Source organism: Python bivittatus, unplaced genomic scaffold, assembly GCF_059951505.1.
Source record: "Python bivittatus isolate LINGU-HERP-01145 unplaced genomic scaffold, Pbiv_v1 ctg000700_np1212, whole genome shotgun sequence".
Taxonomy (NCBI): domain Eukaryota; kingdom Metazoa; phylum Chordata; class Lepidosauria; order Squamata; family Pythonidae; genus Python; species Python bivittatus.
In genome coordinates, this window is record NW_028277098.1 from 59452281 (window position 1) to 59524369 (window position 72089).

The 72089-nt window shown below is 38.7% G+C and overlaps 3 protein-coding genes, 1 long non-coding RNA gene and 1 pseudogene across 4 annotated transcripts in view; all 5 read right to left on the reverse strand.

Moving 5' to 3' along the window:
• Positions 1 to 11139: 11139 nt before the first annotated feature.
• Positions 11140 to 11814, reverse strand: LOC148214218 (uncharacterized; annotated as a pseudogene).
• Positions 11815 to 19603: 7789 nt separating this feature from the next.
• LOC148214219 (uncharacterized) lies at positions 19604 to 21560 on the reverse strand. Its single transcript, XR_015798377.1, has 3 exons — positions 21470 to 21560; positions 20231 to 20430; positions 19604 to 19765 (listed from the first exon to the last, which is right to left on the reverse strand). It is a non-coding gene; the product is annotated as an uncharacterized LOC148214219 (long non-coding RNA).
• A 5454-nt stretch (positions 21561 to 27014) lies between these two features.
• On the reverse strand, positions 27015 to 34621 carry LOC103055509 (pepsin B-like). Its single transcript, XM_088153528.1, has 9 exons — positions 34505 to 34621; positions 34086 to 34239; positions 33240 to 33357; positions 32239 to 32360; positions 30730 to 30929; positions 30166 to 30288; positions 29053 to 29194; positions 28239 to 28337; positions 27015 to 27723 (listed from the first exon to the last, which is right to left on the reverse strand). The coding sequence occupies exons 1-9, from the start codon at positions 34558 to 34560 to the stop codon at positions 27571 to 27573; spliced, it is 1167 nt and encodes a 388-aa protein (XP_088009654.1). The 5' UTR covers positions 34561 to 34621; the 3' UTR covers positions 27015 to 27570.
• A 9506-nt stretch (positions 34622 to 44127) lies between these two features.
• Positions 44128 to 53449, reverse strand: LOC103049549 (pepsin B-like). Its single transcript, XM_088153527.1, has 9 exons — positions 53307 to 53449; positions 52807 to 52960; positions 52018 to 52135; positions 50043 to 50161; positions 48292 to 48491; positions 47704 to 47826; positions 46744 to 46888; positions 46134 to 46232; positions 44128 to 45404 (listed from the first exon to the last, which is right to left on the reverse strand). The coding sequence occupies exons 1-9, from the start codon at positions 53360 to 53362 to the stop codon at positions 45252 to 45254; spliced, it is 1167 nt and encodes a 388-aa protein (XP_088009653.1). The 5' UTR covers positions 53363 to 53449; the 3' UTR covers positions 44128 to 45251.
• An 11821-nt stretch (positions 53450 to 65270) lies between these two features.
• LOC103066093 (gastricsin-like) overlaps positions 65271 to 72089 on the reverse strand; it is an 8239-nt gene continuing 1420 nt past the window's right edge. The window contains exons 2-9 of the mRNA XM_007442194.3: positions 71979 to 72089; positions 71385 to 71502; positions 71108 to 71226; positions 69323 to 69522; positions 67806 to 67928; positions 67044 to 67191; positions 66371 to 66469; positions 65271 to 65554 (exon numbers count right to left, since the gene is read on the reverse strand). The exon at positions 71979 to 72089 is cut by the window's right edge and continues 37 nt beyond it. Coding sequence (XP_007442256.1) covers positions 65399 to 65554; positions 66371 to 66469; positions 67044 to 67191; positions 67806 to 67928; positions 69323 to 69522; positions 71108 to 71226; positions 71385 to 71502; positions 71979 to 72089 — 1074 coding nt within the window. The 3' untranslated portion in view covers positions 65271 to 65398. The remainder of the gene's footprint in view (positions 65555 to 66370; positions 66470 to 67043; positions 67192 to 67805; positions 67929 to 69322; positions 69523 to 71107; positions 71227 to 71384; positions 71503 to 71978) is intronic.

A 72089-nucleotide genomic window follows, 5' to 3' on the forward strand; every position in this document is an offset into this window, starting at 1 on the left:
TGACAGCAAAGAAGCAAGGGGGAAAACCAATGGACTTGTTACAACCTGTGGTGAATCCAACCAAGCCCTGGAAAGAGATTGCTATGGATTTTATTGTAGATCTACCCGAAAGCAAAAAGCGGACCGTAATCTGGACAGTTACGGACCTGTTTTCAAAACAAACTCATTTTATAGAGTGTGTGGCAATCCCGTCAGCAACCCAATTAGCGAAACTGTTTATTCAACATATATATCACCTACAGTCCCCGATCGAATAATCAGTGACCGTGAATTCAGTTCACCTCAAAATTCTGGTGAACGTTCGTGAAACTTATTGGAGCTAAGCAGGGTCTGAGTTCGAGTTATCCTCAGACAGGGCGAATGAACGGTGGAATGCTGGTTTAGAGTAATATTTAAGGTGTTTTGTAAATCATCAGCAAGATAATTGGGTTGATCTGTTGCCTTTCACAGAAGTGGCTTATAATAATGCCATGCACGATAGTATGGGATTTACCCCTTTTAAAGTAGCCATGGGTCAAGATTTTGTGCCAATTCCCGAACTTCCTTGTGAGGGGACTGGCGTGTCATCAGCAGACAAGTGGGTTAAGCAAATGAAAGACCTGTGGCCAACTATAGAAAAGGCACTGGAAAAAATGAGAGAAAGTTACAAAAAATATGCAGACCAGAAGAGGGTGCCTGAAAAGGAATGGAAAATAGGCAACAAAGTATACCTTTCAACTAAACATTTGAAATCGTTACAACCATCAAAGAAACTGGGACTGAAATATTTAGGACCCTTTGAAATTGAAACAGTGATTAACCCCGTGTCTGTTCGCCTCAAACTGCCCAAATCATTAAGGAGGGTTAATCCAATGTTTCATTGTAACTTGCTGAAGCCCTATAAAGAATCAACATGGTGGCACATGGCTCCTCCAGTCCCCGAGCCTGTAACGATAGAAGGCGAGCAACACTTTGAAATAAAGGAAATACTAGATGTCAGGAAATATAAATGAGAAATACAATTTCTGGTCCAATGGAAACATTTTCCAAAGTCATTTTCTGAATGGGTAGCTAGGAAACATGTGAAAGCCCCAAACTTGATCAGAGACTTTTATAAAAAATATCCAGATAAACCTAAGTAAAGCCATATGGTAAACAACAGTAATGTGGTATGCATATATACATATATATTTCTGTTCTTTTGTTTTTGTCTGTTTCATTGCAGATCTTCAAGAACCAACTTTGAAGTTTCTTTTGCTTTTGAGGGGCAGCATGTCAGAACCTCCAGCAATCAATCTATCAGCTCATTAATTGCTTGCTTCGTTTCTGCTATATTTTAGTAAGGGGGAGGGGGGAACAAGGAAAGGTGAAACCATTAACGCAGAGGGACTGTTATCTAGGGCCAGGAACGTCCAAGGTTATACCAACACGAGAACCAAGAACTGGCTGAGGAGAAAGGGGGTTAAGAAGTGAGGGTAAAAGTAGATTGGGAATGCGCAGGCTTTTTAGTTTCAGCAATGCTTTGAAGCTGCATGTACATCTCAGTAAATGAATTTCTTTTTGAACCTGACTCAGGTTTCAAGAGATTTTTCTTTGCTGGGATTTGAACATCGTAGATCTGACAAGCATATACTAAATTCAATGGGAGTTTATCTGTTTGTTTAATCAGTGATGTCATCAGGTCGCTCCGGAAGTGACACCATCAGGTTGTCCCAGATATGACGTGTGTAACCCTAACCCTCCCCCGGATATGATGTGCATAACCTCCTCCCCATGTGATGCAGTGCTCACAAGGTCATAACCTTAACCGAACATGACATGTTGAACCTAACCCTATCATCAAGAAAGGTGTGATGGTCAACCCTAGGGTGTCTGATTAGCTTAACCCCAAACCTAATTCTATGGCCGTTCAAATCAAAATCTAAGTAAAATGAATAATTAACAGAATCCCAGGCTGCGCTGTATTTGGGAAGCAAACCCTATTTGGGCCTTGTGAAATAAATAATAGCCTAATGATGCTTTTAATTTTGTGGAGTTTTAAAATCAGCACCTGAATGCAGGAGAAATAACTTTTTAAACCACAGCAGCCCCAGAGGGATTAACCCAATCCCAACCCATATCCTAAGGGAGGTGAAAATCACAGACAGCTTTATCTTTTGTAAAAGCTAAAGAAATATTGCTTGCAAATTTTAATCTAAAAATACACATGCACAGGACATGATGTGTTGAACCTAATCCCGGCATCAAGAAAGGTGTGATGGTCAACCCTAGGGTGTCTGATTAGCTTAACCCCAAACCTAATTCTATGGGGCATTCAAATCAAAACTAAGTAAAGTGAATAATTAACAGAATCCTAGGCTGCGCTATATTTGGGGAGCAAACCCTATTTGAGCCTTGTGAAAGAAATAACAACCTAATTATGCTTTTAATTTTGATGAGTTTTAAAATCAGCGCCTGAATGCAGGAAAAGGCGATCCTAAAAAGGCTTTATTTCTATGCAGTTTTAAAATCACCCCTCGAACGTGGGAAAAAGAACTTTTTAAACCACAGCAGTCCCAGAATGATTAACCTAACCCTAACCTCAACCCATATCCTAAGGGAAGTCAAAATCACAGACAGCTTTACCTTTTGTAAAAGCTAAAGATACATAGCTTGCAAATTTTAACCTGAAATAAACATGCATATGCGTGCATGCACACACGTGCACACACACACACATTTGCAAATTTAACCGATAACAGAAATACACATATACACGTAAACATTTTGAAGCATGACCTTAATAAAATTTTATTTCCACCCCTCTCCCTCCAGCAAAGCCAGGAAAATTTAATGGAGGAGCCAATTACTCACACAAGCAGCAGCCAACCAAGCAGCAAGTATTCCACAGTGATAACACAGTGGACCAGGTTATCTGAGGGGCCAGCTTGCCCCGGTTATTTCAGCCCACCCCACTCGGTCCAGCAGGAGGGGCATGTTGCAGACCCCACTGGTCAAGGAATTTTGACTAGTGGGGTCTAGGCAGAAGGCCTTTTCTGCTGTGGCCCCCGCCCTATGGAACAATCTGCCTCCTGAGGTCTGGTGTGCCCCCACTCTCATGGGCTTCAGGAAAGGGGTGAAATCCTGGCTGTGCCAGAAGGCCTGGGGGCCAGATGGGGGCTCACACCAGTGGAGGTGGCTTGTGGGGTGATCGACCTTGCCCACCCCTGTCATCTTGAATGTTTTTAGTATTTATGTGCAGGGTTTGATTAGATTTGATTTTTAATGGTTTATTTATTTAACTATTTATGGGGGGATTTTTAATTGTTGATGGGTTTTCTGATTTTAATTATGAGCCACCCAGAGTCACCCATTGGAGGGAGATGGGCGGCATACAAATTTAATTATAAATAATAAATAAATAAATACTCATTACTGACACGTGTAGACGTGTCAGAGCCATGATTCTGGGCATGCGCAGGCATGCTTGCAGTGGATGGGAGTGGATGTATGCATGTCCAGACGTGTTCTAAGCACATGACTCAATGACGTGACATCATCCATCTGCTCAGGAACGGATGGGAGGGGATGTATACACGTCTGGGCTTGTCAGAGCCCGTCATTTTGTGTGCGTGCTGAGTTGTTGACGTGTCAGCTACAGGCCACTGTGAAGTTCAATGGTTTAAGCTCCAGTTTGCATTTGAAAATAATATGGCAGCCGCAGATTCCAAAGAGGTGAAGAAAGAAGAAAACCTTGATTCTTTATTTCCAAAGAATAAAGGTTCTGCAGACCTTTTCAGACTGTTAGAGAAACCCACCAGCACATGGATCAACTCAAGACCTCTACTAACAGAATGCACCAAAAGCTGTTGTTGGGGTTATGATAGAGAAAATAATTACCTCAAACCAGTTTTGTATGGCTGTTATAAGCCATGTTATAATTTTAGTGATGAGGAACAGCAAAAGACAAAGGACATAGCCTGTAATAGTAACCAGACACCCTATTAAACAGTGCATGGGCCATCTTTAGACCCCATCAAAGGACACGGAGAGGGTAAGTAACAGATATTAATTATTGCTGTATAAATGCTGATGGAGCAGATAGCACACTAACAGACTACATTTTATATTTTGCAGTATCTGAATTAATACCGCCTAGACAAAAAGCTATTCAAAGTACCCCATTTTCATATTCCAGTGGTAATCACTGCTGGCAAAGATCTTCTGAAGATTTGTCTGATCTAGAATGCAGCAATGATTCCACTCTATCAGAGTGGCCAGGCTATTTGCACAATGAGTTAAAGAGCTGCAATGCAAGTGAAGATTGGCTTATTTGTGACTGTGGGCATGATTTGTGGGGTACAGAATGTCACCCGGAAAGCCCAACTTACTGTAAAACAGCACGTTATGAAATTTTACCTTCTGATGATGATAATGATGATGATGATGATGATGATGATGATGATGATGATGATGATGACAACGACGATGATGAGGGGTATTTTTCCGAGGGCATAGGCATGCCCCTCTGAACTCTATATTACCAATAAAATTATGTGTTAAAGGCAACGTTTGATCATTTGTCAGAGTTCTTTTGGTATAATGAAGTATGAAGAGATTCTGAGGGCCATTTATTACACATCTGGTTGTGTGGGGAGCTATGGAGGTGTGAATTCTCTTTTTCAGGAGGGAAGAAAGACAGGATAAAAACCTGTCCATGATGCAAGTCAAGACACGGCTTTCAGGACAAGATGCTTATACCCTTCATAAACCTGCAAGAATTAATTTTCCTAGAAATAAAACAACAGTGGCTGGCATAAATCACCAATGGCAGGCTGATCTCATAGATGCCTCCAAATTTTCTAAGAAAAACCATGGAAAAAATTTAATCTTAACAGTTATCGACATGCTATCCAAATAGGCTTGGGCCTACCCTTTATCTGATAAGTCAGGGAGAGAGGTTGCAGCTGCCTTCCAGAACGTCTTTGAAACAGGATGTGCACCCCGAAAAATACAGACAGATGCCATTAAAGAGTTCTTAAATATTTCTCTGAAGAAGCTTTTAGCACATTATGGCATTCATCACTTTGTCACGCATAGTGAGACTAAAGCAGCCGTTATAGAGGGATGCAGCCACACGAGCTATTTTTGGGGTCCAAAGAAGGACCCATATAACACCATTGCTCTGTGAGCTGCATTGGGTACCAGTTTGCTTCTGGGTCCAATTCAAGGTGCTGGTTATCACCTTTAAAGCCCTACATGGCATGGGGCCAGGTACCTGAGGGACTGCCTCTCCCCCACGATTTCAACCTGTCCCACCCGATTACACAGAGAGGGCATGCTCCGGACCCCTTAGGCAAAAGAACTCTGACTAGCAGGTCCAGAAGGCCGGACCTCCTCTGCTGTAGACCCCACCCTTTGGAACATCTTGCCCCCGGAGGTGAGACAGGCCCCTCACTCCCGGCCTTTCGGAGGGACTTGAAGACCTGGCTCTGCCATCTGGCCTGGGGTAGGGAGGGAGGTCATCAGATATTGGGTTGGCTAGCCCCCTAGAGGCCTGGTGTTGCTTCCATCGGCCTCCTGGATTTTTCCTCTTCCTTTATTCTGTGTAAATGTGTTTTCTTATAAATGTTAACTATATATTTATTTATTGTTTTAATCTGTTGTAAGCTGCCCAGAGTCCCCCATTGGGGGGAGATGGGCAGGGATAAGTTTGATAAATAAATTAAAGAAATAAATAAATTTAACCATACCCTGAAAAATAAACTCTGGAGATATTTTACAGCTAGAAACACTCAGAGGTACGCAGACATTTTACTTGCAATTCTTCAGAGTTACAATGACACTTACCATTGTAGCATCCAGACTGCTCCTAATACCATAAACTCATCTAACAAAAGGGAAGCATGGATAAGACTGTATGGGGATGTTTTAAAAAGTAAAAGAATGGAAAAACATGTTAAGGTGGGTGATCATGTCAAGTTATCCCAACTGAAGGGGAAATTTGAAAAGGCTATCAGCAAACTTATACGGACAAAATATTCATCATCAAAGAACTGGGGAGAAGGGGGGAAAGAGTGGTGTATAGATTAAAAGATTACACCAACGAACCTGTAAAGGGGTCTTTTTACCCAGAGGAGCTCCAAAAGGTTCATGATGACCAACAATGCGTATACAGAATTGAAAAAGTGATCTGAAAAAGAGGGTGGGGAAAAAATAGAGAGATTCTGGTCAAATGGGCAGGCTGGCCAGAGAAATTCAACAGTTGGGTTAAGGAGAGTGAAGTATGCCATCTTTGATATGGCAGGGTTTTATTTCAGCTGCTGCTTTTCCCCAAAACAAAAGTTCTAATTTTACTATTCAGTTAGCGAGGGCATTGGATCTTCCAGGTTCATGGGAAGTAGGACTAGTAGAGATACAGTGCCCACATCGTTGGAACTCATTAACTTCAACTGGACATTTTGAAATTCTTACCGAGAAAAAGAGGTGGTATTTTTCTTTGAAAAGTGAGTACTATGCCAGCATTGAACAGCTGGTAGAAAATATGAACAAGCTTATATCAGACATCGAGAACAGTCCTGAGATGACCCTGCAGTATGATCCAGTGGTTTGAAAAATTAATCTTACAGGAGATGGAACATATGCCATTCTAGTTGGTGAAGAACTTGGACATATATTAGGCTTGGGGGCGTGTTCCGTGGACTTTTTCGAAAAGCAATGCCGTTTCCGAGGAAAGGATTAGAATCATTAAACCACATGTGAAATCTGCAGCCAAGAAGATTGTCAGAGATGTGGCAGGACAGCTTGTATCCCATGTTGTTGAGGGGGGGGCAGGAGGGTTCGGGTATGGTTGTGGCCAGGAAGAATTATGCAATGGGGTCGCCTATTCCAGTTAAAAAGAGAAAGATTGTGAAAAAAAAACCTGCATACAAAGAGGAGATGTGCATGGAAGAGGAAGCACTGTGACAAACGAGACATATACTAATACAAAATGGCATTTATCCATGAGGCTTCAGAGGAATATATGAAATCAGAACTGGATCTTTTTCAACTGGCACCTATACAAACCAGTATTGAAAACAGCATGTATGTCGAGATCTCACCTTTATCTGCACTATCAACCAAAGCACCCTTGGAATTTTTTATCACAGGACATGGTGAGCATTACATAGATTTAAACAGCACCCTGCTGTATGTGAATTGCAAGTTTGTAAAGGCCAATGGTACGGATATTGGTGATGGTGCTAGGATATCAACTACCTTATAGCATCACTGTTTAACCAGCTGGATGTAACCCTGGGAGATTGTCTCATTACGCAGAGCCATCATTGTTATTCTTACCATGCCATCATTGAACTGATTCTGAACTTTGGTGGTGATGCCCTGGGAACCCAATTTACAGCTGGGGGGTTTTACAAAGATGACTCAGCCCTCATGGACAGCACCCTGCTGACACCTGCAGGCAACTCAGGCTTCATGTTTGGACCTTCACATAACGATCTCTTTTTTCAAGACAAGCTGCTGATTAACGGGGTTGATGTGAAAGTCAAACCCACAAAAAGCAGAAATGACTTTTGTCTAATGAAGGACGGCAATGAGAATTACCAAGTGCAACTCCTGTCAGCATCTCTCTTTGTAAAACATGTAAAAGTAGCACCAGGAGTACACTTGGGTCATGCAGAAGCTTTGCTATCCTCCACTGCCAAATATCCCATTGATCGAGTGGGAATGAAGGTTTACAGCATTCCAGCAGGCAGCCTTGTGTGTAATCAGGAAAACCTATTTCTGGGGCAGTTACCTAAACAATTAGTGATTGGTTTTGTGGACAATGCATCCTTTAGTGGGGATTATGAAAGAAACCCATTCAATTTTCAACACTCCAATGTCAATTTTTGTGCCCTATATTGTGATGGTGAACAGATGCCTGCAAAGCCTCTTCAGCCTGATTATGAGCATGACATTTATGTGAGAGAGTACATGCAGATGGTGCAAGTATCAGGCAAAGGTATGAAAGATAGGCCTCTATTAATTACCCGGGAAGAGTTTAGCCAGGGTTATACTTTATACTGTTTTGACTTGAGCCCTGATCAGGGGTGCTCTGAGCACTATTCTTTAATCAGGAATGGTAACCTCAGAGCAGAAATTAGATTTGCACAATCCCTCCCCAACTCCATCAACATAATTCTCTATGCAATCTTTGAAAACCTTATTGAAATAAATCACACAAGGAACGTGCTTTTTGATTATATGTGAGAATGGACACCTTGCAGCTCCTCCATTTGTTCTCTGGAAACACATGCTTTCTAGGGGTCTACCCTTGTGACCTGCTACCCAAGAGTCAAATCTCCAAAAGACCTTTCAGATTAATTGTAAACACCATCCTCAAACTCTACCTGCTGAATGCTGGCTAGCCCTCTACTTCCCATCTCCCAAATATGGTGAATTTTTTTATTCTTATGGAAAACCGCCAGATAGCCCTGACTTTCCTGGATTCATAGTGAAGTTTTTAGAGCTGCAAGCTGAGAAGTATACATTTCACCAACTTCAACTGCAACATCCCCGCGCAGTGACTTGCAGGCAACACTGTGTGTTTTTTCCAATGAATCAGTCTAAAGGGGTGGATTATGAAAATATTTCAAAGCAGTACTCTGAGGACAATATTAAAAACGATCAAATGATAAAGTTGTTTGTAAAAAGTATAAAGTTGGGGAGGGGGCCTGGTGCCTGTACCCATTACCACTGTAGGCAGACATGTCTGCCTTACTGTAAAATAAAGACAAAGACTTAAGTTTTTTTGCTTGTTTCACTGTGTTTTTATTCATTTTACAAACTGAGCCAATCACCAAACCTGAGCGTGCTTCTAGGATTTAGCACCCAAGGTCTAGAGGGGGTGTCAGTAAGCAGAGGCAACATCATCATCAGAAGAAGGCAGTAGATCCTCCATAAACTTAATATATGGGAATTTATTAAGTAGTTCTTTGTACAGTGGTTGCCAACAACTATAAAACCGTACACTATTTTGAGGCATTTGAGACAACACAGCATCACCATATTCTAACATTTGTTTGATAAAAAAGGATTTGTCAGAATTGGATGGCCCACTTATAATACAAGAGAAAGGGTGTACAAACTGTACAATGTTTTCCATCATGCCTAATAACTGTAAGGTAGTGTACAGTAATCCTCAGTCCTGAGTGCCCTTTTATTATATACTACTTTTAGAGTTTTTCTGAGTACCCGGGTTTCTAGTGCCCACTGTTTGTTAACCCTAACAATCCCTGGTTGCTCTACCTCGATCTCTTTCTTTCCCTCCTTCCCAGACAGTAGTCATCTGCTAAATCTTTCAAGCTGCCGAAATTAACCTTATCACAATTAGCACTGTTTAGCCCCTTTACTTTAGTACCGTCTCCCCACTTGACAAAGCATACCCATACATTTTGGGGCCTGCTGCACAAACTCTGTGATCACGGTGTTTGGAGGGATCTCACTCATCAGCTGGCCTAAATAATCACCTAATGATGGTGTCCACACCCCTTTTCTACTAGTAAAAATGACAGAATCAGTGTCATGATACAGACAGCTCTCACCCAAGCCCTCCAATAGCATGTATAATTCCAGCCGTACATAAGCTGTTGTAAAACTGGTAATGAATGTGTTTGTACATGTGGATTTGGTTCGATGGTGTTTGGCTATTTTCCACATCACAACTGCTGTCTCTGTGTCCGCAAACTCACACGAGGAAACTTCATAATAGGATACAAAACGATATTTGAATAATTCCTCGGGGTTTGTCACCACAGATGTAGTCATGTGATTGGTGCTCTGCCCAAACTTACTCCACAGTGAGTTTAAAAAGAGCTTGGCAATCTGCCTTTTATCAGGGTTTACTTCAATATGCTCACATCGTAAGCGGACACCTTCCATCTTTTCATAATCCTGAATATACTGATCTTTATCCAGTTCTGTTTTGCACCAGTCAGGGTAACCACTGGCCTCCTGCTTTTGTCTGAGATGCGTATTAATGTAACCTGAAAATAACATGCCTGTCTTTCTTTCAAAATGCCAGATCTCATAAATTTCTGCAATTCTGTAACCTTTTTCTAAAGCCACATTTAGTTCGACAGTGCACCATATCCCAGTCAGAGCTCTTTCTTCATCGCTGTGTTTACATAGAGTGACCTGCTGCTTTTCTGTGCAAGTTGCACACAGACTAAACATTAATTTACCCCCAGATTTATGTGGTAGAACTGGGAAATAGAGGTTCCTTGGCGGGTACACTTTAACTTTAGTAAGTCCAAAATACTGTTTCATGTCCCCAAAGTTTTGAAAGAAGATTTGTGGATGGCCAATCGGGTACTCCTTGTTCTTATTCACAAAGGGGCACAAACTGGTGAAATAGTAATATAAGATTTGTTCCCCAGGTTTTGGTTTGTAGTACAGGCATGTAGCATTTGTTCTACCACCAAAAAAATGCATCTTGTGGATTCAAAGGAGTTGGGAGCTTATTCTCAACTAGAAACTGCTTCAAAGATGCATCAGTCTTCTGCAAGGCAACCCATTCATGTTCCCAGATACTATGCACAGCATAACCCAGATCCCTGAGGTACTCTTCTTTAACCCTAGTACGGTAGTGCAGAGCCCCATAGGTTGAATCAAGTGAACTGTTGAAGGCGTTTGCTGAGTAGCAGACAGAAGAGCCATGAAAGAAACAACCATTAAATTCAAAGGCTATGCGGGTCCCATTTATGATAGCAAATCCATCCAAAAAATAATTACCTACCCGCTTTTCACCTCCTTGCAGAGCATGCTGAATATTGAGTTTCTCAGTGTATGCTGTATGCATCAGCCATTGTATGGCTGGTGCAGAATACCTTTTCTGGGTCAGCCAGTAACTGTCCAAAGATGCTAATGCAATGGTGTTATTCTCCAAATACATGAACCGTTAGTGAGCCATTCAGATTGAGGCCAGTGTTGCATACTGGAAGGGGTCAATGCACCGAGTCTCAATCTCCTCAGCAACATCTCCCCCACACCCTGTGAGAAACTCACGCTCTGTCATTTTCATCACTTGCCCCCTAAACCAGTTACTAGCCTCCCTCAATATCTCCACATCTTGTCTGCAGTAGTAAGGCAGGGCCTTTTTTAGTTTAAACATGGTACCTGTATTAGCAGCATGCCATTTCAGAAATTCTTCTCTCTCCCCATGGTTTGAGCGCTGTAATACTTGGCATCGAGGAGTGGCCATACATAATCTTGATTGTCCATTGTATTGAACAAAGGGGGGAAATACCCTTTGCTCCCCTGAAATCCCATAGTTTTGAGTAGTTTGCTTAATTTAAGGGGTAAGAAGGAGAGATATAAACCGAATCTTAAAGTACGGCAGGGTAATACATAGCAATTTACCACTCTGACTTAAAAGTTCAACCTGGATCTTTTCACAGATCAACTGTCTCAGAACTAGATAACCGTCATAAGCTTTGGAATTGTGAGCAATAAAAATACAACCTGTAAACTCCTGATTTATACATTTCTTCACAAATTGATCCAGGCACCTATCGCCATAACATTCCACCTCATCACATCCTTTTCCTCCAGCATGTCCGTGGCACAGACATAATTTGGTATGCGTACCCCTGTTTCTTGACAACATTCAAAATCATAAATAACGTACCTCGTGCCTGTTTCTGGTCGAGGCAGCAGTTTCAGAAAACATAAATGCCCTTCCATGTTATCTACTTTCTCATAGCATTGCCCGCACTTGCTTTTCTTACATTTTTTGTGAAGGGTAAAGACATAAACACCACATGTGCCACAAAACACCTTATTCTTACAAACAATTTTTCCTTCCTTTCCCATCTGTATGTGTCTTTCAAGGCGTGCCTTAGAGCGACAAGACAGTTTGCACTTACAGCATCTTGTCTTCTCCACATCCACCTTGTGACATGCTTGCTTCAGACATGCACAACAGAAATATCGACAATCATGGGTAAATTTGTGGTGGTATCCTGTGTGGCAGAATTCACAGAAATAACATTCACTCAGGAAACCCTTGATGTTTTTGATTCCATAATAATGCTTGTTGTGTAACAATATAAACACTGTTTCTTCTTGTTGGGGTCTGCCTGTGGCAAAAAAAACGCCACCCTCCTTGATTATAAAACAAAATCTTTATGGTTGTACCTAGATACTCTTCAAAGAGGTGTACCTATGAAAAGTTGACCATGTTTTCTGTGGAAATGCCCAATCTGCTGTGGAGATCCTTGGCTCTAGTAATGATTTCTTGGTTTGTAAATGATCCAGTGTCTAACAAATACAACAAACGGTCAGCAAAACACAGAAATTCCCCCTCCACATTGAAATCAAGCAGATGGCACCTTTTTTCCTCCAGGACCCTGATGAATAGTACTGTGCTTAACTTCCTAAGTCCTCCCCCCTCTGTGTTCTTCATGATGGTAACCACTAGTTGTAAATCACCACCCCACAACACTTCGACATTGCTCTGTAGCATGCTTTCAACATGGCTCAGGAGCACATCAGCATTTAAATCATCCATATGTCTCCTAACAGAAAAGAGAGGTTGATTTAGACCTTCTGCATCCAGCCAGAGCTGAACAAAATCATTGGCTCTTATCTCCCTAGAAATATTGTTCAAAAGACTCTGTATCTCATTATGAATAACATCTATAGCCTGTGTGAATGAGTGAATACGATCAAGGTTTACGAATCTATAACAAATGTAATGCTCCTTGGCATTGAAATTATTAGGATATTGTTGCCACATTTGAATACTCTCCAAGTATGCATTGCCTGGATTCTGGGTATTTATGATGCTTGGCCCCACTGACTGTTGCATCTCCTTTGCTGGCAGGGGTTCTGGTATAGACTGCTCTGTGCTGATACTATCTGGGGAGTCTGAAGGAAATCTGCCACCATGCATTTCTGCTTTTTTGCAGGATGGCTCTGGATAAAACAACAGAAACAACAGTAACCCAATAAATAAATAATGCTGGCAGCATTCATAAACGTACAATGCCCCTTCATGGTTTTCTGAAAACTGCTTACATTTTGGATAAAACAGTGTGGATATTTTTACCTTCTAAATGACTCTGTGCTCCATGGGATGTAGAAGGCTGGGGGTCCATAATCTGTAGAGCCCATTGTGAATCTGTGGGCATTGGAAAATTGGCAAAGATCTGATCTTCCTCCCACAGGTACACACTGTCTGAATTCTGAGTATTTATGACACTTGGTCCTGTTGACTGTTGCATCTCCTTAGCTGGCAGGGGTTCTGGTATAGACCATTCTGTGCTGATACTATCTGGGGAGTCTGTAGGAAATCCACCACCATGCATTTTTGCTTTTTTGCAGGATGGCTCTGGATAAAACAACAACAGTAACCCAATAAATGAATAATACTGGCAGCATTCATAAACATACGATGATCCTTCATAGTTTTCTGAAACATACTTGCATTTTGGATAAAACAATGTGGATATTTTTACCTTCTAAATGACCCTGTCTTCCATGGGATGTAGAAGGCTGGGGGTCCATAATCTGTAGAGCCTGTTGTGAATCTGTGGGCTTTGGAAAAGTGGTAAAGATCTGATCTTCTTCCCATTCTGAAGGAAAAGAATAGAGGCAAGCAGAGATCACTTTTGCTGCAGAAATTTTACGTGAGTCTACTGAAATGTATTTGTGTGAAAGGAAAAAGAATACCTTTGTAGGCTTTCAGGCATTGTGAGTCTGAGACTTCATTCTAATGAAAGAAACCACCACCAACAAAAAGTTATAAATACGGTATTGTGTCTAACAGGTCCTATATGTTAAAATTATCCATAAATTACTTACGCTAGTCGCATCCATTCTGAAATGGGTCTGCTTTGCTGGCAAATGGTGCAGGATGGATGGATGGATAACTCAGACTCCTGCGTTCCTGTCTGTTTCAGTATGGGCCTCCTATAGTACTTTATACATGCTGTTGAGGTCACACACTAATTGCACCAGAGACACTGAATTCTTAACACCTTTTGCAAAACCAATAAAAACCTTGACCCTAACCCCCAGGAAGGCTGTTTGAATAATATCACATGTGTTGTGATTAAATTGCATCTCTGTGTTTACCATCTGACATGGTTAAACAAGGGTTAGCAAAAGAAATAACACAGATTTCACATGGCCTGTAAATATATATTTATTATAAAATTCACTGGGTGGTTGTTAATAGCTTCTTGTAATTAATTTCTGTTACATTCCGACATATGATCCAGTTCAGAGATACAGGTAACTCAGCCTCAATGTTTGATGTTACTGAAAGTGGATTAGGGTTTTTCTCAATGCATTGTATGAATGCCCAGAGTTCACACAGTGTGTTTCTTGGGAAATATAATTTATCCAGTTTGTTGGAAATGTGATGATCCACAGGACTTCGGGCTTGGAAAGTCTACTGCATAAACTTTGAATAAACTGTGTTTCATTGGCTCCATCGACTTGGTCTTCATCTTCTTGTAGACATCCCATTAAACAATGACTTAAGATCCTGATAACAGAACATTTCAGAATCTGGATCAATCCTGCATCTTGAGGGAGTTTCATTTCTAACAGGAAATAAGATAGAATTAAGCTACCAGTTCAACTAATAAAATACTATTTTTCTTAATATTTATTTTTACTTACCAGTGGTTGATTTGCAGAACCTGCAATAACAAGCAGCTAAAAGTTCATCTTCAGCATTCTCATCAAAGAAGCAACATGGATCAGGTTTTTTTCTGATTCTATATCCACATTTTAGATGTTTGGGGGTCAATTTTACATCAGACAAATCATCATCGGGGTCTGCCATATTTTCAAATGCAAGCCAAAGCTTAAACCATTGAACTTCACAGTGGCCTGTAGCTGACACATCAACAACTCAGCACACGGACAAAATCACAGGCTCTAACAAGCCCAGATGCACATACATCCCCTCCCATCCATTCCAAACACACCTGCGCAGATGGATAATGTCATGTCATTGAGTCATGTGCTTAGAACATGTCTGGACATGCATACATCCACTCCCATCCATTGCAAGCATACCTGTGCATGCCCAGAATCATGGCTCTGACATGTCTAGATGTGTCAATAATGAGTATTGGTGGGGTCTGCAACATGCCCCTCCTGCTGGACCAAGTGGGGCGGGCTGAAATAACCGGGGCGAGACGGCTCCTCAGATAACCTGGTCCACTGTGTTATCACTGTGGAATACTTGCTGCTTGGTTGGCTGCTGCTTGTGTGAGTATTTGGCTCCTCCGTTAAATTTTCCTGGCTTTGCTGGAGGGAGAGGGGTGGAAATAAAATTTTATTACGATCATGCTTCAAAATGTTTATGTGTATGTGTGTATTTGTGTTATCAGTTAAATTTACAAACGTGTGTGTGTGCGTGCGCGCACGCCCATGCATGTTTATTTCAAGTTAAAATTTGCAAGCTATGTATCTTTAGCTTTTACAAAAGGTAAAGCTGTCTGTGATTTTCACTTCCCTTAGGATATGGGTTGGGGTTAGGGTTAGGTTAATGACTCTGGGGCTGCTGTGGTTTAAAAAGTCGTTTTTCCTGCATTCAAGGGATGATTTTAAAACGGCATAGAAATAAAGCCTTTTTAGGATCTCCTTTTCCTGCATCCTAGGCGCTGATTTTAAACTCCATAAAATTAAAGCATCATTAGGCTATTACTTCTTTCACAAGGCCCAAATAGGGTTTGCTTCCCAAGTACAGCGCAGCCTGGGGTTCTGTTAATTATTCACTTTACTTAGATTTTGATTTGAACACCCATAGGTTTGGGGTTAAGCTAATTAGACACCCTAGGGTTGACCATCACACCTTTCCTGATGATAGGGTTAGGTTCAACATGTCATGTCTGGTTAGCATTATGACCTTGTGAGCGCTGCATCACGTGGGGAGGAGGGTTATGCACATCATATCTGGAGCAACCTGATGGTGTCACTTCCAGAACAACCTGATGACGTCACTGATTAAACAAACAGATAAGCCCCTGTTGAATTTAGTATACGCTATTACTACTAATGCCAGAGCTACAAAATTAGAGAAAGGAGCAGGAGAGGAAAATACAGATTTCTCTGGTTTAAATACTCACATCCAAGTAATTGGTCATTGGTTCATATGCAACACTGAATTTGTTGAACTGATATTTTAATCCAGGATCAATATAGTATTTTTCCAAAAATTCTTCCAGCACTCCATTCTCTCTCATATTTTCACGAGTGGATTTTCCTTTCTTCAGAATGATTCTACATGCCAAGAAAGGTAGCCAGAGTATGCTTCACTATCACAACTATCCCCGTAATTTTAATATTTTTCTTACTGAAAACTGTAATATCCCATTAAACAAGTCCTATAGAAACAAGAAATTCAGTGAAGAAGCAGGCATACAAAGCTTGCCATGGAATGATAAAAACATGATTTTGCAATCACTTTTGGCTAAAAGTATGTGGTCTGGATTAATTGCTTCAATGCTCTTTTCATTTAATGCATGCACTTAGTTGGGATTTTTTTTTTTTTTTGTCTGCGCTCAGTCATTGCTGACCCTGCAGTGACTGCTTGGATGAGTCCTTGCAGTTTTCAAGGCATCTGTTTTTTTCGGAAGTGGTTTTGCCAGAGCCTCCTTCCTAGGGCAGAGCCCAGCTGGCGCAGGAGGCGGGGTTTCCGTTGCTTCGCGCCCTTTTCGGGCGCACGCGGTTTTTCGCGCTTACCGGCAACTGCTCCCAACTCCTTTTTTGCAAGGCGCCGCCAGCATTTTTCCTCCCACCGGAGTGAGAGTACCCATTTATCTACTCACGTAAGTTTTCGAACTGTTGGGTTGACAGGAACTGGGGAGGAAACAGGAGCTCACCCTGTTTAACGCGAAGGCTGGACTTGGATACTAACTAATGCCAGGATCAACCACCTCATGCTCCGTGTGTTGGGGAATTATCTCGGGGAATTCAAGAATTTTGCTGACAATTAGGCTGCTGTGACTCCACTTCTATACTCAAGGCAACTGTTCTCTGCCATCTAATCTCTTTGCTTTTGCTCTCTCTCCCCTTTTTAATCTTGTTGTACAAAGCCAATACCAACATATTTTGTTTTCTTGTGGATGATAGGAATTAACTTTCCTTTGTCTGAAATACTTTCAATTGAATTTTTGTCCTTGATTTTGTATAAAAGAGTGATAGAATTTGGCTTCACAAAGCATTAATGGTAGCAAAGATAATATATGATAATATATCAATATGGAAAACCATAATCAGTTTCCTTGGAAGCTGCCCTTTTTCTTTTAAGAACTAATGGAAAATGAATGAGTAATCACAGTTGCTGCAGTAAGCATCTATGCAAGGTTGGACAAGCTTAATTTTGATTGAATTATGTCTTAGAATTCTCAGTTTATGCTTGCTAAAATGTGTGTTGAACCATGACCTTGGAAAACTGCATGGTTAGAGTTAGGGTTAGGTCCCCCATGAAATTTGATATTCCAGAGCGTGACCTTGTCAATTTTTCTAATTCTACTATCATGAACTTTAACGTTTAACATGCTAACTGAGGCCTGTAGAGTCTGAGATGGAACTCTTGGATTTTTTGCAATTTCTCTGAGCATTGCACAGACTGACCTTGGGGTGAATTTGCTGGGACGTCCACTCCGGGGAAGATTGGCAACTGTCTTGAATGTTTTCCACCTGTGAATAATCTTCCTCACTGTAGAATGATGGACTTTAAATTGCTTGGAAATGGCCTTATAAACCTTCCCAGATTGATGGGCAGCAACAGTTGCTTCTCTAAGATCATTGCTGATGTCTTTACTCTTTGGCATTGTGTTAACACACACCTCAAAGCTCAAGACCAGCAAACTCCTAAAACATCGGCTTTTATAGAAGTAGTCACACTTGCTGATGATCAATTGATCAAGGGCATTGGATTAGCAGCACCTGACTGCTACTTAGCCTCTTCATACCTATGGAAGCCGTAAGGGTGTACATAATTTTTCACAATGGCTTCTCCATTTTGGCTTTCTTTTTGTAAAATAAATGATGACATGGTGTAATATGTCATGTGTTGTTGTTCATCTGCAGTTGTATTTACCTACTTTGGAGAACTGCCAAGGTCCAGATGATTTTTATTATGTCCTGATATTTAAAACCATAGAACTCAAAGAAGGTGTACTTTCTTTTTCACACGACTGTCACTTGTAGCAGTGGATCTCATAACAAGTAATTATAGACAAAATATGGGGAAAGGTGGGGAAAATTATTCTCACTTCTTCAGATTTATGTCTGAATTGAAACTATGTTTTTCCGTGTTATTAGCATTTTTCAAAATTTTCTAATGCAATCAGCCAAAGGTGTTCAAAATATGTGTATCGCATAACATTTTATCCAAAACTATATATGCCAAAGTGAAATATATTCAGATTTGTGCATTTCATTAAAATTCTATTCTTACATTACGGAAAACTGCCTAGTGAAAATGTGTGTGTTAGTCAAAATTTGTACCAAAACACATACTTCGGAAAAAAAAGTACTTGCAAATGCCTACAGATTTTCAAGCAAACTGATAAATTACAGCAAAAAAGATGAAATTTATTAAAGGATGGGAAAGGAGAATGTGAGTGTAATTACATTGGACAGATTTATTTATCTCTACCCATGAGAGACAGTCAATAGAACATAAATATATCTGTGTTGTGTATTGTACGTCTAATTTAAAGTCATTATATTAGAATCGTGGAACACCAGCATTGGAATGAAAAGGAGATAGCTATGGCATTGCCTAGGCTGATTTTGCAAAGCCCACTCTGTTGCTGCCCAGATCAAAGACTGAGTAATATTCCTTAAGGAAGACATCACCCAGGATCCACAGAGGTTGTCCATTCTGAGATGCAACATACGTGGTCTCAATTGCAACTACACAACTTCCACCGTCCTGCAGAAGGAAAACGTGCTTTTAGTTCCACCTTTACTGAAGAGGAAATGTCATTCAATGCTTTTGATCGGCTAAGTGTGAAATCATGCTGCGATTAAATTGCATGACACAATTGCAGATGTCCATTTCTAATTCAGCTCTCTGCAACCATGTGATTGTGAAAATGCATTTGACTGGGGCTTGTTGTCCAATCCCATTTCTGTCCCTACCCCACCCCACCGCTGCCACTTCTCTTTCTTCTGCTTCTTCCATCCCTGGAGATAAAAGACCCTTCTCTGCCCTCCCCTGTTTTTCTTGCTGTAGGTGGTGACAAATCAAGGGAGAGAAGGAGAGAACACAGACCTTCTCACCTGTTCCTGCATGTGTGAGGCTGCACAGATGCTCCATCAGAGTTGACATATAGCAAAACGAAGAAATCTACTACATTTGATAAATAAGCCTCTTTGGACAAATTCCTATCTGCTAACAGAACAGATTTCCCTCCCAGCCACAGAGAGGGAGAGAGGAGTGAGAGAGAAAGAGGGAGAGGAACAGACAGAATTTGAAGTATCAAACACGAGTAGAGCTATATTCAATGGCAGGAAAATAAAAGTGTTATTTCAAAGATGGAGGGTGGGATTCTCTTGCTATATTTCTGGAAAGGGATGTAGGAAGAGGAAGGGGTGGACATAGAGATTTAAGCAAACAAAAAAAAAAAACAGCTATAGATCAAATGGAACTATAAATATCACATACTCATCAATAGCAATCTGCCAGTACCACTGATCAGTGACAGGAGCCCAGGAAATTTCTCCAATGAAGAGCCGATCCAGTACCCCTCCTAAGATCAATTCCCCTCCATACTGATAGGTGGGTTTGCTGAGGGGCAGGGGAATGGATGAAAAACAATCAAGGTTAGCCACACTGCTCAAGATTTAGATACATTAAGCATAGGTTATTGTAAAATCACTAACTCTAATGAACCATAGGCGTTTTCTCCTCAGAATGGTCAGATTCTCGCTTTACTCAATGCGATCTGAGTGTTTTTAAAGGAGTTTCCTTTTCAGGACTCTTGTTCTGAGGTCAGATACATGAATAATTCATGGAAAGGGTTCAGAACTGAAGGAAGTGTATGTTAAATCATCTTGAGGATCATGTGAGATTATTTCGACTTCAAAATGCATTTTAAATGTCCCAGATATTCCCCTGTCCTCCTCTCTCAGCCTCAATTATTTTAGAAGTTATCATCAATAGTAGGAATATTAGCAGGAAGCCATGATTTAATTACGCCAAATTAAACTGGCTAGTCTGTTTCCAGACAATATCCTAGATTTTGGTTCTTACCGTGAGAAATAGAAGCTGAAAATGGGTTCAGAAAGCTGTCCTTGATTCACTATCTGCTGCATGATAGTGTGTGATCCCCAAAAAGCTATAGCGGGAAAAGCCATTCCCAAAATTCCATCAAAATAGGCATAATAGAATGGATTGTCAGGTTCATCCTCACTCAAGCCAAACTCTTGGTTCTTAATGACAATATTCTGAACCTGGGGTAGAAGAGAAAATATTTTCACCCACAGCCAGACACGTGGTAGAGACAGACATTTTAGGAGTTATGTGAAACAAATAATGTGGCACTATAATTGACTGGATTCTCTTTGCAACTAAATTAACTGTCTAGTACTCTGGAAGAATTTACTTTCCTTACGTCTGGCTCATTAATCTGTAATTAATTAATGGAGAAATCATGAAACAAGTATTTTATTTTATTTTATTTTATTTTATTTTATTTTATTCAATTTATTTCACTTTGGGTAATAAAATCATCTGTGCAGACACTAAGATTGGATTATTTACCTGCCACTACAAATCTATACTGAAGCCACAATCGTCTATACTCTTCCTATCCTGCTTCTGTAGAGTGTCACAAGGAATACCATGGTTTGCACGATTCTGATCTTTATAGGTATAGACACATCATGGTACTTGAATATCTTTTCCAAGGCCTTCATGGCTGCTCTACCAAGTGCTAGTCTGAAAGCATATTTCTTGACTGCTTGTTCCTTTACTGTTGATTGTTGGTCCTAAAAGGCAGACGCTGTCCACCACTTCGATATCTTCATTGCCAATTCTAAGGCTCATTGTTCTATCTGTTGTCATTAATTTCGTCTTCTTTATATTTAACTTAGTCCCATGTTTTCACAGTGCTCTTTGACTTTTAGTAGTAGGATTTGCAGATCCTTTGCATTTTCCACTATCAGGGTACTTAAATGAATACCCATTTTTAATTTATATATTCTACTCCCATTGTTTTTGTAAATATTACATTTAGACATTACCTTTTGAATCTTACATGCTATTGTTCTTTGTTTTAACTTGGTAAATTAACTTTAGTGGTCATTGCCTTCAATCTAGTGTCAAAATACTTTAAATAAATACGTAAATAAAATGAAATAGGGTCAACTCATTCTACCAGGTTCCAAATAGGAGATTCCTGTTTCATAACTTGGGCAACGGTGGAAGATTCCCAGAACACAATTCAAAAATGAGTGACCACACAACACAAACTTCAGATAGTTCACTTACCCGCACAGTATCATATCCCACCCTGACAGTCAAGTCACCACTCCCATAGTATAGGGTATAGCTTAGCCCGTCGTTCTGGTATGTAGAAGATGCACTAGAGTTGAACCTTCTGTGGTTCCCTAGAATAAAAACAAACAAAAACTACATATCTATCCATAAGTAGCAAGAGACAATGCTCATCTGGATTCCATTTGTTTTGTCCCATTGCGTTCAATTTACTGTTGCAGCCCAAATAAGAATGGTAAGAAATATTCCACAGTTAGCCAAAGGAAACCAAGGTGTGGGCATCTCTCACAATTAAATAGTTCCCCTTCTGGCTTTATGATGTTTCTTTACCATCAGAATGGTAATATAATCTGATAGAGAGAGAGAGGTTCCTATCAGTCATGAGACTGCCCTTGGAATGGCCTCCTGAGAGCTGCATTCAAAACGTTAGCAGGGTCCAGAATAAACACCACATTTAAATTTTATTTCACTCATATCCATTCAGGACAATTAACATGACACTTCCCACTCGCTTAATGATTTCTCCTTTCTGTCAAGTTCAGTAGCAACCTGTAGAGGGGGCAGAGAGCCATACCCAAGGATGATGAGGGCCTTCAGGTTATACTCTGTTAGCAATAAAGAAATGGGATGAAATATCTGAGAGCTGTAATGCAGTACAAGCCTATAACTGAGTTTAATAGGAAGGTTTCTCAAATATATGTACATATGTGCATACATAATTACAGCATTTCCTGACTATTACCCAATGGCTGTATTCATTTAATTTAAATCTTTCCATTGCAGAAATCAAGTAGCATAAGGATGGAACACCGGAAAGTCTATGTTTTCTGAAGACTGCAGGTCCACATCAGAATCAGACTAGTAGAAAATAAAGTTGTATAATTGATCTGAAAAATAGTGTCCGGTCAGAGCTGTTTCTTTATTTATATTCCTTTTTAGTCTGCTCTCCATTAAAACTAATCTTAAGGTGGGCTAAAACTGCTCTTGTAGATGCCCATTCCGTGTAATGGTATGTGGGAATGACCTTGGGAGACAGGAGGGAAAGCCACAGACTGGACAAGTGGCATGTCAAAGATTTCTCAGCTCACGGAAAGAGAGGAGGCATGGGAAGCGTTTCAGAAGGGACCCTACCTACTTTTCCAGAAAGTAAAAGGAAAGGAGGGGAGAAATACTTTCAGTCTTGCAAGATTCCGTTAATGTAACCTTACAATAAAGATCGAGTAAGTACTCACAGTTGTGCTTCTTGTCTGGACTACCTTGAAGGGTTAACATTTAGCCACCACATTTTCCCTTGCTTGGACATACAGGATTTCCTTCATAATATTCAGTGTATGCAATGCTCATTAAAAAAGAGCTGGGTTTTGACCACCTGCCTTTTTGATTCTGTGGACTGAGAACTACCGGATGTACAAACTGGGTTTCGAAGAGGCAGAGGAACTAGAGATCAAATTGCCAACGTTCGCTGGATCATGGAGAAAACACAAGAGTTCCAGAAAAATATCTACTTCTGCTTCATTGACTATGCAAAAGCTTTTGATTGTGTGGATCATAACAAACTCTGGCAAATTCCTAAAGAGATGGGGGTACCAGACCATCTTACCTGTCTCCTGAGAAATCTGTATGCGGGCCAAGAAGCAACAGTTAGAACCGGTCATGGAACAACCGATTGGTTCAAATAGGGAAAGGAGTACGACAAGGCTGTATACTGTCACCCTGCTTATTTAATCTATATGCAGAGTACATCATGAGAAATGCCAGGCTGGAAGAATCACAAGCCGGAATTAAGATTGCAGGGACCTCAGATATGCAGATGATACCACCCTAATGGCAGAAAGTGAAGAAGAACTAAAGAGCCTCTTGATGAGGGTGAAAGAGGAGAGTGCAAAAGCTGGCTTGAAACTCAACGTTAAAAAACTAAGATCATGGCATCTGGACCCATCAATTCCTGGCAAATAGAAGAGGTAGAAATGGAAGCAGTAACAGACTTCATTTATTTGGGCTCCAAGATCACCGCAGACGGAGACTGCAGCCATGAAATTAAGAGACACTTGCTCCTTGGGAGGAAAGCTAGATAGCATATTAAAAAGCAGAGACATCACATTGCCAACAAAGATCTGCATAGTCAAAGCTATGGTTTTTCCAGTAGTAATGTATGGCTGTGAGAGCTGGACCATAAAGAAGGCTGAGTGCCGAAGAATTTATGCCTTTGAACTGTGGTGCTGGAGAAGACTCTTAAGAGTCCCCTGGACTACTGGAGGTCAAACCAGTCAATCTTAAAGGAAATGAACCCTGACAGCTCATTGGAAGGATTGATAATGAAGCTCAAGCTCAGATACTTTGGTCACTGAATGCGAAGAGAGGACTCTTTGGAAAAGACCCTGATGCTGGGAAAGATTGAAGGCAAAAGGAGTAGAGGACGGCAGAGGATAAGATGGTTAGATAGCATCACTGGAGCAATGAGCATGAAACTGAGCAAACTCAGGGAGGCAGTGAAGGACAGGAAGGCCTGGCGCGATATGGTTCATGGGGTCACGAAAAGTCAGACACGACTTAACGACTGAACAACAACAAATAGTTTCAAGCTAAATGTACTTTGAAAACCTTTGTCTTTCTGATTGATTCATGTTTGAAAGAAAAGATATCTTATTTAACCTGTCCGTTAGCAATAATAAGAGAGGGAGAGAAAGAGAGAGAGAGAGAGATCTATCAATTATAAAGCCATGCTTTAACTGTTTAAATATTTCTAACTTTAGAGCCCTGTTCAGTGTTTGTTTGAATGCCCAAGATTTAGAAACTGTTACAAGGTGCCCGTCTCTTTTCCAACATTAATTTGAGGTGCCTTTATACGTTCTCGACAATTTCTCTGGTGACATACCAACAGCACATCATTTTATAAAAATTCTCTTTAAGATTATACCATAGTGTAAATTTCAATCCTTTCAGCTGTATATTTTTCCATTGTTCCATCCGTATATTATAACCAAAAATTTTAGCCCACTTTATCATACGTTCTTTCACTTCTTCTTCTTCTGTTTCAAATTGCAATAAAAGCTTATACATTTTAGCAATTACATGCTCATCATTTGTACACAATGCTATTTCAAACTCAGTCTTACGATGTTCAAAATATAAATTCTTTTGTCTTCTTTAGATCTTTCTAATAATTGTAAATATGAGAACCGCTGACAACTATATCTCTCTGCCACCAGTTCTTCTCTTGATTTTGTTTTACCTTCGCCTTGACAGTATTCTAGCATCTCACGATAGGTTAGCCTTTTGTGTTTGGCTATTATTTCTTGTCTATAAAATGTTTCTTGTGCCGAGAGCCCCAAAGGTGTTTTTGGGCAGAACCTGGGTTTGTATCTATTCCATACTCTCAATATGGCATGTCTAACATAATTATTTTTAAAATCCACATTAACCTTGACTTTATCATATCACAAATATCCATGCCACCCAAATCTCAGGTCACGTCGTTCTAACTGCAAAAGCCTTCTATTTCTCAGCAACACCCACTTTCATCCAAACCAAACAGCAAGCTGCAAAATGCAATTTTAAATCAGGCAAACCCAATCCTCCTCTTTCCTCTTGTAACATCTTATATTTAACTCATGTTTTTTCCCCCTTCCAAACAAATTTAGATATATCCTTCTGCCACTGTTTAAATGTTGCATCAGTTGTCAAAGCAGACACTCTCTGAAACAAAACCATCATTCTAGGCAAGACATTCATTTTTAAAATAATTATTTTGAAATAACATACAATTTATATTTGTCATAGTGATACTCAAATATTTATTGTTATTTATATTTTGTTTATCATATTTATATTGCCTTCCATCTCACACAAAGTGACTCTGAGTAGCGTGCAACAGTTAAAAAGAATAAATACCTAAAAACCATTACAAATAAAAAAATATATAAAAGCCGGCAAAACAGCACAGAAAACAGGAGGGGATAAAGTTAATAAGGGAGCCATCACGAAATCTCCCCAGTCCCCTGGGAGTCCCAGGGCTGATCATATATCCAGGTCTTGAGGGACCTGGGGAATGTCAAGAGGGATGGAGCTAATCTCACTTCTGGGGGGAGAAGATTCCACAAGGCGGGCGCCTCAGCAGAGAAGGCCTGCCTTCTGGGATCCACCAAACGTAATTCTCTGGCAGATAAGATCCTCAGCATGCCTTCTCTACCAGACCTGATGGGACGGGCAGATGTGATCGGGGAGACGTGGTCCCTCAAGTAACCCAGCCCATGCCATGAAAGGCTTTAAAGATCAAAATCAGCACTGGCAACCAATTGCCAAAATCAGCAAACTGGCAACCAATTGCAGCTCATGGAGCAGAGGAGTAACATGTACCACCCTAAGGGCACACATAACTGCCTGCACTGCTGCATTTTGCACCAGCTGAAGTTTACAGATACTCTTCAAGGGCAGCCCCATGTAGAGTGCATTACAGAAATCCAAACAGGAGGTGACTAGGGCTTGAGTGACAGTGAGTAGGTCCCTCTGATCTAGGAACGGGTGCAACTGACACACAAGACGAAGCTGTGCAAAGGCCCTCCTAGCCACAACTGCCACCTGCTCTTCATCAATTCTGTTGGATCTTCTGCTTTAATATTTTGTTAGCATCTTTATCTTCTGTTTATTAATCTTGAAACCTGCTATTGCAGCAAATTCTTTTAATTTGCCCATTAATATTTCAATTCCCTTTAAAGGATCTTCCAGAACCAACATCAAGTCATCTGCAAAAGCCCCTAACTTATAAATTTCTTTTTAAATCTTTATTCCCACAATCCTCTCACCTTGTTTCATATCTCTATTTAGTATTTCAAGAAGCAAAATAAACAAGAGAGGAGACAGTAGGCATCCATGTCTTGTTCCTTTTTGTATCTCACAGGGCTTTCTTAGATATTCATTAACAGTTATTTGTGCTTTCTGTGAAGCATAAATCACTCTCATCCATTTTATAAAGTTCTCTGCAAAATTCTTATCTTCCAAAACTTTGAACAAGAAAACCCAGTTCAAATTCTCAAAGGTCTTCTCTGCATCTACGAAAATCAATGTGGCTTGTTTTTCATTATGTTGCTCCGAATATTCCAAAATGTCCAACGCATTTCTAAGATTGTCCTTTAACTGCCTTTTAGGTAAAAACCCACATTGTTCTTTGTGAATAAATTCTTGAAAAATTATTTTCAATGTATCAGCTAAAATGGTTGTGAACAACTTGTAGTCATTATTCAGTAATGATACCGACCTATAGTTTCTTGTTAAATCTTGTCCCTCTTTAGGCATTAATGCTATACTGGCCTTTTTCCAACTCTCTGGCATCTTTCCTCCCTGTAGGTTAGAGTTCATCATGTTTTGGAAAGATTGTAAAAGTTCATCCTCAAAACAGTTTGTCCAGTCGTAGAGAGTTGGGTGGCATACAAGTTTAATGTATCATTATTACGATGATGATGATGATGATGATGTTGATGATGATGATGATGGAAGTAATTCATGGAGAAACAGAGAACAATAGATAACTACTGTACACAAGTGGTATTTAATATTTAATATTTATTGGACTCATAATTATGCATACTATCACATTGTATAGAAATAACTTGTTTAACATCAAATATTATAACTTGTACATTTTAATCAATTTTAAAAACTCTAAAAAGCTTCCAGTAAATTCTTTCCAAAAGATAACCAAGCTTAGACCAGCACGGTGTCCCTGGCAGTTCTTACAACTTGAAGATTGTAGAATAAGTGTAACAACATGTTAAATTTCTTTCACTAACTGAAAATGCTTAAAAAAGACATTGAGTGCAAATTTATTGATGCAAAGAGCTAACTCCAAGTAAAACCACTGATTTCTTGGATTTGTTATAGTTCCCCAATTGGGTTCCCCATTTTTTGTCTACAGTTCACATAATTTATTTCTGTGTAGCAATGGATCTTAAGTGAACAAACTGTATGTAAAGTGTTTGAGGTTGTAAATATTGAAGAACATACAGTTTGCTGTACACATTTAATTAGAAATATTTTGTTAGAGTCCAAACAATCAGCTCATTAATCCAGACAGGAAATTAGTATTTGGTAACATCGCTTTAGGCCGATGGTGCAAAACCAACCCTGTTGTTTCCCATGTCAAAAATAGAGTAATACTCTTTAAGGAAGACATCGCCCAAGATCCACAGAGGCTGCCCATTTGGAGAAGACACATATGTTGCCTCAATTGCAAGTGCACAGTTGCCATTGTCCTGTAAAAGATGGAGAAACAAATTGCTTCAGATTGTCCCCCTACTGCAGACAACAAAGAACATCGATCATATTTTAATGAAAACTGGATTTCAATGGTGATTAGATTACATGACGTAAAAATAATTGCTCACTTGAGTTCTCATCACCATTATGTAATTGTGTAAGAGTATAGTTTTCTATGGCTTGCTTTGCAAGGACATGCTATTGGTATGAAATCCATCTTATATGAGCTTCAATATGTGGCTGACTGTTCAAGATCAGCCATCTGTGTCTTTTGCAAGTATTTTGACTGAATTACAGAAGATGGATTACAGATCTGATCGCTCAAATTGAGGGACATATGTTCTGTATGTCTCTTAAATGGAAATCTATTGTATATATAGAATAGTATGAGCTTAATGCTATTTCCACAGTCTCAAGAAGTTATCATTGAGATATGGAAAATCAATTTATCTTAAAACGAATTGGTTTCAAATACACTGGAGAATTTCGAGAAGTGGTAGAGCATACTTACATTGGAGACATAAGCAGAAGGAGGTAGTGGGAACTGAGATCCATTAATGTAAAAGATAATGGTAGGCATATTCTGGATATTGTTGCAGTCCACCACATACTGTGAAAAAACAAATATAAGGGAAGGTTAAATTGAGAGTACGAGAAAGGTTGGTCAGGTTATAGCATCACCTGAAAATAGATTAACAAACCATATTCGGTATGACTGTACTACTGAATATCTTTCGCAATCCCTTCATCTTCACAGGTAGAAAAACCAAATAAACCCTTATCTCTTTCCTTCAATCAGTCAAGTTTGCCTTTACACTGTGCAAAATTTCTTTGGGTCAATGAAATGATATTCAGATGATTTATGGCCACTACGGGTGACAGAAAAAATAATTTCTTTTGCATTTGTGTAGACTTAAATTTCGTACTTCTGATCTTACTTACAAACCACCAGCAAAACTACTCTTTTTTAAAATTTTCAAACTTGCATACTTCTTGCATTGTTGTATAGCTCAGCAATGTGCAAATGTCTGCACAAAAAGGTATATTGTAAGGAATAGCATGCAAAAAAACCCCTGTTTTAAATGTATTGAAGTCCATAGAAAATTCTGTTATGTTGGAGAAAATACCACAAAAACCATATGAATTCTCATGTGGATTAAAAACCAAAACAACTTCACATCCTATTCTGGAAATGGGCCAAAACAAACAAAAGGACAAGAAAATGAGAAACTGTGTGAAATCAAAACTGACAGATTCTCTATCTGTACTAGTATCAGTCCCCTGAACAATCACAAAATGAGTCCACGGTTCTTTCCTCCACTTACTGAATCTTCATAAGGAGCTTTCACAGCCTGAAGGAAATTTCTTAAATACTGTTGTGGGATAGTTAGCAAAAATGTTCCAGTGTCCACAATGCCCTGGCAGCCTTCACTGCACCAGCCAGTAGCCTGGTTGCCAATAGCAAACCTATAGAAACAAGAAGAACACAGAATACTACTAAAAAAATCACCAACAAATAAACCAAACAAACAAAATACATGCCTAAGGATTCTTAATCTAGATCAGAATTCTGGGACTTGAAGTCGACATGTCTGAAAGCTGCCAAGGCTGAGAATCACTGATCTAGATAATCAGCCTTCCCCAGCTTAGTGTCCTGCGAAGGCCATCCTGGCTCAGGACTGTTGAAGTCCAACAAATCTGGAAGGCATCAGTCTGAGGAAGGCTGATCAAGATGGTTACGTATACCTGTGCGTGAATGGGACACTTAAACGCAGAGACCTTGCTTGATTGCAGATTAGCTATGAATATTGATACCATGGTTATGACCATCGATAAATATTGGTGAATATTATACAGACATCATGTCCACCAAACATTGTATCTTACACAAGCAAAAAGGCATGAATATTGCAACTGCTCCTTGGAAAGATCTCTGCTAGAAATTTTGGAAGCCAGCTACCAGCAAACGTAAAAAAATACAAAGGAAAATGGATCAGTTTCAAATATTAGATAGCTGGATTCCACCCAAGAATGACAGATACTAGGCAATCTAGAAGATGGATGGATGGATGGATGGATGGATGGATGGATGGATGGAGAGAGGTGATATGGCCCATCTGCTTCCCAGGTTTGTGTCCTAGGCAGAGGAAGGGCTGTCTCCTTTTCCTTCCCACAAACCTATTTAGAAGCAGCAAACAAGTATTTTTATACATTTTAATGATGTATAATCATTAAAGATAATAATCTAAATCATTAATCTAACTGATTAATGTATAATCATTAAATATATAATCTAAATCAGCTCTGCCAAAATGCTAATACACCTAACAAACGGGAGAGAGGAAAATCTTCCGTCATTTATAAAGGGATGAAGGAGCAGGAGCTCGTTCAAATAAAATGCAATCAGACATAAAGCAGGAAGAAAGAACACCACTTACTCTTCAATATTGATCTCCCAGTAAGCCTGTTGAACCACGGGGGCCCAGGTAATTTCACCAGTGAACAGCTGAGTGTCAATGCCTCCCAATATCAGTTCTCCCCCATACTGGACAGTTGGTTCGCTGATAGGAAAGGGAGGAAATGGACAAACAGACAGTATTAGCTATAGCTTTTCATCTGCTTGAGGTCTTTAGGTATACAATAAACATGCCTAGGATCCTTTTCACCAGAAAATGTGGTCAGAAAGTAAAAAATAGCATTTGGGTAAAATTAAAAGAGAATAATGAAGCAAACCGAGGACAGATTGCTGTGCATTAATTCTGAATATCCACACATCCCAGCCCACCCCCCACCCCCAAATACACACACTCTTTCTTATCCTGGCTTTTTGCCTCTCTTTCAATATAATTGATGGCTGAAATGTTGAACTTGATTATATTTCTGATGATGGGATTGAGCCATGAAATAAAAGTAGGAGTTGCTGTATCCCAGCTGATCCATTCTGGAAGAAAAGCATAATTACATTTATGCACTGTGGCACACATAAAGTTGGTTAATCTTACCGTGAGAAGTAAAAGCTGAAAAGGGGTTCAGAAATCTGATTTTGGTGCATCATCTGGTACAAGAGTGTGTATGTCCCCATAGCATTTGGAGTAGGATTGGTCATGCCCAAAATCCCATCATAGCTGGCATAGTACCAGGGATGGGTGGGTTCGTCCACACTCAAGCCAAACTCCTGGTTTTGAACGACAATATTCTGGACCTGAGAGAGAAGATTGAAAAATGAAACTGCATTTGATTTGCAGTTCATAGCATTGCAACCATTCTGCACTTTCGCTTGAAATTATCATGTCTTTATCATAAACATAAAGATACATGGTGAGCATAAACTCTTGTTCAAGTCAAGCTTGATTCCTGGTGACTTCCATATCATTTTCTTGGAAACAGTATGGAAATGGCTTGCCCCTGCCTTTCAGGATATATATTTTTTCATCTTCACAGTCTAGCCTATACTCCTGTGGTTTGCTGGGAGTCTCTCATCCATGTCCTATCCAAGCCCAAGCTTGCTTAGCTTTCAGACCCAAGCCACACAACTAGAATCCAACCATAAACAGTTCATGATACTCCTAAGCTGATACATTTCAAACTTCACACTTAAATGTAAGGGATAAATGGTTAGCTAAATAAATGTCTTTTATGGGCCACATTCTTCTGATGGGAATAGTTCCTTCCCAGAGGACAGCGGGTAAGGATTTGAGATCCTCTAGAATTTGCTGAATTATTATTCCCAGCACACTAATCCAGCAAGGGAAGTGGTGATTCGCTGAACATTGTAGTTATCCATTTGTGGAGACACCATTGTCTTTGGCAAAAGACAAGATAGCAGTTGCATGTCACAAATACAAATGGGGCGGGGCTTGATCATACTAGTGCAGCTGTGTTATATTGCCTTTTTTTTTTATCCTCCTGCAGATATTGGTGAGAGCTACCCTGTCTGAGATGACATTGTGATCGAGATGTGATAGAATGTCACTTAAGGGCCATTGTCCCAAATGCATTCTATCACCTTTAGCAAATATGCCAGCTATTCCCAGCAATGGAAGCAGATGCCTGATTGCCATGATTCACACTTACAAGATTTCAAGATGATATTATTGTATCTTATTGACGTTATAACATTTCTATAGCTCAAAAAGTACAGCTGGTGAGCACCAAAGGACCAAACCTTTTGTAATAGCACCCACTCACTGGGAATTTAGCTAGTTCCTTCCTTGCTCTTTAGAGAAAGTAGTGAAGGTTGATCTGATGTTGGGCCTTCAGTGTTAGATAATCATCTTATTTTGATCAGGATGCAGCTTCTATGGCTTTTATTATGATGCCAGTTTACTTTCATTATGTTTATTGTCTTTAGATTTATGTTTATTTTAATGCTTATTTTATGCATTGGTCCCCTAAAACAGGTATAAATTTAAATATGAATATAAATAAATAACCACAGCTAATTCTAATGAATTAATCAGTATAACACAGTTAAGGATCAGTGACTAACAACTTGGTTAAAATCCACTCACCCGAACAGTATCAAAGCCTACCCTTACACTCAAGTCACCAGACCCATAGGGCAGGACGAAAGTTTCGTTACCAGTGGTGTAATACGTAGATGACTGCTTTGGGTTGAACACCCTGTGGTTTTCTACGACAAAGCAAGGAGAAAAAAAGAGAAAGTAGAAGCTTTTCTCTATATGGCAGTGAAAGTTCCTTTCCTCCATCCTTAGATCACAACAGATCTTTACTTCCCCACCAGCCCCACTTTTTCATTCTCTCATGTTGAAGGAAAAGTCCACAGCAATCTCTTAATTGTTCACACTAAAATGGCAAAGGGATAGAAGGAGTTTGAAAGAGGCATTTCTCAAAAAGGCATTCTTATTAGTACAGGTCAAGATGTCCTCTTTGGTGGATCCAAATCAAATCAAATCACACCAAATCTATGGACAACATGGCAACCTTCAGCATTTTAAAAATGCCTGAATTCCTGCCCACCCACCCCCCACCCCCCAGGGTATTAGGAAGTGCGCTTCCAATGAGAAAACAATTATGTGTACAGCTGATCCTGACTCCGATCATTTTGGGCCAGTGACACACTTAGAATTTTGAAGCATGTTATGGGTGCTCTCATAAACTGATTGCCATTATTGGCCTGGCAAATGAAATGTATGTTTACCAGTTGGCAAATCCAGTACTGCGCTGCAGCCACCATCTATTTTCAATTTTGTAAAAAATAAGGGTGCAGATAAGAACACAATGAGGTGAAATGGTTCAGTTCCTACCTTTACCCCCTCAAAGCACCTAAATGATGAAAAAAAGGGCCGAAATGTTTCAGCTCTGCTCCCTTCAATGATTCACTCACTGACTGGAAGGCTGAGCTATGGTCCCCAACCAAGAAAAGGTTCCTTACCGATAGACAAGATATGAATGGTTTAAAATAAGGGGAATATATTTAGTCTTAACAAAAAGAAATATTTTCCCTAGAAGCAGACATTCAAAACATTCAGCAAGGGAGTGGACTACTCACCACAGGCCTTTGTTTTACAATACACGGAAGGCACCCACAGAACACCAGAGCCAGTGTCCAAAACAACAAGAAAATCCTGTGGTGGAGTCCCAATGCTGATTTCTCCAAAGTAGAAAGACTGCCAAATGAAAAGCTTTATGAGACAGATTGCCAAATAACTTTCAAATAATTTGATCATTTGTTTGCCTCTCCCTGACAGCATCTCCCCATCCTACCAGATCAGATAGAGTAGGCACGCTCCAGGTCCCTTCCCTGAAATGTTGCCATCTAGTGGGACCTCAGAAGTGTCCCTTCTCCGTGGTTGCCCTACCTTCTGGAACACCTCCCTGCCCGGTTATGTGGCAGACTCCCACCCTTTTAGCCTTCTGTAAGACCTGGTGGATGTCTGGAGTTCCTGAGTTGTTGAGGTGGCAAACATGGTTTTGGTTTTACGGGTTTCTTTTATGGATTTATGGCTGTGTGGTGTTATTGTTGCTGTAAGCTACCCAGAGTTGTGCTTAAGATGGGCAGCCATACAAATCTTATAAATAAATAAGCAAACAAACAAATAAAAATATCCTGATTGTCTGGTGCTGAGGATTTCAGATGAACTTTTTAAATCATGAAGAATGTGTTCTTTCCTGAGCTCAGGCATCAGCAGACAATGGACAGTTGCTCACAGGAGAATAGAAAGATGAAGTAATTAAGTGATATCTCAGTAAACATGAATAAGACTATATTGATTGGTTCCGAGAAGAGCTATCATAATGTACTAATAATATAGAAAGAAAGTTTAATGCCAGAGCTACAAAATTAGAGAAAGGAGCAGGAGAGGAAGATACAGATTTCTCTGGTTTAAATACTCACATCCAAGTCATTGGTCATTGGTTCATATGCCACACCAAATTTGTTGAACTGATATTTTAATCCAGGGTCAATATAATTTTTTTTCAGAAATTCTTCCAGCACCCCATGCTCTCTCATATTTTCACGAGTGGATTTTCCTTTCTTCAGAATGATTCTACATGCCAAGAAAGATAGCCAGAGTATGCTTCACTATCACAACTATCCCCGTAATTTTAATATTTTTCTTACTGAAAACTGTAATATCCCATTAAACAAGTCCTATAGAAACAAGAAATTAAGTGAAGAAGCAGGCATACAAAGCTTGCCATGGAATGATAAAAACATGATTTTGCAATCACTTTTGGCTAAAAGTATGTGGTCTGGATTAAGTGCTTCAATGCTCTTTTCATTTAATGCATGCCCTTAGCTGGGATACTCACCTATGTAAGCCCTCTGACAGGTGGACGCAAACGAATGCCAGGATCAACCACCTCATGATGCTCCGTGTGTTGGGGAATGATCTCAGCGAATCCCAGAATTTTGCTGACAGTTAGGCTGCTGTGACTCCACTTTTATACTCAAGGCAACTGTTCTCTGCCATCTAATCTCTTTGCTCTTGCTCTCTCTCTCCCTTTTTTAATCTTGTTATAAAAGCCAATACCAACATATTTTGTTTTCTTATGGATGATAGGAATTAACTTTCCATTGTGTGAAATAGTTTCAACTGAATTTTTGTCCTTGATTTTGTATGAGTGATAGAATTTGGCTTCACAAAGCATTAATGGTAGCAAAGATAGTGTATGATAATATATCAATATGGAAAACCATGATCAGTTTCCTTGGAATCTGCTCTCATTCTTTTAGGAACTAACGGAAAATGAATGAGTAATCATAGTTGCAGCGGTAAGTATCTATGCAAGGTTGGACAAGTTAATTTTGGTTGAATTACATCTCAGAATTCTCAGTTTATGCTTGCTAAAATGTCTGTTGAAACATGGCCTTAGCAAAACTGCATGGTTAGAGTTAGGGTTAGAGGTAGGGGTAGGTCCCCCATGAAATTTGATATTCCAGAGCGTATTCTGTGAGAAACATAGGCTGAACTACTATTCCAGATGTCCACATTTTTATTAATCATAGATCAGTATTCTTCAGCATGTATCAATCGGAGACATCAAGAATAGAAGAATTGTGGCTTTGATGATAGTATATTATTTAATTCAACTGGTTCATATAGTGATTACTAAGCTGCGGTCCCTTTCTTCTGCCTTTCGTCCCAGGTGTGAATACACACACACAGAGGAAGTAATAAGCTCGGTGCTGGCTTTGGCTCTCTCTATGCTGTATTTCCTGGAAATAAACCTCATTTCTGTTGTGGTTGTAAAACCTATTTCACTAAGGTTTACGTCAGATTCCTACTCTCAGGATTGGTCATTCGCACACACTGAATGATTCTACCCCTGAAAGAGTCTTAACAGTGGTATCTTTCTGGGAACAGAAGGCATCGCTTTGCTGTGGATCATTCCTGTTTCTCAGGCAGATTTCAGATGGTGCTGCTTGGAAGGAGTTGCTCTTCAAAACGCGGCCTATCATAGGATGTCCCATAGAGTGAAGAAGCAGGGGCAAAGAGAAAGGGTTAATGAGTGTTGGGTAATAAGATTAAGAGAAGACAAGAAATATAAATATCAACCTTTCTATCTATTTCAAAATATACAAAAGAGAAAAATTAGGCATAAAATATATCTTGAACAATACATAAGAGTAACAACAAACAAACAAATAAATAATATAATACAAATATACCGAGACAGCAGGGAATTAAGCAATGCGCCTAAAGGGAAAAAGCAGAAAAGCAGAACAAGTAAGAAGAAGAATACTTCTCTTATACAGAGTTCGCCACCTGATCCAATTATGTTCATAGCCAAAAAGCCATCTCTTGTGAACTCTATAGTTAATTCTGTTGAAGCTGTAGATCTTGCAAATATCCAACAATGAGGACTTCCGCCAATCAATTTCATTGTATGATTTCCATTTCGGATATTCTGGGGAAATTATTCTCTCACACCATTCTTAATATACATGGCCTTGCTCTCAATTCTGTAATAGCTGTTGTACAAAAAGATCTACTGGGAAAATAATTCAATGCAAATCAAGGATATCCAGGAACATACGTATCATTTTTTAAAAGAACATACTGTGTTAGGAAAATTGAAGTCATCTTTGATATCCTCTACACTCAATCTGTCAATGTGAATATCACATGATATCATAAACAGGAACAATAGTTCAATTTGGAGTGTAATGGTAAAAGATGGCCCCAGGCTGGACAGTCCTGTAAAATCTGAACTTTAGGCAGACAGGTAACTTGTAGATTTTAAATTTTCCATTGTTTTAGGATTTCTCTTTAATTGAATTCCTTTCTTGACAATTTCAGTAGGAATTAGGATCAGTTAGCTTTGCTGTTTTAATAACAGTACATTGGTTGTTTTTCATTGGGTTGTTATGCTTATGTAATTTGGTTGGGTAAGGATACAATTACTAATTCTCTTTGATATTCTGGTGTTTAAATTCTCTTTTGAATAGGTTGTTTATGTACCATGTTCAGAGGTGTGCTGGAAATAAATCATCATCACCAAGGGAAATCCTTCAAGTTCCATTAAGCTGACTTCTAATATATAATAAAAGACCACGAAGAAGATATCATGAAAAGAAGAAGAATATTTAAAGTATATGTTATTAAAGCTTTCTTCAAAAACTAGACAAACATCACTGCTGTATTGAAATTAGAAAAGGAGTTCCAGTGACATCGATTTCTGAATGCACGCAATGTGCATTCAATTCATTCTTCTGAAAACTAGCAGCCAGTGGCTGATTAGGAAGGATGAGAGCTGTTGTTTAACACATCTGGGCATTATCAGCTTAAGAAATCTCAACTAGTGAATGAGATGTTAAATTACCCCCTATCTTTGTGGAGTTCAGCCACTAATGCTCATTTAACAAGTTCATTTATTTCCTAAATCACACACACACAAATTAAGTTATGAATTTGTATTGTTTTAACATTCACATGCAAGTAATTTGTTTTTAGTTAATAAGAAATGCCACTTCAGATTCAGTGGTATTTCAAAACAGGATGAATTACTTATTTCTTCAGGAATTACTCGAGTATGCTTTTCCTCTTCACATTTTCTTGAATGGGTTCTCCTTCCTTCCTCCTTTCTACACAAGACCAAAAGAGCTCAGGGAAAGCAAAAGTATATTTGGTTCTCCATATATCTCTTATGTCCCTTTTGATTATCCACCTTTCACTGGGATTGGAAATCATTAATCTATATCAGTGTTTCTCATCCTTGGCCACTTGAAGATGTGTGGACTTCAGCTCCCACAATTCCCCAGGTTTAACCATATGATATCTCCATTTAGCTGATGATGATAATTCCATTTCACTTAGGATTATAATTGGCTGGGGTAGTTAACTATTCATTCTCTTTGACATCATAAACCAGTACCAGGATCAACCACTTCACCATGATCAGCACCTAGCACAGAAGGATCTAATACAAAAATCACAAAGCTTAATAGATGTGGCTGTGTGACCTTTCCTTTATTCTCAGGGTGGCTGTCCTTGCCAGGTTATCTGTTTACTCTTGGTTTTCCATATCATTACTATACACCCATTATCTACAATTACTTTTTCTACAGAAGATAAGGTGTTCAACTGCATTGTCTAAAATGTAATTAAAACCAGTTTGTGCCTTTAATTTTCAATAGACTGAGTGATAAGAGCTGGCTTTGGAGCAGTTTACTATTAAGAAAAAAATTAGTTTATTGATATAAACTGAATTAAAATTAAAAATTAAAATAAACATTGCTGGAATGAATACATTATGTTTGATTAATTAAGGTGAATATTCGTTCTCAAGAATCCTAAGATTGAAATGTATTTTTCTATTTACCAAATCTAAACCTATCTTAGAACTCATTAATAAGCATTTTGTTATTGGAAGCTCCTAGATCTAGGGCAGGGGTTCTCAAACTACAGCCCGCAGGCCGTATACGGCCCGCCAGGGTCATTTATCCAGCCCGCGCACCTGATTGGCCGCCGCTGCTGTCTGTCAGAAGCGGAAGTGTCAGGGCTGTGCAGGGGGCTGCAGGCGATGCATGAGGAGGGAGATCGCAGAGCCCGACTATTCTACATGACAGGTATGCCGGGTCCAGTGGGTCTCCTCTCCTCGTACTCCGTGGGAGGGATCCTCCATGCAGGTGATCGATGTGTCGTTCTCCAAGCTGCTTGTGTCATTCTTTCTCCCAATTGCCCACCCCCTTCTTGCAATCCCTCAGAAACCATCTGGTCTTCCCCAGGTCTCATGAGTACAGACGCCCTATTTCGAGAATGGCAGGAGCCCCATTCTCATGGTGCTTGGGGTTTGCATTTTATGTTCCTTCCTGTTTTACCCACACAATGGATTTCTTTGGGAATGTCATTAAAATATTCCCAATAACCTGCTGCCATGACTAGGTTTTAGTCAACAGAAGGCACTATCAGTGCCTGAAACTTATTTCCAAGATTAAATTCCAGTTTTACAGGGACAGTCCTGATTTTGGGGAAGGCATCCTCGAACTAATGGGAGGGCTCAAGGTAGAGCAGGCAGAACAGTAGGGGAACAAGTAGCCAAAGAAATGATGTCTTTCCATTACTCATCAAGTCTCGGGGTACCACATGGTGGAAGGGAACATGGGAATGAAGCTATTCCATTATCCATTTTACTGGCTGATTGATTAGTACTAGTCTGCAGAAATCCAGAATAAGAAGCAAAGTTAGTGTTTCCTGTATCTCTTTGTTGACAACTAATGGATTTTTGCAGATCAGGTCTGATAGCCTTATGATGGAGAGAGTGGTCAATTGATTCTTAGTCATTTATTAAATTAATTTGGCCTGGAAATAATTTTTCACAGAGTGTAAAAGCACAACAGGGAACAGGAATGTTTGGAACTACTTAAAGTTGCTTCATTCCAGAGAAGCTCTTCTAAACATCTTTTTTTTCTGGTAATTTTTGCCTGTGACTTTGGAGAAATTGACTTGTAGATTTGTATACATGTATGCATTTTTTAATATTCATATATCCAAGTTTTTATTTTTGGAAATCAGATCAGCTTACTTCTTTGCAAATTATCAGGACCGCAGAAAGCATTGTACTCTGTTTCTGTTTCACTTTTTCTTCTCTTCTGTTTCTTATATTTATATCCAAACTCCTCTTCCTTGCCCAGATCTGTTCCATCATCTCAAATTCTTTGTACAGGTAGTCATCACTTAACAATCATTCATTAAGTAGTTATGCTCAGTCCCCAAAGTTACAGCTGTTGCAGCACCCCTCCAGTCACATGATCAAAATTTGGGCACTTGGCAGCCCGTCCACACTTACAACCACAGGGGCACCAACTCATACTTCCTCATTATCCGCGGGAGAGATCCTCTGTGCAGGGTGATCGGTGGGGTCCAGGGCACCCTATTACTTTCTCCATTTCGGCTGTGTGGTTGCCCCTCAAGTAGGAGAATGGCCACTGGCACTGACCAATAATGCGGGGGGCAGGGGGCAGGGGGGGATGTGATGGGGGGAGGATAACATTTACTGACACTGACCACCAATGCAGGGTGGGGTTTATGTTGGTTAAAATTGTTCTTTATTTTAATTATTGTATTGTTTTTTTCCTGGGGTTTTTTTGTACTACAAATAAAATATGTGCAGTGTGCATAAGAATACATTCATGTTTTTTTCAAACTATAGTCCGGCCCCCCAACATTCTGAGGGACTGTGAACTGGCCCCCTGTTTAAAAAGTTTGAGGACCCCTGATCTAGGGCTCGAATTGCAGAAGTTTCTTAAAACTGGGTTGTTTATCCCATTTTTCATGGGTTGCTCCAATGAGCTGATGAAGAGCTCATTGAATTGACTGAATAAAAGGAAAGACAATTTACAGTTTACTGGAAAAATAGGCAAATTGGTAACACATCACAAAAGTTAACTGAAAATAGCCGTCGAGTTAATAATGATTAAAGCATCAAAAATTAATAAATTAATTAACAAAATAAAGGAATTTCAATATAATTGAGTAAAATGATTAAATAATTGTAAATAGATAATTAAAAACTGATATATTCCATTAGATCTTCCAAATCCAAGAATGTTATTCTTTATTTGATAAACTTACAAAATAAATAAAGGTATCTTAAAAATGGTAAACAATCCTTTGGATTTAAAATTTTCATTCATTCAAACACCATAGTAAAAATGTATCATTTTGATTTAGCAACTCAAATATCCATTTTTTCCCCACTACTTTCCTGAATCATTAACTCAGGCTGCTTGCTTGCTTGTATTTATTTATTTATTTGAGTTGTATAGATGCCATTTCACAAATGTGTCTCTAGGCAGCTTACAATAAAATAAAAGAAAGAAAATTGATAAAATACATAATATAAAAATAAAAAGACATAGCAGCTGAGCATATCATTAAATGACCATCCACAAAGGCAAGAGAGGGTTCTATATGCTGTATTTTGTCAAAGGAGTGCTTCTGAAAATTATTTGGAATTTCTTGATATACATATTCCAGCATCCTTACTCTCTCTTGAACTGTTGTCCACATAATAAAGAGATAGGCAGCCTGAAGTCTCACGGCTACATGTCCCCTAAACTCTTTCTTTGCAGTTCCCAGTGTCCCCTCGAAAGCATGACATGAGAAATTCTATGCAGCAAAAGGCTACAGAATATAAATTATTGGACAGTCTTGTGATTACTACTTTGAACTGTTCTCTGCTCTGCTTTTTATCTTCATTTCTCTCCTCTTCTTTCTCCCTCCCTTCTTGAGCCAATTGCCCCTCTTAAAGAATTACACCTTCTTCACAAAGGTATGTTTTACTTACAGTTCCAAAAATACCAGTGTTCACAAGAAATAAGAGAATAGACATTCTTATGTGTGAGCATACCATGACAGAGAAAGAAGGAACAGTAACAGAAGCAACAAAAAGATTGACGTTACAGGAATTTTCCAGACCCTCACTACCACCAAGGGACCGCCTGAGTTACAGATATTAGCAAGGTACTATTTGCTGCAATTAACTCTTCTCTGTGCATTTTATGGTGATTTTGCCCAACAGCTACAGTTGAGAAATGGCAGCATGGATTCCTGGTGTTCTGGACAGGAAAGCACAAAACCTGTAATGTAACTCCCCAGATGTGCTTAACGGATTTTATATTTCAAAAACCACATATTACCCCCCACCCCATAAATCCAGATAAATCTGAAAATCCCAACTCTGCCCATGTAGAGGACACAGCTTTGTCTATTTTACATTATTACCCCATCCATTGTAGGCGTTGCTTCCCCAAAAAATGTTGGGTATGTCCCCTGGTCCCTGAACGTTTGCCTAACCTTGAGCTAAAAATTCAGTTTTTCCCAAATTATCTGAAAATTCTTACTCAGTTCCATGTACACTTCAATATGTGGTAATGTACTTAAGAACCAGGTTTGACTTAAGTCACTTCAATTTTATTTTATATAAGATGGAAGCATCATGGCCCCAAAATAGCTGTGCTGTAATTAATCAAGAATTCAACTCTACTTTTTATATATTATACTTAATGTGCCATTAGTAACTATCTTTGTACCTCCAACATTTAATTTCTTTCTGATCTCTCTTTTTGCTATTCCCACCATGGGCAGCATGATTGGGTAGGATGAAGCTGTTTATAATCCACAAAACTTTATGCCATAATACATTTATTTGTTTTTAAGGTACCACAAGAGTCTATTGCGTTTGTTGCAGTGAATAGCTACCCCTTTTAAAATTGCATAATACTTTACAGCTTCAAACTAATGGACATAATTCCAGTCTGTATTTATACCTATTTTAGCACTTACTTAATTAACCAAATCTATAGCAGCATGCTATGCATATTTTTAGGATCCAATTCCCTTCTTATTGACAGCTTTCCACAGTTTTGTTTGGTGAAAAAAGTCGATTTTCAAGTCTTTCCCTCTTAATGGCACTCATAGAACACTGTCTTTTTACTGATGCTCAAAAATCAAATTTTAAATAGTGTAACGCACTATTACACATTTAGGCTACCATTTTACAGCTCATCAGCGAGACTCTTGCCACTCTTGGTTGGTTGGACTCTTGGTTGGTTGGAGGATCTGTGGAAGAGCTGCTCTACAAGAACAGAGGAGCTCCATTGGCAAGTGGAATTATGCTTCTGGAAGAAACTGAACAATCACTGTAATCATTGTATTGCTGGTGGAAAGCTTTTCTGGTCAGCCCAGAGTTCACATAATTTTTTCTGATTTTATTAGTGTCCATGGAACAGAAAATAAAAGTCCAGATTAGGAGCACGCAAAATGGTAAACCGTTCCCCCAACTGTTGCATTGGCCAGCAAAAGAAGGCCTTAAGATTCCTCTATCTGAGCCCTCAATGTGAAAGTTCAGTGCTTACTTGCTAGCAAATGTTGAAGATGCCATCTAATATTAAATCAGACTAATTGATTTAATTAATATTGCAAAGAAAACTGCATGAATGTGTTTTTTACTTTTATCTAAAACACAAAAGGTGTCATGAATACAGGTAATCCCTGCTTAATGACAGTAATTGGGAGTTGAACTCCTTTCAGCTAAACTTACAGGTGGTCCTTGGTTAACAACCACTTGTTCGGTGACCGTTCAAACTTATGACAGTGCTGAATGACTGATACTTATGACCAGTCCTTGAAGTTTTGGCTGTCGCAGCACCCTGTGGTCATGTGATCATGATCTGGGCACTCAGTGCCCAGCCCAGATTTCCAACCATCACAGCATCCTGTGGTCATGTGATTGCGATTGGTGACCTTCCCTGCCAGCTTCTGACAAGCAAAGTCAATGGGGAATTGGCAGGAAGTCTGAAGCTATGGTCATGTGAGGTCCTCGCTTAATGATCTGCAGTGATTCACTTAACTATGTAGGACTGCATCGCTAAGTGGCATAGTCACATGATGTTGTGCTTTATGACCACATTGCTTAACGACAGAAATTCCAGTCCCAGTTAACATCATTAAGCAAGGTTTACCTGTATTCATGAGGCCTTTTTCTGTTTTAGATGAAAGTAAAAAACCACATTCATGCCGTTTTCTTTGCAGTATTACAGAAATTGCTGCTGGTGCCTTCTTCTGGCCATTTTTAAAAAAACTTCCAAGCTTAACCAAGAGCCCTGGAATTCCCAGATGGTCTCAACCATGTCCTAGCAAATGCCAACCCTGCTTGTCTGCCAAGATCAGGCAAGGTTGGTTAAAAGCTGCTGTCTTCTACAGTCTTATTCATAATTCAACTTTCTGGGTTTAAAGGTTTGATTTCTAAGAATATACAATATTGTAACAGATATTGTATATAGTTCACTGAAGGTTTTGCAATAACATGAGCAAATGTTATAAGGAGACCTTTAACATTCAGTTATGATTTCAGTTAAACGAATGGAACATTAAAAATGGCTTTTCTGGCACTAGAAAGTGGCTCTAAGGGAGAAACAGGCTTTGTTGTTGTTCTTGTTGTTGCTGTTATTGTTACCTGTATTTAGAAATAATGTCCCAACATTCAAAGAATATTCCTTAAATCCTACCGCAAACCTTCAACATTCTTCATGTTCTTCTAAAACATGGCTATGCCGGATGGCATGTGGGCCTGATGGGAGCTCGTATTGCTGGAACTGGCTCATGGGATGATTGATATTGCTTCCCCCATCTTCTTGATTTGCATATTGCTTTTCTAGATTTGTTATTTGAGTTTTAACTGGGTGATATTTATATTTTTATAGTTTTATTGTCTTGGTTTTTAACTGTAAGCTGCCCAGGGCCACCCTCTGGGGGATAGGGGTGGCACATAAATGTAATAATAAATAAAATAAATAAATATTTCACAGGGTCTTCTCCTCCTGCTTTAATTGGATTCCCTCTCCATGTTTCCATTAGTTCCCTATTCCGCCTCCCTTCTCCTTGACATTTTCACACTTTGTAAATATTTTAAACAAACTTCAGGAACAATATGGTATATTAGAATTTAATTTGTAGCAGTGGATCTCATAACAAGTAATTATAGACAAAATATGGGTAATGGTGGGGAAATTATTCTTACTTCTTGAGATTTATGTCTGAATTGGAACCATGTTATTCTGTGATATTAGCATTTTTCAAAATTTTCTAATGCAACGGCCGAAGGTGTTCAAAATATGTGTATCGCATAACATTTTATCCAAAACTATATATTCCAAAGTGAAATATACTGAGATTTGTGCATTTCATTAAAATTCTATTCTTACATTACAGAAAACTGCCTGGTGAAAATGTGTGTGTTAGTCAAAATCTGTACCAAAACACATACTTCGGGAGAAAAAAGTACTTTCAAATGCTTACAGATTTTCAAGCAAACTGATAAGTTACAGCAAAAAAGATGAAATTTATTAAAGGAGAATGTGAGTGTAATTACATTGGACAGATTTATTTATCTCTACCCATGAGAGACAGTTGTGAGAAAAATGAATCTTTGGGTGAAAAAGACAAGTTTTTAGAGGCCTCAGATGAATGCGATCACCTTAATAAGACTGAAACATAAAGGCATGTGGAAGCATCCTTGAAGCTGATGTGAACCAGGCCGGTTGTAAACTCCTTATCACGAACATTCCCATAGCAACCTGGGCATCTGCCCTGAGGGAGGATGCCTTCTTCCTGGCATTTGGCACCTTGAACTAATTTGTTTCTTCTTCTCTGTGACACTATTGTTTTACTAGCAGATAACAGAGGGGCAGAGAGTAACTTGAGAACTATTGCTTATTTAGGTATGCCTGCATCATCATATGAATATGTATGCGTATATGTTCTTTTTCCCTTCCCCTTTTTGTAGAACTGTATAAATATCAGAACGTCCATTTTGCCTGTAAGGGAGTGCCTCCCACTAACTTTTGGTGGGGTCCCCCTCCAGTACGTGCTGCTTAATAAACACTGCAGTGAATCCTTGATTATTCTGCATTTGTGTCCTGCGTTTTGATCCCACACAGTCAATAGGACATAAATATATCTGTGATGTATATTGTAGGTCTAATTTAAAGTCATTATATTAGAATCTGTGGAACACCAGCATTGGAATGAAAAGGAGATAGCTATGGCATTGTCTAAGCTGATTTTGCAAAGCCCACCCTGTTGTTGGCCAGATCGAAGACGGAGTAATATTCCTTAAGGAAGACGTCACCCAGGATCCACAGAGGTTGTCCATTCCGAGATGCAACATATGTGGTCTCAATTGCAACTACACAACTTCCACTGTCCTGCGGAAGGAAAATGTGCTTTTAGTTCCACCTTTACTGAAGAGGAAATGTCATTCAATACTTTTGATCTGCTAAGTGTGAAATCATGCTGCGATTAAATTGCATGACACAATTGCAGATATCCATTTCTAATTCAGCTCTCTGCAACCATGTGATTGTGAAAATGCATTTGACTGGGGCTTGTTTACAAGTCTATACTACGGGAGATAAGTGCACTGTACCTGGACCCCAATGTGAATTTGCATGAACGAGTTCAGGACTAGAGATGTGAAGGCCCAGGAGAAATGTAAATATTGTGGAGGCTGAAAAATGAATGAAAAAAAGAGGGGGGGGGACATTTTTCTCCTCTAAAATAGTACAGGTTTCTAGGCCTTCACATCTCTAAAGCTGACTGCAAGGTGGATAGGTCAAATAATGGTGCAAGCAGTGTGCTCTCCATCTGCTCTGGGTGAAACAGTCAAAACTGAGGAATTCTTCATGCATTCGTAAGCTCTCCTCAAACTCTTGGTATGAAGAAGTCAAAGTCAATTCACCTTTTAGAAGGCCTATTGCATTTGCAAATCTAGGAGAACCATTCAAATGGCAATGACCAATCCATTCAAGGTGTATAGCTTCTAAAGCTATCCAGGAGAAAAACAACCAGACGCAATGATACCAATTTTCCTATGCACCCCTGTGCAGGAGGTCCACTCATCATACCATCTGAAGCTTCGTATATCGTATACATACCTGGGCAATGTAGGCAGAGGGAAGCAGTGGGAACTTGGATCCATTAATGACAAAGGTGATGGTGGGCATGCTCGGAACCTTGTCACAAGGCACCACAAACTGCAAGCAAATAGAGTAGAGATTAGGCTAGAACAGAGATTAGTCGGGCTTTGTCCTTGCTAAAACAAGGATGGGCAAGCAAGCTATACTTAGTTCATTTCATTTCAGTGCAGTACGGAATGGTAATCTTTTGGACGCTTATGTTCTGTTTATTATTAACTGCATATTATTATTACTATTATTTAAAGTCAAATCACCATGTAAACCATGGTGATTTGACCTTACATAAAAAGAGAAGGAGAAATTAAAAGAGTCATTAGAAAACTTTATTGAAATATTCATTGATACTAGACTATGCCCAGGTTAAGCATTATGATATTACCAGATCAGGACTAGAACTATTTAGTCCAGTGCTCTCTTTCCAGTAGCAGCCAATCTGATATCTCTGGAAATGAGGACAGCATGTGTCTACCCTCCAGCCAAGCTTGGCATAACACCAATTTTCAAATGAAGTACACAAATAATTTTGCGATACTCTCAGAAATTCTTCAGTGTTCCTCTCTTCACCTACCTCATAGTTACTTTCTGTTGCTCCTAGAGTATTCAGGAATGTGCCAATGTACTGCTGTGGGACAGCGAGCAGAAAGGTTCCTGTATCTACAATTGCCTGGCATCCACCACTGCACCAGCCAGTAGCCTGGTTGCCAATGGCAAACCTACAGAAAGAAGAACAGTGAAATTAGGAGACAGTTTTAGGGCTCTTCCGCCCAGAAACACTCACCTATTGTCATCCTGGCAAAGCGGCAAAAGTATGCCAGCTCAAGGAAGTCCTGACCACACTTTGGACCCCTATAATGACTCGGCCACAAAACAGAATAAGGGTTCTATAGACACCGATGGTCTGGAGGAGGAGCAGAGTGGGAAATGCCTCCTTTGGTGCACGTTATCAGCAACAGAAGATCTGCAATCAGTTGTCCAATCCCATTTCTGTCCCCACCCCACTCCTGCCACTTCTCTTTCTTCTGCTTCTTCCATCCCTGGCAAGATAAGTACTAGGAGATAAAAGACCCTTCTATGCTCTCCCCTATTTTTCTTGCTATAAGTGGTGACAAATCAAGGGAGAGAAGGAGAGAACACAGACCTTCTCACCTGTTCCTGCATGTGTGAGGCTGCACAGATGCTCCATCAGTATTGACATATAGCAAAACGAAGAAATCTACTACATATGATAAATAAGCCTCTATGGACAAATTCCTATCTGCTACCAGAACAGATTTCCCTCCCAGCTACAAAGAGGGAGAGAGGAGTGAGAGAGAAAGAGGGAGAGGAACAGAGAATTTGAAGTAGCAAACACGAGTAGAGCTATATTCCATGGCAGGAAAATAAAAGTGTTATTTCAAAAATGGAGGGTGGGATTCTCTTCCTATATTTCTGGAAAGGGATGTAGGAAGAGGAAGGGGTAGACATAGTGAGAGATTTAAGCAAAAACAAAAACTGCTATAGATCAAATGGAACTATAAATATCACGTACTCATCAATACCAATCTGCCAGTATGTCTCTTCAGTGAGAGGTGCCCAGGAAATTTCTCCAATGAAGAGCCGATCCAGTACCCCTCCTAAGATCAATTCCCCTCCATACTGAAAGGTGGGTTTGCTGAGGGACAGGGGAATGGATGAAAAACAATCAAGGTTAGCCACACTGCTCAAATTTATATACATTAAGCATAAGTTATTGTAGAATCACTAACTCTAATTAACCATAGGCGTTTTCTCTTCAGAATGATCAGATTCTCGCTTTACTCAATGCAATCTGAGTGTTTTTTAAAGGGGTTTCCTTTTCAGGACTCTTGTTCTGAGGTCAGATACATGAATAATTCATGGAAAGGATTCAAACCTGAAGCAGCTGTATGTTAAATCATTTTGAGCATCATGTGAGATTACTTCAACTTCAAAACGCATTTTAAATGTCCCAGATATTCCCCTCTCCTCCTCTCTCAGCCTCAATTATTTTAGAAGTTATCATCAATAGTAGGAATATTAGGAGGAAGCCATGATTTAATTATTCCAAATTAAACTGGCTAGTCTGTTTCCAGACAATATCCTAGATTTTGGTTCTTACCGTGAGAAATAGAAGCTGAAAATGGGTTCAGAAAGCTGTCCTTGATTCACCATCTGCTGCATGACAGTATATGGTCCCATATAAGATAGAGGGGGATAAGCCATTCCCATAATTCCATCAAAATAGATATAATAGAATGGATCGTAGGGTTCATCCTCACTCAAGCCAAACTTCTGGTTCTTAATGACAATATTCTGAATCTGGGGTAGAAGACAAATTATTTTCACCCACAGACAGACACGTGGTAGAAACAGACATTTTAGGAGTTATGTGAAACAAATAATGTGGAACCATAATTGACTGGATTGTCTTTGGAACTAAATTAACTGTCTAGTACTCTGGAAGAATTTACTTTCCTTACGTTTGACTTGTTAATCTGTAATTAATTAGCGGAGGAATCATGAAATAAGTATTTTATTTTTTCAATTTATTTCACCTTGGGTAATAAAATCATCTGTGCAGACACTAAGATTGGGTTATTTACCTGTCACTACAAATCTATACTGAAGCCACAATCTTTCCATTGCATATACCCAGCAGTTATCTGAGCATGACAACTCACAAATTTCCCTCATAAACTTTACTACCATATCTTATTTTATATTTGATTAATCCACTTCTGGAGCAACCTGGGAGGCATCCAGGGGCACTGCCCTACAGATTGCCAAGTGCAAAGCCTTATTTATTAAGTTGGGCTCTAGGGATCAGTTGAGACTGTTTGTACTGTACCAGCCCCCCTGCTGCATAGCAACCTCCCTGCCAGAGTTCCCTGACTCCATGGCCAGGTTGGCAGTGGAGTTCCCCAGGCTTATATTCTTGCGGGACTTCAACTTGTTTATTTATTTATTTTATTCAATCTAGGTCTGAGGTAGCTCATGAGTTCATGGCCACCATGACAGCCGTGAGCCTGTCCCAGGTCATCCAGGGCCCAATGCATAATAGTGGTCATACGCCTGAGCTGGTTTTTCTATCAGGGCAGTGGCAAAGTGTTCTGAATTTGGTGGAGATATTAGTTTCTCCAATGTCATGGTCAGAACTCTGTGGTGAGCCTCAACTTGTGGAGAAGACATGGCAAACTGAAAACCCCTTCGCAAAAGTGGAACTGATGACTGTGGAGAAGACCAAAGAACGAGTGAATAGACCGGTTCTTTGGAGCCTCTCTGGATAAGGAGAAAGATGGGAGATTGCCCACATGTGCTCCAGATGGCTGCTCCTCATGAGGAGACCACAGCACAGTGGTCTTCTGTGGGTTTGAGCACCAGGACATGAAGGGATTAGCCATCTTGCAACCACGGCAGAACTTGTTAAAAGACACTAAGTTTGCAAGCCTCACTTTCTAATCACTTTTGGAAATTGCCTATTAACCATCTTAAAGCTATTAGAGACCTTCAGAATAATAAATTTGAAAAGTCTTCATCAGGTCAGTTTATCATCAGCTCTGAACAAAAGAAAAAAATCCAATTTTAATGTATGTATTCTACTTACTCTGTTGTTTTAAGTATTGCATTTAAACATTACTTTTTGAATCTTGTTATTGTTCATTGTTTTAATTTCGTAAATTAACTTTAGGAGTCCTTGTCTTGAAATCTAGTATCAAAATACTTTAAATAAATACATAAATAAAATTAAATAAGGTCAGTTCATTCTACCAGGAGATTACTGTTTCTTAACTTGGGCAACAGTGGAAGATTCCTAGAACACAATTCAAAAATGAGTGACCACACAACACAAACTTCAGATAGTTCACTTACCCGCACAGTATCATATCCCACCCTGACAGTCAAGTCACCACTCCCATAGTATAGGGTATAGCTTAGCCCGTCGTTCTGGTATGTAGAAGATGCACTAGGGTTGAACCTTCTGTGGTTCCCTAGAATAAAAACAAACAAAAACTACATATCTATCCATAAGTAGCAAGAGACAATGCTCATCTGGATTCCATTTGTTTTGTCCCATTGTGTTCAATTTACTGTTGTGGCCCAAATAAGAATGGTAAGAAATATTCCACAGTTAGCCAAAGGAAACCAAGGTGTGGGCATCTCTCACAATTAAATAGTTCCCCTTCTGGCTTTATGATGTTTCTTTACCATCAGAATGGTAATATAATCTGATAGAGAGAGAGAGGTTCCTATCAGTCATGAGACTGCCCTTGGAATGGCCTCCTGAGAGCTGCATTCAAAACGTTAGCAGGGTCCAGAATAAACACCACATTTAAATTTTATTTCACTCATATCCGTTCAGGACAATTAACATGACACTTCCCACTTGCTTAACGATTTCTCCTTTCTGTCAAGTTCAGTAGCAACCTGTAGAGGGGGCAGAGAGCCATACCCAAGGATGATGAGGGCCTTCAGGTTATACTCTGTTAGCAATAAAGAAATGGGATGAAATATCTGAGAGCTGTAATGCAGTACAAGCCTATAACTGAGTTTAATAGGAAGGTTTCTCAAATATATGTACATATGTGCATACATAATTATAGCATTTCCTGACTATTACCCAATGGCTGTATTCATTTAATTTAAATCTTTCCATTGCAGAAATCAAGTAGCATAAGGATGGGACACCGGAAAGTCTATGTTTTCTGAAGACTGCAGGTCCACATCAGAATCAGACTAGTAGAAAATAAAGTTGTATAATTGATCTGAAAAATAGTGTCCGGTCAGAGCTGTTTCTTTATTTATATTCCTTTTTAGTCTGCTCTCCATTAAAACTAATCTTAAGGTGGGCTAAAACTGCTCTTGTAGATGCCCATTCCGTGTAATGGTATGTGGGAATGACCTTGGGAGACAGGAGGGAAAGCCACAGACTGGACAAGTGGCATGTCAAAGATTTCTCAGCTCACGGAAGGAGAGGAGGCATGGGAAGCATTTCAGAAGGGACCCTACCTACTTTTCCAGAAAGTAAAAGGAAAGGAGGGGAGAAATACTTTCAGTCTTGCAAGATTCCGTTAATGTAACCTTACAATAAAGATCGAGTAAGTACTCACAGTTGTGCTTCTTGTCTGGACTACCTTGAAGGGTTAACATTTAGCCACCACATTTTCCCTTGCTTGGACATACAGGATTTCCTTTATAATATTCAGTGTATGCAATGCTCGTTAAAAAAGGGCTGGGTTTTGATCACCTACCTTTTTGATTCTGTGGACCCCTTGGGTATTACTACGATGATATCATATGCAGTTTCAGGCAGTCCTACATCACATTATCTGAATTATATATTTTAGGGACTGAGTTTTTACTAGAATAACACTGGAAGTTTGAAGAATCAAAAAGTCTTCCTGAGGAATTAGAAGCCATCAATCATTTGCATAAATCTAATAAGAACTCAATGATGAGGACCCAAAATAGACTGTAGCAATTTGTTTAGAGTTTGGGGGTTTAACACTAGATTAGTACAGCACAACTTGCTGCATTTAACTGTATTGCTATTGCTGTTTCAAAATGATAACCTGTCAAATGAGTTCTGTTATTTTGTGACATAACATCATGATGGAGAATGTGAAAAAAATTGAATTGAGGAAAAGGCCAGAGTCGGCTGTGAAGGAAGAAGAGGAAGAAGAAGACAGCAGAAGCAGTAGTTGTAGCAGCACCAATATGGGATTTTGTTTTTATTCTTGTTGCAAGCGCTCTGTTAGGGCAGATATACTTCACTGGATTGAATAAACACACATCAGTGAATCAGCTCACTATAACAAAAAACCCCATTGGCCAGAGACACACTCACCACAGGCTGCAGTGTTACAGTACACTGATGGTACCCAGAGATCAGAAGACCCGGTATCCATTGCAACCAGGAAATCCTGTGGTGGAGTCCCAATACTGATCTCTCCAAAGTAGAAATTCTGCCAATGAGAACATTTCAGTAAGATGAAAGATTTCATGGTGCCTTTCTATTCTTCCAACCCCTTTCCTGAATGTCCATTGTTCCCCTTCTGCAAAACTCAGTAAGGTGAATTAGATCTTGAAGAATTCAATTTTATAATGCATTCCATTGCAATTATCCAAGATCATTTAAAGAAAAGGATCAAAATGACTTAATTTCTTCTGTAATTATATCCATTGTAGGATTCAAGAAAAAGCATGAGCGCTCAGCTGCAGCTTTGTTTGCTGTTTTATAACTTCCACTGGTGAAGGAAAAAAATCATGGCTGTTCCCTTTGGTAACGGGAACTCCTAAACTGAATGCATGAACCAATATTTGACTGGATTTTCCTTTCGGGAATCTTGCTTAAGAGAGTGGACATTCTTACAATACTATCCTATATATTTAATGAGAAATACATCCAGGTAACTAAGTTGGATTCAGTGAGTTCAGATTTGTGGGAGTACAGTGCAGTCCTGTATAAGTACATCACTCTGTGCTTAGTAGGATTTATTCCCAGGTAACTGGGGGAAGGGTATGGGATTTCACTCAATGACAGATAACAGGCTAATAATAAAGGAATTACCAGAAAACTGGACAAAGATCAGTTCCTTGTTCTTTAAAGAGATGTTCTTGTTATTTTAATACTCACACTCATGTAACTGGTCATTGATTCATAAACAACATGGAATTCATTGGGGCGGTATTTCAGACCAGGGTCAACATGGTATTTCTTCATGAATTCCTCCAGCATCCCTTTTTCTTTCAGGATCTCCCGAAGGGATTTCCCTTTCTTCAGAACGATTCTGCACAGGATACAAAACAAAACAGAACAAAAACCCTCAGGACCATCTGAAAGCATACATTTCTCATCCTTTCTGCATGTCCCTTATGTCCTTTTTGTTCACCTCTACATTGCTACTAGAAATTGCTAATGTCGGAACTTGCTAGTTGCTATTGAAGCAAGGCACTGTGTGTGCCAGCAGAAATACAGTATATTCACAAAGCCTGAACTCTTAAGCTTTAATTTGACATAAAAAGGTAAGAATATGACTTTGCCATGTAACTTTGGCAATGTAGGCCCTCAGTTAGCTAACCCTGATACATCCTTGTCTTAGCTTAAGGATTATCACAACTGATTGAAATACACACCGCTCCACTTCTTCTGACAGGTGGAGATAAATCAGTACCAGAATCAGCCACTTCATGATGTCCAGGCTCTTCGTCAATACGATCCAGAAATTCTGTGAAGAGGTATTCCTGCTGTGTCCCCAGCTTTATATTCCCAATTATTGTCTACCAATTTATCCCTACCAATTTATCTGTTTACTTTTGATTACCTATGTAATTATTCATACTAAAATCTACATTTATTTTCCTATGAATGATAGAAAGGCAGGTTCTTTTGTTAGAAGGGGTTTAAATACTATGTGCCCTTGATTTTTTTAAGCAAAAGACGTTGAGTGATTATCAAAGTTTTGCTAAGAAAATAGTAAAGAAAATCAGTGATAAGTTATCAATAAGCCATAGCATAATCAGTTTCCTTAAAAGTTTTTCCCAAATATTTCAGAAGTAACAAAGGACAAGTTAATAACCCTAGCTGCTGTGACAAGTACTTAGGAATTTCAGTTTCTATTTGAGTTCAGTAATTATCAGCCGTAAGCCAAGGTGTCTCTCCATAAAACATTGGCTCATTTTAAAAGATAACCTTGGGAACTGTGCTAACTAATAAAGAGTTGGAGCCACATTTAGTCACGCATACAGTAGAACTATTCAACTCCTAACTTATTTAAATCGCATTACTTTGAGCCTGAAACCATCAATTCATTCGCTAACACGATGTTTATAAATACTTTTTCATTAAAACAAATTCAAAACATTTTACTGTAAATGTTTGATTCTAAATTGCACTAAGCTTAGTTCCAAGCTAAATGTACTTTGAAAACCTTAGTCTTTCTGATTGATTCATGTTTGAAAGACAAGATATCTTATTTAACCTGTCTGTTAGCAATAAAAAGGGAGGGAGAGAAAGAGAGAGAGAGAGAGAGATCTATCAATTATAAAGCCATACTTTAACTGTTTAAAAATTTCTAACTTTAAAGCCCTGTTCAGTGTTTGTTTGAATGTCCAAGATTTAGAAACTGTTAGAAGATGCCCGTCTCTTTTCCAACATAAATTTGAGGTGCCTTTATACGTTCTCAACAATTTCTCTGGTGACATACCAACAGCACATCATTTTATAAAAATTCTCTTTAAGATTATACCATAGTGTAAATTTCAATCCTTTCAGCTGCATATTTCCCCATTGTTCTGTCCATATATTATAACCAAAAATGTTAGCCCACTTTATCATACCTTCTTTCACTTCTTCTTCTGTTTCAAATTGCAATAAAAGCTTATACATTTTAGCAATTACATGTTCATCATTTGTACACAATGCTATTTCAAACTCAGTCTTACAATGTTCAAAACATAAATTCTTTTGTCAACTTTAAATCTTTCTAATAATTGTAAATACGAGAACCACTGACAACTATATCTCTCTGCCACCAGTTCTTTTCTTGATTTTATTTTACATTCGGCTTGACAGTATTCTAGCATCTCACGATAAGTTAGCCTTTTGTGTTTGGCTATTATTTCTTGTCTATAAAATGTTTCTTGTGCTGAGAGCCCCAAAGGTGTTTTTGGGCAGAACCTGGGTTTGTATCTATTCCATACTCTCAATATGGCACGTCTAACATAATTATTTTTAAAATCCACATTAACCTTGACTTTATCATATCTTAAATATCCATGCCACCCAAATCTCAGGTCACGTCCTTCTAACTGCAAAAGCCTTCTATTTCTCAACCACACCCACTTTCATCCAAACCAAACAGCAAGCTCCAAAATGCAATTTTAAATCAGGTAAACCCAATCCTCCTCTTTCCTTTTGTAACATCTTATATTTAACTCATGTTTTCCCCTCTCCCACACAAATTTAGATATATCCTTCTGCCACTGTTTAAATGGTGCATCAGTTGTCAAAGTAGGCACTGTCTGAAAAAAACCCATCATTCTAGGCAAGACATTCATTTTTAAAATAATTATTTTGAAATAACATACAATTTATATTTGTCATAGTGTTACCCAAATATTTTACCTTCTTCTCAATCTTCATCAATTCTGTTTGATCTTCTATTTCCATATTTTGTTAGCATCTTTGTCTTCTGTTTATTAATCTTGAAATCTGCTAATGCACCAAATTCTTTTAATTTGCCCATTAATATTTCAATTCCCTTTAAAGGATCTTCCAGAACCAACATCAAGTCATCTGCAAAAGCCCCTAACTTATAAGTTTCTTTTTAAATCTTTATTCCCACAATCCTCTCATCTTGTTTTATATCTCTATTTAATATTTCAAGAAGCAAAATAAACAAGAGAGGAGACAGTGGGCATCCCTGTCTTGTTCCTTTTTGTATCTCACAGGGTTTTGTTAGATCTTCATTAACAATTATTTATTAATTCAGAAGACCTTTGACAGTTCAAATTGTCAAAGGTCTTCTCTGCATCTTAGAAAATCAATGTGGTTTGTTCTTCATTACATTACTCCAAATATTCCAAAATGTCCAACACATTTCTAAGATTGTCCTTTAACTGTCTTTTAGGTAAAAACCCACATTGTTCCTCGTGAATAAATTCTTGCAAAATTATTTTCAATGTATCAGCTAAAATGGTTGTGAACAACTTGTAGTCATTATTCAATAATGATACCGACCTATAGTTTTTTTTTAACATCATATCTTGTCCCTCTTTAGTTCTTAATGCTATATTGGCCTCTTTCCAACTCTCCGGCATCTTTCCTCCCTGTAGGTTAGCGTTCATCATGTTTTGTAAAAGTTCATCCTCAAAACATGTATAATAATAACCTGATAATCCATCTGGCCTAGGCACCTTTCCTAGTTTAATCTTTTTTATAGCTTCAGAAACTTCCCTTATTGTAATAGGTCCATTCATAATCTGTCTCTGTTCCTCTCTAACCCTCAGTAAATTTTGTTTCTTTAGATATTCGTCCATTTTCTCTAGAGAGATGATACTTCCTTTATACAAAGTGGAATAATATTGATGAAATGCTTTTTATATGGCCGCATTGTCCATTAATACAGTATCTCCCTCTTGTAATTTCAATATCGTTTTTTTCTTTTTCTTTTCATAATTTATATGCTAGCCACTTCCCTGGTTTATTTGCAAACTCAAAATATTTTTGCTTTACAGAATTCATTTTCATTTCCATTTCTCTTACTGTTAACGTAGATAATTGTCATTGTAAAAGCTTAATTTGTTGAGAAATACTTACAGTATATTCTCTGGAAATTTATTTAATTCTTCTTCTTTTCTCTTTAGTTTATTCAAAATAGCTTGTGTTTTCTTTTGACTCTTTTTTTTAAAGTTCAGTATTATGTTATATAAGCTAACCTCTAATAAAAGCTTTACTTGCATCCCAAACCATTCTGAAATCAGTGCCCTTACCTAAATTATTTTCAAAAAATTCTTTTAATTTATTTTTATAATCGTCCACTATTGCTTCTTTTTGTGGCAACATTTCATTTAGTCTCCATCTAAAAGAATTAGATTTTCTTTTATAAACCAAACTCACGGGGTTATGATCCAAAAAAGTCTTTGGTAATATCTCTACTTTAGAAACCTCAGTAGCCAAGTTCTTTAAAATCCAAATCATGTCTTTTTTGAAAAGGATCTATGTCTTTCAGAAAAGTAGGCATACTCTCTTGAATTGCCATTTTTCTATCTTCGTATATCAACCAGCCCTAAATTGTCCATCAAATCAAAGAAAGCTTTTAGTAATTTACTGTGAGTGATTTTAATATTTTTCTCAGAAGTTCCATCCAGTTGTGGGGAGATCACTCCATTCCAATCCCCCATCAAATACCAATTTTCATAAGAAGAACCTATTAATCTCTCCATAAGTCATTTATAAAACAATACTTTGACCTCATTTTGGGCATAAATTCCCAGTATCAAAGTCATAGTCCCATTCAAATTAATTTCCACCCCAACAAATCTACCATGCTCATCAGTCAATACAAGTTCTAGTTTTAGTTGGGGATTTATATACAAAACGACTCCATTTCTTTCTTTCCTTCCTTCTTTCTTTTTCTTTTTTTCTTTTCTTTTGTTTTGCTCCTGCTGAAATAAATTCTTCATACAAATTTTTATAAATCAAATATTTTATGTCCTTTTTTCTAATATGTGTCTCTTATAGGCAAATTATATCTTGTTTTAATTTTTTCCAAATAATGATTTTTTTTCTCTTTTGTGGAGCATTTGTGTCATTTATATTACATGTTAAGCATTTGTAATCCATAATCAGGCCAAAAATTTAGAAAAATCAATATCTGTAGTGCCTAATTCAGTATCATCCCTTTCAGTTTCCTTTTGCACCTGTTGGAGTTTTTGTGTAGTCTCCTCTGACACCTCCATTTGAATCTCCTCCAATTCCTCCTTGAATTTTTCTAGAAATTCCCTCACCTTCTGGATAGAATTCAGTCAAAACTTCTGCTATTTAAAAGTAAAAATCATACCTTCCAATTTATGACATCAAAATGGGATCTTTTTCTGCTTCAATCTCTCAATCAAAAAAGAATACTCTTTTTTCTTACATAAAATTCTAATAGGAATTTCTTTAAGAACAATTACAACTGTATCATCAATCTTTGGTCTTGTATTAAAATGCTGCTGCAAAACTTGATCCCTTGTCTTCTTCCTGACAGTGTGCACCAAAACATCCCTTGGAACTTTTCTTATTCTCACAAATCTTGTATTTATTCTACATACATTATCAATTTCTGCCTCTGTATCCTCCTCATCTCAATCCAAAAAAATTTGCTAAATCTTTAATAATCTTTTCTCTAATATCTTCATCAGAATCCTTTGGGATTGCTCTAAGTCTCAAACAAAATTTCTTCTCTCTCAATTCCAATAGAGCCAAATTATCTAGTTCTCTTTCCAACTCTCTGTCTATAGCTTCTTAGTCTCCAAAATTTCCACTTTGTCATTAATTTGTTTTATACCTCCAGACACTTGTTTTACAGAGCTTTCCATCTTCTTAACTTCTTTCATCTCCTCTTTCATCTTTACAAGTATTTCATTCATTCTTTTTCAAAACCTGTCAATCTAGTATCAAGTGATTCAGCAAATTTACTGCCCGGTTACTCAAACATTTTCTGAAGAAAATCTGGTGTAATTCCTCTCTCTGCACGTTGCTTTAACAATCCTCTCCTCCCCTCCATTCTTGCCACTTTTCTGGTGGTTTCCATTATCATATTTTAAAAAGTGTCTCAAACAAGGGAAAAGAAAGCTTTCTCTTTTTTTCCTCTCTTTTGTCTTCCTGTGCCCTTAATATTTTCAACTCAAGTGGCACTCCATAGTTACAGTCAGCATCACAGTCTGGCTCATATTACCTTTATCTTTTGTTTTGTAAAATCTACCAATTCTCCGCACTGTTTAATAATAAACAAAAAACATTCCCACAAAGGTCCAGTTTGTTTGTCTAATTTAATTCCAATTCGTTCAAAAGCACTTCCACCAATTCGCCATCTGGCCACCAATCTCTGCCTCAATGCCCCACTGCTTCAGGGATGTCTAGTTCACTATGAATCCTCACTGGAAGCTTCAAATTTATGTTGGAAATGTGAACAACAAGAAGGGGCATTTTATGTTTGGTGGACATGTAGAAAAGCTAGAAAATATTGGATTCAAATATATATACACTGATTCAAAGGATTTTAAAAATTAATATACAATTGAAACCAAAGATTTTTCTTTTGGACAAATAGTTTGAAAAATTGTTTTTATAGAACTTTGTTTTTGTACATGATAACTGTAGTGAGATTATTGTATGCACAAAGATGGAAAGATTCAGCACTATTCACAATGGAGGAATGGTTGGTGAAGATGATGGAACTTGCTGAGATGGCTAAATTGATCAGAGAGAAGATAATATCTATGTTTATTGCTAACTGGAAACCCCTTATGGACTTTTTGTATGAAACAACCCCCCCCCCAAACTTATGATTTGTGGTTTTGATGATTAAACAGGATAGATTATAGAAAGAAGAGAGTTATACTGTAACCATAGGGTAAGGGGTAAATTTATAATTGTGCTTATAACTGCTGTAAAGAAGATTGGAAGCTACTCCTTTGTATCTTTTTCCTTTCTCCCCCCCGCCCCCGTCCCCTTCCTGGCACTTTTAGTGTTCTCTTTGATTTCTTTCTTTTTCTTTTCTTTTTCTTACTTTATATTAATTTGTATTAGTTTTTATCTTCCCTTTAAAAATGTTTAATAAAAATGATATATATTAAAAAAGAAGATTGCCACACATTTCACATGGATATCTGCAGGAGACTTATAGTCTCATTTGCTGTAATATGCACATACTGTAAACATCTTTCTGTGAACTGGAATCCTGCTTTATTATACAATTCTTTGATAGTAAAGTAACTATTAGTTACTTTAACTAATAGTACTACAAATATCAATATCAACCAACCCCTTAGATAGATAGTCATGTCGACCCTTGGGAGTTGATATTGACCACTTTGGGGAACCCCACTCTATACTTTACAACATAGTTCTCGATTGCTATCTAGTATACATCAATGTTTTCTTCTTACAGGCTATATAATTCATCAACACTCTTCATAACTCAAAGGGTAAAATAATACAGAAATAGAAATATCAAAAAGAAAGAGACAGATTTTTAAAAATTGCTTATAAATTTCAATATTAAGAGGTTTCCGTGTAAAATGTGGATGTATTTAAAATGCAGATTTCAAAATATTGCATTTGTTTCTTAAATGTCAAAGTTCTACATTTGAGGCTTTTTTAAGAAGATGGTTGTTTCAGTACTGTTGTGCATGTGCACTGAAACAAGAAAGACCAATTTGAATTGGAAATCTCTTTCCAGCTTAATTTCTGTTCTGATCTTTCTTGAGTAACTAGCTCAGCACTTTTGTATGATACATTTTTTAGCTGGTCTGAAATCCTACTGCACTTGTAGTCAGGGGAATCTCCTGAAAAGACATCAATGACCTGCACTGGATATCAAATTTATTGTGTTATTTTTTAATCTTAAAGTTTGGGACTCAGGTACAATAATGGATCCTTCAATATTACAGTTTACTACTACGGTCATTCCCCTATCAATAGCAATAAGATACTTTTAGGTATCCAGAAAACCTTTTGTATTCTCCCAAACTTTTAAACTACTTTCTGTATATTTTTAACTCAGTAAGTTTACTGCGTGTTTTTTTTTATCTTGGTTTTAAGAAGGTTTTAAGAAGCAAAAAGCAATAACAAGCCAACTGTGGCTGGCTAATTCCAGAAAAGCTAAGCAGGCTTTGGCCTGGTTAGTTCTTGGGTGGGAGAGCACTAGAAAATCCCTCAGCTCTTGAAATATCTCCTGGAAGAAGGCAATGGCAAACTAGTTTTTTTACTGCTGCCAAGGAAATTACACTGAGGGGTGGATACAGTCATCAAGAGTCATTCAAGCTCAGCTCAAGTAAATCATTACCTCTAAATTGGATTATTTTTTAAGTGTTTTTTAAAATTTGGAATATAAATCATGTTAGGATTCATATTATGAAGGGCAGCTTTTGTCCAAAACAAAAGATACAGAATGTTTCTAGATTATTCTTTTAACAGAATTTAAAACATCCTAACTCTAAACTCCATGCATTTATTCTGATGGAGTTTTGACAAATGAAACTTCAACAACACTTGCAAAGTCATTGTCCTATGGGAAAGGATTTTTGTCAGCCACAATTCTAAAAATGGACTCACACAGACACATGCAAACTCACACTCGTGGTCAAAATAATAAATGCGCCTCTCTGCCTGAAATTTGGCAGCATTTATTCCTACATTTCAGTTGACTCTAAACTCCCTCCATCTACAGTATTTCTTTAAAATGTTATGGGTTTTATCCCGTCAGAAGGACCTGTGGTGCCTGCCAATTTCATTCTATTGTGTTACAAACATCAATCCAATTATTAATTCCCTGTCATGCTTCACATCATGGTTCAGACTTAGGGCCTTTCTCACTGCTGAGTTCACGTTATCCACCCACCCTTAAGTCAGCAAAAAATTATATCAGCATCACATTTTCTCCCACATTGCCATCTCTATGTTGCCTTGATTCTGAGTGATACTGTCCTGATTACGTGCACTATGTGATAAGCAAAGTATTTGGCAGAGAAAAAAATACTCCAATTATGACACTCCCTCAGGAATGGGGTGGGTCTGACTCTTGGACTCTATTCTAGGTTTCTTCCAGTGCCCCTCCTCCTACTCACTGTTTTGTCATTGCCCAAGCTGAATGAAGTTTTTTTAAAAAAAAAGTCATGAAGGAAGTCATGAAGGAGTTGCAAACAGCTCCTTCTTTATATTAGCAAGAAATGTTGACTTCCAAGTTCCTCTGTGTTCCGCTTGGAAGGAAGTGGATTGGTCTTATAATTTCTTTTACTAAACTGTTTCATTTTTCTACTAAACAGTAAGGCATATCAAGTTAAAACACATTGCTCCAGTTGAGAAATCTAACACTCATGTGCAATTCTTTTTTTTAATGAAATTTTTATTAAGAATTTTAATTATAATAGTAAAAACTAATACAAACTAAACTTAAAGAAAAAGAATGGAAAAAAGAATAAAAAGTGCAGGAAAAAAGAAAAAGAAGAAAAAGAAAAGAAAGAATATAATAAAAAGAAAAATATATAAAGAAGTTACTCCCAACCTTCATCACAACAAATATAAATACATTTCATAACTCTTCACCCGCATAAGAACAGATATCTCTTCATCCTATATCCCATCCCTTATCTATAAGCAAATCCATAAAACATCAACTTTTCAATCCTGGTGTCAGCAAAAAGTCCACAAAGTTTGCCAGAACTTTGCAAATAAATGTCTAATTTTAACCTTTATCAAATAAACCAACTTTATATTCCTTCCTTTTACTTGAACTTCCTTCAATTAGTTGATTCATCCAACTTTCTATTCCTCTCTTCCCCATGCTATCCCTTTGGTTTTATGCATAATTCCCTCATCATGATCTGATTTATCTGCAAATGCTGTACTCTTTCCTTAAGAAATGTTGCACTATTTTCTTAAGGGAAAAAAAAATGAAAAATGCAAGGATGTTCTTTTTAAACCAAAAAGATGTCCTGATCAATGTTTATGGTTTATCCATATATGATGGAAAGAAAACAGATCTGTTTTTTATTAATCATATCCAAGGATTGGGAAACAAATATCCAGAAGTCCAACACTAGGTGGGGGAACTAATTCCTGGGCCAAGGATCCAGCCACAAATAAAATAAAATAATTTAAAATTGGGAAGTCCTGACACAGCCCTATCTGTGGGATACAAGGCTTGTACTGAACCACCACCACCATGTCTCCTACATGGACTGCTAGATGTTCAGCCCCTGTTCATTATGTTTTCTCATTCCTATTGCCATATAATTATTTTTTCCTATAAAAGCAATATTTGCATAGTGTCATTTGATTGAGACAGCTAGGGGCATTTATTAGTGAAAACATTTTGATGACTTTTTATGTAAGAAACACATTATACATTTCACAGTGGCTCATTTGAGATACATGTTCACAGGGGAAGTGGGAGGAAAGTAGATATTGTTACAGAAATATAGATGGATTGGCAAGTGATGCTATTAGTTGTTGTGATATCTTGGGCCTTTTTACCTTTTTCCTTATTCTGCCAAACTAGGGAATACCAAAAAAAAAAGAAAACTAGGACAATCAGATTTTACCATGTTTCCCAAATCTATCTTAAAATTCCTAAAGGATCAGTAGCAGCCATCATTTACTGAGATAAAGGAGAATACAGTGGTACCTCTAGTTACGAACTTAATCCGTTCTGTGACTCTGGTTGCAACTCAAGTTGGTCGCAACTCGAGGTAAATTTTCCCATAAGGTTCAATGTAAATACGGTTAATCCGTTCCGCCCTCCGAATTTGGTCGCACCATGAGGCAAATTTCCCCATAAGGTTCAATGTAAATACGGCTAATCCGCCCTCTGAATTTGGTCGCACCACGAGGCAAATTTCCCCCATAAGGTTCAATGTAAATACATACGGTTAAACAGTTCTGAAACATATGCATTTTATTTTTAAACCACAAAAACATGAAAATAGTCAAGATGGTCAACTTCGCCATCTTGTACTCCAAGGCCAGATCAGTCACACGAATACCACGATCGTGCTTTTCTATAATGTCCTTCTTAAGTTCGATCGTCACTTTTTTCTTCAAAGCCTTATTCTTGCCAAGCCTGCTCTGCATTTTCTTTGGAGCCATGCTGACAAGCACACCAAACACCTTCCAAATGCCACAAAACACACCACAAGCCTCACCGAATGTCTCCTTGCTACCACGATCTCGCCCACAGGAAGCCGCGACTGCGTGGCAGCAGGGAAAATGGCCATGGATCCGGTTCATAACTCGAGGCAGAGTTCGCAACTCGAGGTAAATTTTTGGGGCCGGAGCTGGTCGTATCTCGAAAAATTCGTGAGGGGCGTTCATAACTCGAGGTACCACTGTATTAAAGGGACAACTTGAGCTCTAACTGGTATAACCATTTCAAATTCTTCAGTTTTCAATTGTCCAAGAGATCTGTGTAATTTTCTGATAGTTTGACATGGAATTAGTGTATGGTACCATCCTTTTGAATCCCCCTAGGACTTAGGCCTCTAACTGAGTTTCATATGAAAGTCAGTTAATGAACACAAAGACTTTGGAAATAAAGGAAAGGCTTAATTTTCTAATATTGATAAAAATGAGAAGGTAGGCCATATAATTACATGAGTGAATTTGTGTTTGAAATTCATTTTTTTAATTCTAGGACCCCAACTATTTTCTGCCAACCTCATGTGTCCTCTCCTCTACTTGTGATTAGTTCCTTGCTCCCTGGATTCTGCAACTTCCCATTACACAGCCACTCAAAGATTATTCTAGCTGTATAGTAGAGTGACTGCTATACTATTACACAAAAAAAACTCTACTGAGAAGTCAGACAATTGGATTTTACAAGTCATACCCACCACCATCCACCTCTGCATTATACGCCTAAGGATAACTTCAAATAGAAGAGAAAAAGCAACTCTACCTCAGCATCTTTTTAATGTTTAGAAGGCAGCTCCAGTCATGTTTTTCATCTTTACAAAGTCAGCTTTAAAACCTTTTAATTCTTCCATTTGTTTCCTTCTGATCACACTTTGAATACTAAATCATATGGAGTTTATCAGTCATACATCTATATATTCAGGCACATCACCCACTCTTTTTCTTCTAACACTCAGTGAACTGCATGAAGGGAAGGAAAACCTAAATTAAGTTTACTAGGGTTTCTGCAAAAGAGGATATATTTCTTCTCACTGTGTACATCTTGAACATTTTAGAGATGATCTCACTTAAGTGGGTGTTCATGAAATGGTGCTGATGTGGTATATTCTCCACATTATAGACTATTCAGTATTATAATTTGTCATTGCATACTTTCATAGCAGTAGCAAACATATGAAGCAATGTAATAGTGTGATGGTGTAAAAGGATTCGATAAGGGTTGCATGAAGACCACAATGTATGGCCATCTTCTTGAAATGGTCAACATTCAGCATGGTGAGCCATAATTTTCCAACAAAATCTATGACACGTTGATACTTGGCTTGTGGTCTCCAGATCTGATCTCCACAGAAATCTACCTATGGGCATTCCTTCTCTCTTATTGAGTTTAAAGGCAGTAATTAGGACCCACATTTTATTACTTTGATGTAAAAAAAAAGGGCACTTTTTGGCTGCATATAGTTCTCTCTATCCAAGGCAACTATATAAAGGAGGTAATTATAAGGTAACATGTGGAGAAATAGTAAGAAGATATTAGGTAATATTTCTTTAGCCCTTGGAATAGGGGAAGATTTAAATAGAAGAATTAAATAGAGGAAATCTGTAGTTCAAAGAAAACATTGAGATATTGTATTTCTTCCAACCGTTCCTCTTGTGCCATACTCTCACAACTGGCCAATAAAAATTCATACATGAGACTGTTCTTTGCATAATCATGTTTTTATTTGCTTCCAGTTACTTTGGGGAGGAAACCGACTTTGATTTATTATCGCTTTCAGTGGAAGATTTTTTGCAGATGTAAAGTACTGCATAAAACTGTTGGCTATGTCTATGCTGCTGCTGCAAAGCCAACCTGGTTGTTGCCCAAATCATACACAGAGTAGTAGGACCTGAGGAAGACATCACCAAGGATCCACAGAGGTTGCCCATTCTGGGATGGCAGGTAAGTGGGCATCATGCCAACCTGGCAACTGCCACCAGAATACTATTGAGGAAAAGACATAGACTGCATTAAAACTCTTGAGTTTAAGGCATTTTTCTCAAAATATCAGATATAACCTGAGAAGACTAACTTGAGAAAGCAAAGACTAACTTTCAGTATTCAAACTCTCTATGATTGTAATCACATATAACACTCTGCCAAGATTTTTAACCACCAATCACTATACTATTCTGCAACTCCATTTTAAATAACACATTTTTAGGTTAGTTCAGTGCATTATTCCTCAATTCCCTACAGTAAAGGTAAAATCTAAATCACAAGTCTTGGTTTCAATACATGGACCACCAGGAGTCAACATGTTGGCTTCAATTGCTCAAGCCTGCTCAAATATTTATTTTCTTAATGGCCACCAGACCCTACACCATACTGCACCTTCTGGTGCCTCATTCCTAAGAAACAACTTTTATAACTTGCCAACTTTCTTATCTATTGTACTTCATCTTTCCCATGAGGATATCTCAAGGTCATACTCCCCTCTGCTTTCCCAAGGGAGGGAGAGCAGGATGAGATGTCATGAAGAGATACAACTGTGCTATGTCTTTCTATAGTAGCAACCACACAACTGCTAAACCGAAAGATTGTCCCTCCTCTTCCCCCTGCAGAACTAGCAAATTTGTCAAGCACCCTTTCCTACCTAATGCCTTCTACAAGGATTCTATTACAATTATCTGCTATCTTGGAATTATAAGAGTTGTAACCTAAGACCTATTGAGGGCTTCAAGTTGGAAATGGCTGATACAAGGTAATTTTGGGTCCCTAAGGCCAACATGGAAACAGCTGTTGAAAAGAATGACCCACCTGAAGGACATAGCCAGATGGACTCAGGGGGAAACTAACTCCATTGATGACAAACGTGATGGTGGGCATGCTCTGAATATTATCGCAGTTAACCACATACTATACAATAGGAAAGAAGATAAGAGAAAATGTGCAAAAACCGTAAGCATTCTTAGGGATAAACTAGACAGTAAGTAAATTGCACAGCATTCTGCTCTACTTCTCAATTTGATTTACTTTGCTGTAGTAGTGCACTGGCTCAATTCAAGATCAAGATGCATTAGAAGGGAGACCTCTAATCCTTGCCTTAGCCTTCTTATGAAAAAGCCAACTCTTCCCTATACTGGCACATGCATGGAAGTTAAAAACAATCTCCACTGGCATCGGGTTTGGTTTCATAACAGCTCAACTAAGAGCTAGCAACCAAGGCAGAGCCTGCCAGGTAATCTCTATATTTTCTGGCAACTGGATAACCCACCTCCCCTCTCCCACCTCCCCCATCCCTCGCAATTCCTATTGCCTGAATAAATGAAATGAGCATTAAGGGAGTCAATCTTTCCATCATCTTCTACTGGATTTGTCTGGGGAATATTTGTATACCCACAATAAGAGTATCCCAGGTCTCATACTGATATTTAGTATTGCCAGCTACACTCTGCATTCCTTGTCCCTGCATGTAGCTGTTTTCCCTTACCTCGCCATAGCTGTTTTCCTGAGCTCCAATGTATTGCATCAGCTCTCCAAAGACATTCTGAGGAACAGTGAGGAGGGATGTTCCAGTATCCACGATGCCCTGGCATCCCTGGCTGCACCAGTTGGTTGTCTGGTTGTTAACAGAGAAGCTAGAGAACAAAATTTCAGAGACATTCACTGTTATATTGCTCTTCCACAGTCAGTCAAAAGATGTCCAGTGGCATCACTGGAACTGGAGTGGCTGTGATTATCTTAATATAAAATCAGGTAGTTGTCTTGTCCAGGTTTTGCCATTAGACAACCAGAGTCATTTTTTTAGTTTCCAAAGAGGAAAAAAGAGGATTGCCCCAGAAATAAAAGCAGGCTTAAAAAACATATTCATAGAGTACAAAGTTAATGACTGCTGACCAGCTGATACTAGTGAAATCAGAGATGCCTTGGTGTGGGAAGCCAGGGACTCCCCCCAAGAGTAAGTGGAGCCAGAAGAAAGAAGAGAATGGGAAAAGGTTAACAATCAAATGCCATTACATTCAATTAGGTTAATGTGATTACGTCTCCATGTAATACCTTTGCCTTCTGTCATATTAAAAACTATCAGTTACAACATTCTGAGTGGATCTGGTCTCCCTACCATCATTGGTGTCCCTTGATGTAGAGAGTTCAAATCCCATCTCCAAGGGATCATTCCTCATGTCAAGCCATAAGATTCTGCTGTTTTTTCATCAGGCTTTTCTGTAAATATTACCGCTGAGAACAGCCTTACCTATCAATCGCAATTTGCCAATACATTTCTTGGGTGACTGGAGCCCAGTTAATCTGTCCAGTGTAGAGATTGGGATCGGTTCCTCCGAAGACAAGTGCACCACCATTCTGGGAGCTTGGCTGCCTAATGGGATCAATGCAGAAAGTCAGAAGGACAATCTTATCGAGATGTATTGCTGGATCATACCAATGTTTCCTTTTTAGCTGGCTGAGAGATCTGTGTGTGAGAGCCTTTTCACAGTGAAATAATATCCTTTTTGAAGTTCTGGCTGGTTTCTTATGCCTCAATTCAACTCCAAGGGAAGATATCATGCAACCACAGAGATAGAAGGGGCCATTTAGGCCACCCATTTTCACTCTATAGGCTGGAATTCAGTTTAAACTAGTGTTTTTCAAACTTGGCAACTTTAAGATGGGTAGACTTCAACTCCCAGAATTCCTCAGCCAGCATGCTGGGAATTGAAGTCCACCCATCTTAAAGTTGCCAAGTGTGAAAAACACTGGTTTAAACCAACCATGAATTGTCACTCACAATGCTCTGCTTTAACACATCCGTTGAAGCAGTGCCCAGCATCTCTCTGAGTATTTGGTTAACTGTCAAACTGCTCTTACAGTTAGGAGATGTTTCAAAATACTAAACTGGAATCTGATTCTGATAACTTAAATCTATTGTCCAGGATGACAGATAATAGGTCTCCTTTCTCTGTGTGTATCCTTTCAGGTGCTAAAGAGTGCTAGGATATCATCTATCAAGTCTTCCCATGGTGGTTTTCAGATCAGGAGGCACACAGAGTGAGGGACAGAAATATGATAAGGTAAAAAACAGTAGTCTCTATCTCACATCAGTAAGGTAAGCTCAAGAATCATTTTTAAAACTCTAAAGAAATTCTAAAGCACCCTAAAAATAAGGTAGACAAAAGAAAGTAGAATCTATTTTAACAGGGAAAAATGAGCAATTGGAGCAGCATTTTTCTTATAATATTAAGAGGAAGGCATGACCAACATTTTGTGGCCAGGAGTCAGTAGTATTTTAGAGGGGCTGAGAATTTAGTGATCACTACCAAGAGATCTGGGTTCAAATCTCCATTCTGCCATAAACAGATAGGATGTCTTTAGAACAATCTTCCTTCATCAGTACCACCTAGTATTTGTACCACATAGCAACATAAAGTTGACATTTTCAAAGCTTTCCCTCTCTTTTAGATTAAAATGAGAAAAGCACTTTTTTGAATCTTAAATCTGTAATCCAAAGAGAGTCCACTACAGTTATCTTACAGAAACATTCACTGGATAGCTTCCTGAAGGAAATAAGTGAGAAACCAAAGGTCAAAAATGCCCAGTGATCTTAAGTTGTCCGTCTCAAAATCCTGAGAAACCAACCAGAGAAACATGCTCCATAAGTCTTATTGACATAGGGTGTAAGCTATATACAAGGTATAGAAGAGAAGTGAGTAATAAATGTGGTGGACCAAAACGACCCAATCAAAAGAAGAAAGGTAGAAAGGACTTTATACTTACTGACTCAGGTAGAAGCTGAAAACAGCAGACTCAAGCAAGTTCTCCTTCATCATTCCCTGCATTACAGTGGTGGCACCGCCAGCAGAAATGGAAGGATAGGCCAACCCCAGGATGCCATCAAATTTTGAATAGACAAAGGCACTGCCAGGCTCAGTCTCACTTAGGCCAAATTCTTGATTGGTAATAGAAATGCCTTGGATCTAGAAAGGAGTGGGAGGAGTCATAAGGTAAGGGAAGCACAATAGTCTAACAGAAGTTCAGAAAACTGAAATTACTGGATAACTAATCTCTTTTGCGGTAACAGAGAAACAATTCACTATGCAGAATATTAGAGAATGGAAACCTGTCCAGCATCATGATCAGTCCATCATGATATATATTAAAATACTTCAACATTTTTTGCCCTTTTGATATTAACAGATAGATAAACCTTGTCCCATTCAGGCATTCTCATATCCCCAAATGCTCAGCACATAAATGTGCAACCAGCTGGAGGGAGCTGATGTCATGAGGGGGATGTCAACTGTGAGACTAGGCTGAAGCTGCCATAACCTAAAGATGAAGCAGGCACGTAAGCAGAGAGGACAAAAGCCAGGAAACTTATCTATGAGATCCCTTCAGGGAGGTAGATAAGAAGGAAGCAAGTCGTTAAGGAAAAAGGACTGAACCAGAAAAAGGAAGCTGGGCCTGAGCACATGGAAACCCTCACCCCAATCCCATCAACTTGTAAATCAACCCAGCAAGGACTTTTGGGGATAAAAGGGGTCCTGAAGCCCGCCCACTCTGAGTCATCTGAGTCACCTTTGGATCCAGACTTGGTGGCTTCCCTCCCTCTAGCTAGTGCCTGGCAGCCTAGTTGGGAAGGACGTGGGTAAGTGTGGATGAGCGTGTGTGTGTGTGTGTATGAGAAAGAGCAAATGTACCTTGCATCCAGTAAAGTTTTGCTGTTACTTTAAATTCACTGGGTCTCCATGTATTACAAAGAACCTCTTGTGCCTCAGTGTTCGGTTGGAAGTGATTTGTGTGTATCCCTAATTATTTCCCAGCTGTTGACCAGGGCTGTGTGTCTGTCTGCTCCAGCCGCACCTATCTGGAAAACCCAGGTAGAAAGCAAAGGGGGCTGACAAGATCCGCATGCCTCAACAGGCTGTGAGTGTGTGAGTGAGTGACCATAAGCCGAACCTGGGAACAGCGTGTATAACACAGCAAGGAGTAGAATCATTGGAGTAGGAGCACCCTAATACCAACTGAACATGGTAAAGATGAAGGCAATTTATGTTGGAGTTTCAGAGTAGGTGGCTTCCACTGGCTAAATTCCCATTCTGTATCAGCACCAGCTCCTGGTATTTTCCCCTCCCACTACAGTCAAGGTGTGATGCCTTGGCTTCTTTCCACTGGTTTTCAGAAAGGATTGGGAGATGCCTTTGTGGTTCCCCTTGCACCATCCACATCAGCCAACTAGCAGCTCTCCCTTCTTCATCCATCAAAGCCCTAGGAAACAGCCATGAGGACACTGGCACAACCCCATGATACTGCAGCAGAAGGTAAGAGTAAGACCAGTGGAAGTGGCCCAACCTCTTTATACATTTATAAAATTTCAGTATCTGCAAGCTTGAATGTCTTCAAGATTCAGTTCATTACCAACTATCATCATCATCATCATCTTGATTTCAGTCACTGACCAGACCAACACTGTCTACTGTACAATATCAATAACATTGCATTAGGGTGCTAGGAGTGTCAAATGAAGCAAATACTTTCCACTTGGAGAGAACTGCTACTTACCGTTACAGTGTCATAGCCAAAGACCCCAGTGAGACTACCACTTCCATACTGTATAGAGAAGGTTTGTCCATTGCTGTAGTAAGTAGAAGACTGGTTGGGATTAAATAATGGATGGTTTGCTGGTGGTAGAAATGAGAGTGGAGGAGAGAAGGTTTTACTTTTGAGTTAACAACAAAACCAGGTTTAAATAATATCACAATGGGCCTGAAGGACAGAAAAGCGTTTCCACAATTTGTGTATTTTTTTATTCTTGAATGAATGAGAGAAAAGTACTCACTGCAAGGCTCACTCTGGCAATAGACAGATGGCACCCAGAGATTGGATGACCCAGTGTCGAAGAGAACCAAGAAGTCCTGGGGTGGAGTTCCAATACTGATCTCTCCATAATAGGACATCTAGAGAAAGAAAGACATTGTCATCATTCAAGGCTTCTGCACTTGGATGTTGATAATGTAAGGACTTAACACATTCAATAGAACATCCTGTACCCACTCAGAAACATATTGTTCAATATATTTTAGAAATGGCTATAAGCAAAAATATGGAAGAAATAAAAATTTCAGAGACATGGGTTTACAAAGCATTCCAACTGATTTGTGATAGTTTTTTTTTTAAGTAGGTACTATATAGCCAGAGTAATCACATTTACAATTCAGTTAGGTTTTCATATCTGCTTTAGTGTTAATTGTGCACATATTAATTGTGTGCATGTGACTGTGTTTGATGTTAGCTATCCAGCAAATTTCCAGATTATTACACAATTGCAATTGGAACCAGGCCTCTGATATTCTCAAATAATGTAAACTATTCCTGTCTAGTTTTCATCTTGCCATAATTGTGATAGTTTCCCCTTAACTAGCCAGATACTCACATCCATGTAGTTAGCAAGGGGCTCGATGCCAGTGGCAAACTTGTTCATGTATTTGCTGGCTGGATCATAATAGCGGTGTAGGAGCTGTTCATGGACACCTTTTTCCTTCAT

Excerpts from the sequence above, each read along its gene's own strand:
- LOC103055509 (XM_088153528.1), bottom strand. The coding sequence starts at position 34,560 with ATGAGGTGGTTGATCCTGGCATTCGTTTGCGTCCACCTGTCAGAGGGC. Across the intron at positions 34,240-34,504 it reads CTGTCAGAGGGCTTACATAG|AATCATTCTGAAGAAAGGAA; the intron begins GTGAGTATCCCA and ends CTTGGCATGTAG. Across the intron at positions 33,358-34,085 it reads CAATGACCAATGACTTGGAT|TCTTTCTACTTTGGAGAAAT; the intron begins GTGAGTATTTAA and ends TTCATTTGGCAG.
- LOC103049549 (XM_088153527.1), bottom strand. The coding sequence starts at position 53,362 with ATGAAGTGGCTGATTCTGGTACTGATTTATCTCCACCTGTCAGAAGAA. Across the intron at positions 52,136-52,806 it reads CAATGACCAGTTACATGAGT|AATTTCTACTTTGGAGAGAT; the intron begins GTGAGTATTAAA and ends TCTCATTGGCAG. Across the intron at positions 47,827-48,291 it reads TTCAGCTTCTATTTCTCACG|CAAACCCACCTTTCAGTATG; the intron begins GTAAGAACCAAA and ends CCTGTCCCTCAG.